The 62,453-nt window shown below is 46.5% G+C and overlaps 2 protein-coding genes across 2 annotated transcripts; both read right to left on the minus strand.

Annotated features, from left to right (window-relative positions):
• Positions 1-33,478: 33,478 nt before the first annotated feature.
• Positions 33,479-52,905, minus strand: ZKSCAN5 (zinc finger with KRAB and SCAN domains 5). The gene is made up of 7 exons (XM_049788579.1): positions 52,566-52,905; positions 50,888-51,393; positions 46,782-46,920; positions 42,627-42,709; positions 42,326-42,461; positions 36,512-37,111; positions 33,479-35,041 (listed from the first exon to the last, which is right to left on the minus strand). Exons 2-7 carry the CDS (start codon positions 51,299-51,301, stop codon positions 33,963-33,965), a joined length of 2,451 nt encoding a protein of 816 aa, XP_049644536.1. The 5' UTR covers positions 51,302-51,393; positions 52,566-52,905; the 3' UTR covers positions 33,479-33,962.
• Positions 52,906-58,908: 6,003 nt separating this feature from the next.
• On the minus strand, positions 58,909-59,850 carry LOC126029967 (zinc finger protein 135-like; the record flags this gene model as incomplete). Its single annotated transcript, XM_049788188.1, has 1 exon — positions 58,909-59,850. A coding segment is annotated over one exon (933 nt), but the record flags the coding sequence as incomplete, so codon positions are not given.
• Between the last annotated feature and the right edge of the window lie 2,603 nt (positions 59,851-62,453).

A 62,453-nucleotide genomic window follows, 5' to 3' on the forward strand; every position in this document is an offset into this window, starting at 1 on the left:
GAAAATTTCATGACTTCATCTCTCCTGATGGCTGCATAGTATTCCATTGTGTAGATGGACCACAGTTTCTTTAGCCATTCATCTGTTGTTGGGCATCTGGGTTGTTTCCAGAGTCTGGCTATGTGATTAGCACTACAGTGAATATAGGTGCACAGAAGACATTTTGTTTTTGTTTTTTGGGGGGTCACACCCGGCAGCGCTCAGGGGTTATTCCTGGCTCTATGCTCAGAAATCGCTCCTGGCAGACTCAGGGGACCATATGGAATTCCGGGATTCGAACCACCAAACTTCTGCATAAAAAGCAAACGCTCTACCTCCATGCTATCTCTCCGGCCCCGAGAAGGCATTTTCGTATTGAAGCACCCCCTTCTAGGTCCTATGGGGGAATTCTCTCTGTTAATAGAAAATGCCACCAGCCTTGAGTGCTTGGTACTGGTTGGCTCAGTGTACTCACACAAGTGCAAGCACTGGTCAAACCCCAGGAAACAGTGACTGTATCCTTCCATCTACTTGGCTTCTGGATGGTGCAAGCCACACTCTGGATCTCCACCATTAGGGGTGTTCCAAGACCACTAGCCCCCCAAAAAGAAGTGAGTTTTTCCTAATAGGTCTCCTAAGCAAAGCCGCAGTGGCACCACTTTCCCAGCAGGGGGCGCTCCCGCCCGCCGAACTTCCCAATGCAAAGGCAGCAAAGTTCTGGGGCAAAGCTAATCTGCCGGCACAGGGGGCGCCATAGAGCTAGGGGAAACAGGATGGAAAGTGAAGAATGTCTGTTAACTCCCAGGGAGGCGGCCTTTGGGATTTACTCATTGTGACAGGTAAATAGTATCCTCAGAGGGGAAACTGGTGTGCGTTCATAGGAAGGCTCTGCACTATTTTCAGCAGATCTAAAGCTTTCCTGAAAATTCAGGTCTGTTGAAAACTCTTGGCTGTGGACCTTTGGGGATAGCTCAGTGGTAGAGTGGTAGAGCATCTTATCTGGCAGGCATGAGGCCACAGGTCTGGGCGGGTGAACTCTTAAAGTCCAGTGCTCGTACCCCTGCCAGGGACCACAATTACAAAGAGAAGAGGGGAAGCCACTTGTTCCAAAAGGAAATTGCTCATCTGTTAAGAACTCTGTTAGCTTTTTAGCTTTTTTTGTTTTTGTTTTTGTTTGTTTGTTTTGGAGGTAAAACAGTCCTGGTAGGTTTGAGGGACCATATGGGATGCCAGGGATTGAACCCAGGAATTGAACCCATGTCAGCCACATGCAAGGCAAACATCCTACCTGCCATGTTATTATTGTTCTGGCCCCACTATTAGCTTTTTAAGAAATTTTTTATTTTAGGCACCATGATTCACAAATTTGATAATGACCTGTTTTGGTGCAGAAAACTAACCAGCACCAAATCCTCCACCAGCATGTCACCTTCCCTCTATCATGTTCCAATGCCTCCCCATCAAATCATCTACTTTAAAGATCAGTTCTCAGTTTGTGTTGCACTTGGCTATTAGCTGTTTCCTTAGTATGAGAGAGAGAGAGAGAGATCATCCCTCTCCTGACTAACTTCACCCAGCAAGATACTCTTCAAATTCAGCCATGTAGCAACAAATTGCATGATTTCATCTTTTCTTATAGTTAAGTAATATTTCATTGTGTAGCTGTACCATAGTCTCTTGATTCACACATCTCATCTTGGGTACTTGGTTTGTTTCCAGATTCTGGCTATTATGAATAGTGCTGTGATGAACATAAGAGTGAAGAACGAGGAGCCAGAGCAGTGGCGCAAGCGGTAGGGCATTTGCCTTGCACATGCTAACCTAGGACAGACCGCAGTTCGATCCCCCAGCATCCCAGGTTCCCCAAGCCAGGAGCAATTGCTGAGTGCATAGCCAGGAGTTACCGCTGAGAATGCCCAGAAAAAGCAAAAAAAGAAAAAATAATAATAATAATAATTTTTTTAAAAAAGAGGGACTGGAGAGATAGCATGAAGGTGAGGTGTTTGCCTTGCATGCAGAAGGACCGTAGTTCAAATGCCGGCATCCCATATGGTCCCCTGAGACTGCCAGGGGCAATTTCTAAGCATAGACCTAGGAGTAACCCCTGAGCAATGCTGGATGTGACCCAAAACAAACAGACAAACCAAAGAGTGAAGAAGGCTTTTCTGAATTAAGTTTTGGTGCCCCTGAGGTTGATGCTCAGATATGGAATTGCTGGATCACATGGAAGCTCAAAGTTCTGGAGGAACGACCATATTGTTATCCAAGAAATTAGAACAGTCGACTCTTCCACCACTAGTGGATGAGGATCCCTTTCCTTTCCCCACCAACATCCCTGCCAACATTGGTTGCTACTGTGCAGCTACTGGGGGCTGGGGGATGCTGAGAGGTCTGGAGCATATGTATAGTGTGGACCATTCTGATTCTAATGTGATCGTGTGTCTAAGGGGCTCACCTCAGCTGGATTTAAGGGAACCTCAGACCAGCAAGACACAGTACTAAGATCAAGCCAAAGGGGAGTCCTGGTGCAGTGAGTGACACTCCCCTCTGCTTAAGTGTGTCCTGTAAACACCACCAGCAGAGGCCTCGACTCCCAGAGAGTCAGGATATGGATTTGCTTGGCTAAAACCGTGTCTTTCATCTTACAGCGAGATTGCGATGTTCTGCTCCTTCGTTTCTTATCAATGCTTTAGGAACCCGTTGTCTCTTCCCTGTCCTGGCACAGGAGATTGTTTCCAAAATGATCTGGTTCTTTTTCAAGTGGCTGAGGGTGGAGGGAGCGGGGACCCTCACCTTGGCAGGTTTTTGGGGGGGTGTCTCTTGTATCCCTCCAACATTGCTGTTCAGCCTGGGGGAGAGGGCAGTACACCTAGTTCAGTTTGAAGGGGCAGTTGCAGCCTCAGCTTGGGGTCCCCAGGCTGCCCCCCTCCCAATCCGAGCTCTCCAGGTGCTGATGCTCCAGTACTCCCGAGTCAGCTGCAGGTGGGCTGGTCCTTGTCCAGTTAGGCCCTCAACCTCGCCCTGCCAGCCTGGCGAGGCTGCAAAGTGCCAACATCTCCTCCCCATTCTAAAATGAATGGGAGCCCTGGGGGACCCCCTGAGTTGCAATGTCACTGTTCCCATTGCTTCTGAACTGACTTCCTTTTCCTTCCGGACTGACTACCCTGCACTTATGCCCCTCCAAGTTTGGAAAAGACCAGACCAGAGCAGCCCAGAAAGGACTTCAAAGTGGTGGAAATTTGTTTGTGGTGGGTTATTTTGGAGGTTGTTTTGTTTATTTTGGGGGTGTTTTTTTGTTTTTGTTTTTGGTAAGAGGATACAGCTCCAGGGGCCGGAGAGATAGCATGGAGGTAAGGCGTTTGCCTTTCATGCAGAAGGTCATCGGTTCGAATCCTGGCGTCCCATATGGTCCCCTGTGCCTGCCAGGAGCAATTTCTGAGCACGGAGCCAGGAAAAACCCCTGAGCACTGCCGGGTGTGACCCAAAAAACCACAAAAAAAAAAAAAAAAAGAGGATACAGCTCCTTCTGTGCCAGGTCGATTTCCTCTCCCATCTGTGTGGTCAGCAAAGGGAGGGAGCCCTTGGGCCTCAACAGCCCCAAGAGTGTCAACTCTGGCCTGTCACCTCCTTTTCAGAAAGGTGACCAGGTCATTAGTTAGCCAGGTTGTTAGCCCAGAAGCACCCTGGCTTGGCCCTGAGGCAGCTGCATTTTTACAAAACTTACAGCTGCTAGTCACCACCTTTCCCACCACGGTCCAAGAGAAGCTCATCTTGCCTTAGGCTTTCTTTTATTAGGGAGGGAGTGGGGGTCACATCTAGCAGTGCTCAGAGGTTACTCCTAACTCTGCTCAGGGCTCATTCCTAGCCAGCGCCACATAAGTTAAGCGCCTCACCCATTCATTCTTCTGTCTCTGCCTAAATGATATGTTTTACTTATTTTTTATTTGTTGGGGGATGCTGTTGGGCCACACCCAGCCATGCTCAGGACTTACTCCTGGCTTGTGCTCAGGAATCACTACTGGCGGTGCTCAGGGGACTATATGGGATGCCGGGTATTGAACCCCAGTCAGCTGCATGCTGGACAAGTGCTCTCCCTACTGTCCTGTTGCTCTGGCCCCTAAATTATATATATTTGAAAAGTTTATGAACAGTGTCGCACCCAGCTAAGTTTAAGCAAGCCAAGAACAGAACAGAAATGAGTCTTACAGGCCAGCCAGAGCCCGGAACACTCTGTCTGATTCAAGGTTTCGTTTTTTTAATATCATAAGCCATATCTAAAGACATATGATACAGTCATACCTTCACAATATGTGCAGAGTTTGCAGGTAAATTGTGAATTTTTGTTGTTTTTGTGGGTTTTCTTTTTAGTTTTTCTGTGGTGTTCAGGGCTTACTGAACAAAGGCATCACTCCTGGTGGGCTTGGGCAGGGACCCTGTGGGATGCCAGAGATCCAACCAGAGTTAGGTGCATATACAAGCCTTACCCACTGTACTATCTCTCAGGCCCTGCAATTTCTTTTTTTTTGGTTTCTGGTTTTTGGTTTTTGAGTCACACCCGGCAGCGCTCAGGGGTCACTCCTGGATCGATGCTCAGTAATCGCTCCTGGCAGGCTCGGGGGACCATATGGGACATCGGGATTCGAACCAACCACCTTTGGTCCTGGATTGGCTGCTTGCAAGGCAAACGCCACTGTGCTATATCTCCGGGCCCCCATTTCAGCTTTTTTAAGGATGTTGTTAGGTTGGATGATTTTCCTCCAGCCTTTGATTTTGAGTCTATGTTTGTTCTGACTATTCAGGTGTGTTTCTTTTTTCCCCCAGGCTCTCCCTCTGCCTCTCACTCCCCCAATCATTCAAGTGCAGAGAGGGGGGAAAGAGGGAAGAGATGGGAGAGGAAAGAGGGGAGAGAGGAGAGACAGGGGAAGAGAGGGGGGAAGAGAAGGAGAAAGAAAGGAGAGAGGGAGAGGGAAGAAGAGGGGGAAGGGAATATAGGGAGGAGAGAAACACACACCTTCGAGAGAAGGAGAGGGAAAGGGAGATGGAGAGGGAGGAGAGAAGAGAGCTCAGGTGTGTTTCTTGTAGACAGCAGAAGGTTGGGTTCAGTTTTTTGATCCATTTCACCATTCTGTGTCTCTTAACAGGTGCATTTATTCCATTGACATTGAGAGAGATATTTGTTATGAGATTTAGTGCCATTTCTGTGTAGGAGTTTGGTGTGTTTGTTGGTCTATCGTGTCTTAAATTAGACCTTTCAGTTTTTCTTTTAAGGTTGGTTTTGAGTCTGTAAAGTTTCTGAGCTGTTGTTTATCTGTGAAGCTATATATTCTTCCTTCAAACCTGAAAGTGAGTTTTGCTGGGTGCAATATTCTAGGCGAAGCATTTATTTCATTGAGTTCACTAGGTCCCACCACTGCTGTAAATTTCAAGGATGCTCCCTTAAATGCAATTTCACTTTTTGATCTTGCTCCTTTCAGTATTCTGTTTCTATCTGTAGGATTCATCATTGTGACTAGGATGTGTCTTGGGGTGTTTTTCCTGGAGTCTCTTTTAGCTGGTACTCTTCGGGCATGCAGGATTTGGTCACATGTATTCTTTAGCTCTGGTAGTTTCTCTGAGATGATGTTCTTGACTGTTGATGCTTCCTGGAGATTTTCTTCCTGGGTCTCTGGGACTCCAATGATTCTTAAGTTGTTTCTGTTGAGCTTATCAAAGACTTCTATTTTCATCTGTTCACATTCTTTGAGTAATTTTTCCATTGTCTGATCATTTGCTTTAAGGCTTTTTTCCAATCTCTTCTGCTATGTGGAGTTGTTATGCATCTCATCTTCCAACTCACTAATTCTATCCTCAGCTGCTGTTACCCTGTTGGAGAGGTTTTCCATTGAATTTTTTAATTCATCTACTGAGTTTTTCAGACCTGTTATTTGACCTGATATTTCAGTTTGGAGTTTTCTGATTTCTATCTTCATATTCTCTTGATACTGATTAGTGTTCTGTTCTATGTTTTCTTTGAGTTCTGTGAACATCCTCCATATTTCTTCTCTAAACTCCATGTCTGAATGATTAACTAGGTGGTTGGCTGTTGTCAGGTCATCAGAGTTGTCATCTTCATTCTCTATGCCTGATGTTGGTCTGTGTAGTTTCCCCATTGTCACGCTTGTATTGTGGGTTTTTCTACGTGTTGCAATGATTTGCATTGGTTAGGTAGAGTGTGCAGCCACGAAGCAAAGAAGAAATCTGCTCTGCTTAAGAGGCCCAGCACAGTCAGCTGTATCCACAGTCTCCAGGCAGGGAAGACTCACCTCAGGAGAAGTGAGCCTTCAGGGAATAGATGCCAGAGAGGATCAAAATTCCCAGGCTGTAGCAAGCAGAGGGAAGCCTCAAGATGTCTGCTGTGCTTAAGAGGCCCAGTAGAGTCAGCTGTATCCACAGTCTCCGGGCAGGGAAGACTCACATCCAATGTGTTTGGGTTTTTTTGGTTTTTTTTTGTTGTTGTTGTTCTTGTTTTTGGTTTTTGGGCCACACCCGGTGGTGCTCAGGGGTTACTCCTGGCTGTCTGCTCAGAAATAGCTCCTAGAAGGCACGGGGGACCATATGGGACACTGGGATTCGAACCAACCACCTTTGGTCCTGGATCGGCTGCTTGCAAGGCAAACGTCGCTGTGCTATCTCTCCTGGCCCATGGGATTGTTTTTTGATTGTCCATTTCTTTTCTATCTTTATTGGTGTATAAGAAGGCCATGATTTTTGTGTGTTAATTTTGTAGCCTGCTACTTTGGTATATGTATCTATTGTTTCTAGAAGCTTTTTGGTCGAGTCTTTACGGTTATCTAAATATAGTGTCATGTCATCTGCAAAGAGTGAGATCTTCTTCCTTTTCTATCTGGATAACTTCATATATTCTCTTGCCTAATTTCTATCTTCCAGCACTATGTTGAATAGGAGTGCTCACAGGAAGGAGCCTTGCCTTTCATTTTTAAAATTTTACTCTTTGATTTCATGAAATATTATTTTATTTTATTGATGTGTAGGCCATACCAGCAGACCCAGGTCATACTCCTGATTTTACACTCAGGAATCACCTCTGGTTGGGTTCAGGGTCATGGGTATTGAAGCCCAATTGATGAGGTGCAAGGCTAGTGTCTTACGTCTGTACTTATGATATGATTGGGCTCTGATATTATTTTGGGCATTACAATCTTTTTATTTGTTTTTATTTTTGTTTTGGAGTCACACTGGCAATACTCAGCGGTTAATCCTGGGTCTGTGCTCAGAAATTGCTCAGGCAGACACATGAGATGCTTGGATTTGAACTACTATCCCTCATAGATCTGCTGCATGCAAGGCAAATGCCCTACCGATGTGCTGTCTCTCTGGCCCTAGTCAATACAATTCTAACCCTTTTAGACTTGTTTTTCTCTTTAGAGATGTTTTCCTCAAGTCATGATCATTCTTTCAATATTTTATCAACATTTTTGAATGGTCTTATTAAATTATACTACAACTACTGGTGATGATGATGATGATGGTGATAGCTCTTACATAGCTTAAGGTGACCTTTATGACATAGGAAAAGTTCTTGTGCCCTCTTCATGAGCAATTTTCTTATGAGTCATAGAAGCTTTCAGGGGAGTCTACATGCTGTTTCAGGGCATAGCCTACTGGACTTAGCCAAGGTGGGTGGTGAGTAGCGGGGTAGACCTTGAGGCATTGGTGAAGGGACTCTGACACTGTTGTGTGTGGATCAGGAAATTTGAGTCTGAGAAGCTGTTGTTCACTGTTGCCAACAGTATTGGAGATCCTGGAACCTAAAGAAAAATGAGAAGAGGGGCAAGCGTTAAGGAAAGCACTAAATTTTCTGGGGGGGGGTGTTTGTAATCTCCCCACTAAATGAAAGATTGTTGTTTTTGTTTTTCAGGGTATTTTGCTACTTTGGGAGCAGTTCGAAGTAGCTGCGCTCACAGTTACCATTCCTGCCACCTCGCCAGGATCCTTCTCACCATTTTAGTAGTTAGCTTTGCCTTCTCCTTTTGCTGTGTCCTGTACCAGATCGTCTCAGTGAATAGAACTACCCTGAAAAAGAAATTTTACATCACCTTTGCCAAAGTATGAGTTTGGGGAGAAAATACTTTGGTTGGTTTGTTGGTTGGTCAGTTTATTTGTTGGTTGGTTTTGGGGTCATATCCAGCATGCTCATTGTCATAGTGTTTTTTTCTACAGAGAATTTTATACAGATATTTCTGTATGGTCTTTTTACTGTATTTTTATACAAATATTAGCATTCAGAATACAGGTATTTTTTAAACATCTTAAGCTGGGGCCAGAGAGATAACATGGAGATAAGGCATTTGCCTTGCATACAGAAGTATGATGGTTCGAATCCCGCCATTCCATATGAACCCCCGAGCCTGGCAGTAGCGATTTCTGAGCATAGAGCTAGGAGTAGCCCCTGAGTGCTGCTGGGTGTGACCCAAAAACAAAAAATAAAAAGATAAAAATAAAACAAAATGCCACCACAATAACAGCAGATGTATTTTCTCATGTTAGAAAAAATTAATCACCAAAGAACACGTGCTCTTTCGAGACTTCCCCCCTCTGAAAGAACAGTTTTATGTCTGCTACTCTTAGAGAATAAATATGCATCACAACTTACCTGACTCCTTTTGCATTTGTTTCAGGTGTGTGCTATCCGGGTCTTGCTTGCATATCTGTTACTTTCAGTGACTACCAAAGGGAAAAGGTAAATACTGTAATAGACACAGTCCAAAGAGTTTTCTAGAGGTTGGGGAAGATAGTCCAAGAATGAACCCTGTACCATCTGATCGCCCACCACTGAAGAGGCTCTGCTTTTAAAAGAATGTCTTCTTGTGTTCTTCGTTCCGGAGTTCTAGTTTGGGAACCACATCCCTTATTGTTGAGGGACCATTCCCAGGCTCACTGGTGTCTGGGATGGAACAGCAGAAGGTGCACTGCAGCCCAGAGAGCTGTCTCCTGGCCCTATTGGGAAATGAAGAGAATGTCTCAAAGTTGAATTCCCGTAAAAATATTGAAGAAGAACATGGATTTAGAAGGAAGTTTTTAATTTAGGCTCTTGACACTTTTTGTTTTTCATTGTTACTCTTTGATTGAATGCTACAATATTTTATTTTATTGGTTTTTAGGCTATGCTCAGCAGACCCAGGTCATATTCTTGTTTTTACCCTCAGGAATCACCCATGTTGGGGTCCAGGGTCCTAGAGATCAAAACCCGGTTGACCAGGTGCATGGTTAGTGTCTTACCCTCTATACTTTTTCTTTGGCCTTTGATATAGCATTTGGATAATAGTTTTTTTTGTTTGTTTGTTTGTTTGTTTTTTGGTTTTGGGCCACACCCGGCAGTGCTCAGGGGTTATTCCTGGCTCTATGCTCAGAAATTGCTCCTGGCAGGCTCAGGGGACCATATGGGACACCGGGATTCGAACTATTGACTTTCCGCGTGGAAGGCAAATACCTTACCTCCATACTATCTCTCCGACTCTGGATAATACAGTCTTAACACTTTATGACTTGTTTTTGTCCTTAGAAATGTTTCCTCGGGCCCAGAGAGATAGCACACCGGTGTTTGCCTTGCAAGCAGCCGATCCAGGACCAAAGGTGGTTGGTTCGAATCCCAGTGTCCCATATGGTCCCCTGTGCCTGCCAGGAGCTATTTCTGAGCAGACAGCCAGGAGTCACCCCTGAGCATCGCCGGGTGTGGCCCAAAAACCAAACAAACAAAAAAAAAGAAATGTTTCCTCAAGTCATGCTCATTCTTTCGATATTTTACTAACATTTTTGTTGTATGGTCATGTTTAATTAATTAACTAATTAACTGTTAATACTGATGATGATGATGATGATGTTGATAAGCTCTTACATAGTTTAAGGTGACCTTTATGACATAGAATAAGTTCTTGTGCCCTCTTCATGAGCAATTTTTTTATGAGTCATAGGTGATGAGTCCTGGAACCTTTCAGGGGAGTCTACATGCTGTTTCAGGGCATAGCCTACTGGACTTAGCCAAGGTGGGTGATGGGGGCTGGAGTGGATTGTGAGGCATTGGTGCAGGGACTCTGACAATGCAGTTTCATATGGAGCAGGAAATTTGGGTCTGAAAAGATGTTGTTCACTGTTTCCTACAGTATTCGATACCCTGAAATCTAAGGAAAATTGAGAAGAGGAGCAAGAGTTAAGGAAAGTACTGGATTTCCTGGGGGGGGGGGGGTGTTTGTAATATCCCCACTAAATGAAATATTGTTGTTTTTGTTTTTCAGGGTATTTTGCTACTTTGGGAGCAGTTCGAAGTAGCTGCGCTCACAGTTACCATTCCTGCCACTTCGCCAGAATCCTTCTCACCATTTTACTAGTTTGCTTCGCCTTCTCCTTTGGCTGTGGCCTGTACCAGATCATCTCAGTGAATAGAATTACCCTGAAAAGGAAATTTTACATCACCTTTGCCAAAGTATGAGTTTGGGGAGAAAATACTTTGGTTGGTTGGTTGGTTGGTCAGTTTAATTGTTGGTTGGTATTGGGGTCTTATCCAGCATGCTCGTTGTCATAGTGTTTTTTTCTACAGAGAATTTTATACAGATATTTCTGTATGGTCTTTTTACTGTATTTTCATACAAATATTAGCATTCAGAATACAGGTATTTTTTAAACATCTTAAGCTGGGGCCAGAGAGATAGCATAGAGATAAGGCATTTGCTTTGCATACAAAAGTATGGTGGTTCGAATCCTGCCATTCCATATGGTCCCCCGAGCCTGGCAAGAGTGATTTCTGAACATAGAGCCAGGAGTAGCCCCTGAGTGCTGCTGGGTGTGACCCAAAAACCCAAAAATAAAAAGATAAAAAATAAAACAAAATGCCACCACAATAATAGCAGATGTATTTTCGCATGTTAGAAAAAATTAATCCCCAAAGAACATGTGCTCTTTCGAGACTTCTCCCCTCTGAAAGAACAGTTTCATGTCTGCTACTCTTGGAGAATAAATATGCATCACAACTTACCTGATTCCTTTTGCATTTGTTTCAGGGGTGTGTCTTGTAGTTTTTGTGCCACTCGGATCTTGCTTGCATATCTGTTACTTTCAGTGACTACCAAAGGGAAAAGGTAAATACTGTAATAGATATGGTCCAAAGAGTTTTCTAGGGCTTGGGGAGATAGTCCAAGAATGAACCCTGTACCATCTGATCGCCCACCACTGGAGAGGCTCTGCTTTTAAAAGAATGTCTTCTTGTGGTCTTTGTTAGGGAGTTCTAGTTTGGGAACCACATCCCTTTTTATTGAGGGACCATTCCCAGGCTCATTGGTGTCTGGGATGGAACCAGCAGAAGGTGCACTGCAGCCCAGAGAGCTGTCTCCTGGCCCTATTGGGAAATGAAGAGAATGTCTCAAAGTTGAATTCCCGTAAAAATATTGAAGAAGAACATGGATTTAGAAGGAAGTTTTTAATTTAGGCTCTTGACACTTTTTATTTTTCATTGTTACTCTTTGATTGAATGCTACAATATTTTATTTTATTGGTGTTTAGGCCATGCTCAGCAGACCCAGGTCATATTCCTGTTTTTGCCCTCAGAAATCACCCATGTTGGGGTCCAGGGTCCTGGAGATCAAAACCTGGTTCACCAGGTGCATGGTTAGTGTCTTACTCTCTCTACTTTTTCTTTGGCCTTTGATATAGCATTTGGATAATACAGTCTTTTTTTTTTTTTTTTTTTTTTTGGTTTTGGGTCACACCCAGCAGTGCTCGGGGGTTACTCCTGGCTCTATGCTCAGAAATTGCTCCTGGCAGGCTCAGGGGACCATGTGCGACACTGGTATTCGAACTATTGACCTTCTGCGTGGAAGGCAAATGCCTTTTCTCCATGCTATCTCTCCGGCCCTGGATAGTACAGTCTTAACCCTTTATGACTTGTTTTTGTCCTTAGAAATGTTTCCTCAAGTCATGCTCATTCTTTCAATATTTTACTAACATTTTTGTTGTACGGTCATATTTAATTAATTAACTGTTTAATTAATTAAATAATTAACTGTTAATACTGATGATGATGATGTTGATAAGCTCTTTCATAGTTTAAGGTGACTTTTATGACGTAGAATAAATTCTTGTGCCCTCTTCATGAGCAAATTTTTTTTTTTTTTTTTGGTTTTTGGGCCACACCCGGCGATGCTCAGGGGTGACTCCTGGCTGTCTGCTCAGAAATAGCTCCTGGCAGGCACGGGGGACCTTATGGGACACCGGGATTCGAACCAACCACCTTTGGTCCTGGATCAGCTGCTTGCAAGGCAAACCCCGCTGTGCTATCTCTCCGGGCCCCATAGCAATTTTTTTATGAGTCATAGGTGATGAGTCATAGAACCTTTCAGGGGAGTCTACATGCTGTTTCAGGGCATAGCCTACTGGACTTAGCCAAGGTGGGTGATGGGGGCTGGAGGGGATTGTGAGGCATAAGTGCAGGGACTCTGACAATGCAGTTTTGTGTGGAGCAGGAAATTTGGGTCTGAAAAGATGTTGTTCACTGTTGCCTACAGTATTGGATACCCTGAAATCTAAGGAAAAATGAGAAGAGGAGCAAGAGTTAAGGAAAGTACTGGATTTCCTGGGGGGGGGGGTGTTTGTAATCTCCCCACTAAATGAAATATTGTTGTTTTAGTTTTTCAGGGTATTTTGCTACTTTGGGAGCAGTTCGAAGTAGCCACCCACATAGTTACCATTCCTGCCACCTCGCCAGGATCCTTCTCACCATTTTACTAGTTAGCTTCGCCTTCTCCTTTGGCTGTGGCCTGTACCAGATCGTCTCAGTGAATAGTACTACCCTGAAATGGAAATTTTACATCACCTTTGCCAAAGTATGAGTTTGGGGAGAAAATACTTTGGTTGGTTGGTTGGTTGGTTGGTTGGTTGGTTGGTTGGTTGGTTGGTTGGTTTTGGGGTCACATCCAGCATGCTCATTGTCATAATGGTCTCTTCTATAGAGAATTTTACACAGATATTTTTTGTGTTTTTTTGGGTCACACCCAGCAGTGCTCAAGGGAAACTTCTGGCTCCATGCTCAGAAATTGCTCTTGGCAGGCACAGGGGACCATATAGGAAGCCAGATACAAACTGATGACCTTCTGCATGAAAGGCAAACGCCTTACCTCCATGCTATCTCTCTGGCCCCTATACAGATATTTTTATATGTTTTTTTTCTATTTTCATTCAAATATTAGCATGAAGAATATAGGTATTTCTGGGGCCGGATAGATAGCATGGAGGTAAGGCGTTTGCCTTTCATGCAGGAGGTCATCGGTTCGAGTCCCGGCGTCCCATATGGTCCCCCGTGCCTGCCAGGAGCAATATCTGAGCCTGGAGCCAGGAATAACCCCTGAGCACTGCCGGGTGTGACCCAAAAAGCCCAAAAAAAAAAAAAAAAAAAGGAATATAGGTATTTCTTTTTTTTTTTTTTTTTTTTTTTTTTTGGTTTTTGGGCCACACCCGGCGATGCTCAGGGGTGACTCCTGGCTGTCTGCTCAGGAATAGCTCCTGGCAGGCACGGGGGACCATATGGGACACCGGGATTCGAACCAACCACCTTTGGTCCTGAATCGGCTGCTTGCAAGGCAAACCCCGCTGTGCTATCTCTCCGGGCCCAGAATATAGGTATTTCTTAAACATCTTAAGTTTTTACCTTTACTCCCTAACTTCTCATTTCAATGGTAAAATGTTTTCTTTCAATTTAATCTCGGAAAAGAGACTATATTTTCATGGTTCTCAGGAGAATAGAGGGAATTCCAAATGTTCCTTGAGTATAATGTTAAGAATTTTCTCACTCTGGCTTGAGAAACAGTTCATCGCGTATGTGTCTGACACAATCCTCAATCCTGCACGCTTCTTTAGGCACCCAGGGCATGGCTCTGGCCTCGTAATGCATGGCCCCGTAACTTCTGGAACGGGCTCAAGAAGCAAATAAACCAAATATCCTCAAATTTCCTCAATTTTCTCAAGAAGCAAATAAACCAATTTCCTCATTCTTTCCTCATTACTTGGTGATGATGATGATGATGATGATGATGATGATGATGATAATGATCAAACCCCAATCCAACCTGCTTCTTCAGGCACCCAGTAGGCATGGCTCTGGTGAGCCCCATAACTTCTGGGACTGGCTCAAGAAGCAAATAAAGCAAATGTCCTCATTCTTTGTACTCAGTTCTATTCTCCAGTGAACCAACCTTGAAATAGGTAACCTCCATTTCACTAGTAATCAAAATATTTGTGTATTCTCTCAATTTTTGAAAAAAGTTTTTGGAGTCACTCTGCTGCTGAGAATTACACCCAGGCTGCCTCCATGCAATGTTGGCTCCTTGGCCCTTCTAGATGTTTCCTGAGACGCAGACTTAGTGATTTCAGCAGTCACTTTGTGGGGTGTTTTTTTTTGTTGTTGTTGTTGTTTTTAATAATATTTTTTATTTAAACACCTTGGTTACAAACATGATTGTGGTTGGGTTTCAGTCATATCAGATGACACCCCCCAGACTCACTTCGTATTTTTATTACTTTTCTTCATCTTATTTTCCAGTCTTATTACATTCAGTACATTACCTTTTAAACATCATAGATTGATGCTTATTTTGCCTTTGTCACTTATTAAATGTAAGTGATTGAATTCTCTGAAGATTTTAAGCACTCAGAATAGATGCATTCATTTTATTAAAATGATTAAAAACAAAATTAAAAACAAAATGCCCCCGGAGAGATAGTACAGTGTTGTTTGCCTTGCAAGCAGCCGATCCAGGACCTAAGGTGGTTGGTTCGAATCCCGGTGTCCCATCTGATCCCCCGTGCCTGCCATGAGTTATTTCTGAGCAGACAGCCAGGAGTATCCCCTGAGCACCGCCGGGTGTGTCCCAAAAACCAAAAAGAAAAAAAGAAAAAAATTAATCGCCAAAGCACACGTGCTCTTGCAAGACTTCCTCCCTCCGCAAGAACAATTTCATGTCTGCTACTCTTGGAGAATAAATATGCATCACAACTACCTGCCTCCTTTTACATTTGTTTCAGGGGTGTATCTTGTGGATTTTGTGCCACCCGGGTATTGCTTGCATACCTGTGGTTGTCAGTGACTACCAAAGGGAAAAGGTAAATAATGACACGGTCCAAAGAGTTTTCTAGGGACTGGGGAGATAGTCAAAGGATGAACCCTGTACCATCTGAACCCCCTATCACTGGACAAGCTCTGCTTTTAAAATAATTTCTTCTTGTGCTCTTTGCTGGGGAGTTCTAGTTTGGGAGCCACACCTTGTATTGCTGAGGGACCATTCTCAGTCTCATTGGTGTATGGGATGGAACCGCAGAAGGTGCACTGCAGCTCAGAGAGCTGTCTCCTGGCTCTATTGGGAAATGAAGTGAACGTCTCAATGTTGAATTTCTGTAAAATAATATTGAAGAACAACATGGATTTAGAAGGAAGCTTTTAATTAGGCTCTTGACACTTTTTATTTTTCATTGTTACTCTTTGATTGAATGCTACCATATTTTATTTTATTGGTGTTTAGGCCATGCTCAGCAGACCCAGGTCATATTCCTGTTTTTACCCTCAGGAATCACCCATGTTGGGGTCCAGGGTCCTGGAGATCAAAACCCGAATGACCACGTGCAAGGTTAGTGTCTTCCCTTTTGTACTTTCTTTTTGGCCTTTGATATAGATCGTTTTGGAGACTACAGTCTTAACACTTTATGACTTGTTTTTGTCCTTAGAGATGTTTTCCTCGTGTCATGCTCATTCTTTCGATATTTTACCAACATTTTTGTTATATGCCTTATTTAATTATAGTATTACTACTGATGATGAAGAAGAAGAAGAAGAAGAAGAAGAAGGAAGAAGAAGAAGAAGAAGAAGAAGAAGAAGAAGAAGAAGAAGAAGGAAGAAGAAGAAGAAGAAGAAGGAAGAAGAAGAAGAAGAAGAAGAAGAAGAAGAAGAAGAAGAAGAAGAAGAAGAAGGAGGAGGAGGAGGAGGAGGAGGAGGAGGAGGAGGAGGAGGAAGAAGAAGAAGAAGAAGAAGAAGAAGAAGAAGATGATGATGATCCCGTTCTCTAGCTTAAGGTGAGTATAATTTTGCAAAAGTCCTATTCAGGAACAATTTTCTAGGAATCATAGATGGTGAATCAACAGAACTTTTAAGGGAGTCTACATACTGTTTCAGGGCATGACCTACTGTATTTTGCCAAGGTGGGTTGTGGGGGCTGGAGGGGACCATGAGGCATTGGTGAAGGGACTCTGACAGTGTTGTTGTGTGTGGAGCAGGAAATTTTCATCTGAGAAGATGTTTTTCACTGTTCCTACAGTATTGGAGATCCTGGAGCCTAAGGAAAAATGAGAAGAGGGGCAAGAGTTAAGGAAAGTACTGGATTTCCTGGTGGGGTGTTTGTAATCTCCCCACTAAATGAAATATTGTTGTTTTTGTTTTTCAGGGTATTTTGCTACTTTGGGAGCAGTTTGAAGATGCCAGCCCTCACAGTTAGCATTCCCACCACCTTGCCAGCATCATCCTCATCATTTTGCAAGTTAGCTTCGCCTTCCCTTTCGGCTGTGGCCTGTACTAGATCATCTCGGGAGAGAAGGACCCTGAAATGGGAATTTTACATTACCATTGCCAAAGTATGGGTTTGGAGAGAAAATAACTGGTTGGTTGGTTGGTTGTTTGGTTGGTTGGTTGGTTGGTTGGTTGGTTGGTTGGTTGGTTGGTTGGTTGGTTTGGGATCATATCCAGTATGCTCATTTTCACAGTGGTTTCTTCTCCAGATAATTTCTAACAGATATTTTAGTTAGGTGTTTTTCCTTTTTTTCTCTATTTCAGAGAATGAGTGCATGCATGATACAGGGTTTTTTTTTATTATTTTTTAAATATCTTGAGCTTTACCTTTATTTTCAATATATCATGTCAATGATGTCATATCTTATTTTCTTTCACATTTAATCTTGAAAAAGAGACTATATTTATATGTCTCTATGGAAAAATAAAGGGAAATGAAGATGTTCCTTGAGTATAATGCTGAGAGTTTATCACACTAGGCTTGAAATACTGCTCTGGGTGCTGTAGTAGGCATCTGACACAAAGGAGTGTCAATCCCCAATCTTGATGCTTCCTCAGACACCCACCTGGCATAGCTGTGGGTGAACCCCAGGACCTCTGGAACTGGCTCAAGAGGCAAAGAAATCATAATTTCTCATTCTTCATGTTCAATTCTAGTCTCCAGTTGACCAATTATATGAGTCAACCCCTTTCACTAGTAATCTGAATATTTGTGTATTCTCTCAGTTAAAACAATTGGGTGATTAATTTTTTGTGCTAAACTAGAAATTACTTCTGGCTCTGCACTTAAGAATTAATTGCTCTTAGGACTGGGAGTGGTGGCGCAGCAGTAGTGCATTTGCCTTGCAAGTAGCTGACCCAGGACAAACTGCGGTTCGATCTCCCAGTGTCTCATATGGCCCCACAACCCTGGAGCGATTTCTGAGTGCATGGCCAAGGGTAACCCCTGAGCATCACAGGGTGTGGCCCAAAAACCAAAGGACTTAATTACTCTTGACTAGAACATGTGTGATACCAAGGATTAAATCTGGGTCAACTTCATGTAAAGCAAATGCCCTAGCTGCTATGCTATCACTCCAACTCCTTTAATGGAATCTTAAAATCTTTGAACAGTTACAGGTCTCTATATTATTAGTGTACACATAACATACATGTACATTATGTGTATAGCAATTTAAATAGATTCTTGATAGATGGGATGGTTTCTCCCACCTCTCCCTGCAGTAAACCCCTTTCCTTTGTTCTCTTGGCAGGTTATTAAAACGGGTGTCATCCTCTGCCAGTCTGTCTCCATGATCATTCTCCATAAACTCTGCCTGTCTCACAGTCTGTACTAGGAAGTTTCCATGCTCTCCTCTATCATAATGCCCCTGACCAATTTGTCTGGACACAAAAGTCATTCTCACTTCTAAGGCTTGAATGTCATGAAAAGGCAAGGCCAGCTGATCACACAGTGCAAGAAGCATTCAAATCCATTGACTATTTTTTTTTTCATATTTTTGCTACGATAAACTGAACCAAGAATGGAGAGTGTGTTATTTATATGACTGCATTTAAGCAGTGCCAAAAACTGTTTGGGGTTGGGAAAGGATAATAAAAGAAATGTTTTGAAATCTACTTAATAAACTGTTGCAAAAGAGTGTTGTTAAAAGTTAGTTTATGTATTGCTATATGGAAATAAATATGATGGAGATATATTCTAGTAAGAGGTCACCACTCTTTTATTTATTTATTTATTTATATATTTATTTATTTATTTTGGTTTTTGGGCCACACCCGGCGGTGCTCAGGGGTTACTCCTGGCTGTCTGCTCACAAATAGCTCCTCTCAGGCATGGGGGACCATATGGGACACCAGGATTCGAACCAACCACCTTTGGTCCTGGATCGGCTGCTTGCAAGGCAAACGCCACTGTGCTATCTCTCCCGGCCCACACCACTCTTTTTTGTAATGCTTCTTCTATCTGTACGGCACTTGGGTTGGACTGTCTTATAAAAAGTAATCAAGGTGCAAGAGTGATAGCATAGCTTGAGAGCTTTTGCCTTGCAGGTGGCTGACTTGGGACCCTCCCAAATTTGTTTCCCGGCATCCCATATAGTCCCCAGAGCTTGCCAGAAGTAATTTCTGAGTACAGAGCCAGAAGTGCTAAGCTCCATTGGGTTTGGTCCACAAAACAAAGAAAAATAAAAGAAAAAAAACTACAAAAAAATTGCACATTCTATTTTTATTTATTTATTTTTTGGTTTTTGGGTCACACCCGGCAGTGCTCAGGGGTTACTCCTGGCTATCTGCTCAGAAATAGCTCCTGACAGGCACGGGGGACCATATGGGACACCGGGATTCGAACCAACCACCTTTGGTCCTGGATCGGCAGCTTGTAAGGCAAACGCCACTGTGCTATCTCTCCGGGCCCTATTTTTTTATTTTTTAAAAATCCCTGTAACTTTATTTAATGTCAATAGACCAGTTACATGTACGCCCCCAAGAGGCAAATAATTTCATTCTTCCTATCATGTTAGCAGAACCCAGATGATTTGGCAATCTGTCAATGCCAATCCCAGCCATAAAAGTAATATCAGCAGTGCCATGTTTTCCCTATTTCCACAGTTCCCTCAGGGCAGGTTGGAACAAGATATTAATGAAAGACTAAGGTAGCTTAGCAGGGTTTATTCTGGGGTGGGAGACCACACTTCGTTGTTTACTTACCAACTCTGAAGAAAAAATGAAGGTAGTGTAGTCCTTATTTGGGAAGGAGAAACACCCTTGCTAAGGGCATATTTCTTGGTCTGTACTAAGGGATCACTTCTGGCAGTGATATGGCGGGAACCATATGAGGTGCCATGGATTGATAATGCAATGGTTGCCTACAAGGCAAGTGCCCTACCTCTAGTCCTATCTCTGGCAGTGTGTAGCAGATTTTGAACCCAGGGAACTGATGTTCTGGTTCAGCTACAGAAAAGGAAGCGGCCAAGAGCAGGGGAAAGAGTTGGGGTCCAGGTGTCAAAGTTTCCAGTAGTGTATAAACTTTCAGTCAGGTCATTGTTACAGCTCAGATTAGCAGGAGAGAGCAAAGGCTCCTACAGATCTCGGGTGTGTGGGTTCCTGGATAGAAAGGCATGACAACTGGATCTTTGGATATACATGAGTGTGGAAGGGGAGCTCTCCACACTGGCATCGCTGTAGCCAAGGATGTTCAAGGAATGACCTTGGAGGGTTTTCAAAGAATAAATATAGGAAGGCAAAGGACAGAAATGCTGGTACAAAGTGTCCAGAACAGGAACAGGATCAAGGGCTCATTAATGTTCAGTGAGGACTCCAATTGGGCTCCAAACACGTAAATTGCAAGGCCACCTTTCTTTCCTGGTTCTTGAACCAACTCTAGGAGAGAGGTCCACTCACTAGGACACAGCCCTAGTGCTTCTGCCACTTGATTCTTAAAGGTCACTGCAGCTTCAGCGGTCCCATCCTCTACTAGGAACCTGATACTAGACTGGCTTACAGATGTCTGAGTAGGGCAAGTAGAGTCCTAAGGAAAACTCATGAAGACAGTGGCTGGTACAAGAAGCACACACCCACAGGAGCTGAAGGCTAAAGACAAACAATATGGCAGGAGGCAGTGGCCTGAAATGGGATCTGGTCACCCCAAAAAGTTCAGCCAGATAGACATAAAGCAGGGAAACCCTCTACAAGGGCAAGATCACAAATGAGTCTGAGACCCCAAGCTCTGGCTGGCATATATATTAGTGGACCTTAGAAACTGTTACCCGGGGATGCTCAGGCATTACTCCTGGCTATGCTATGAGCTTAGAAATCACTCCTGACTTGGGGGACCATATGGAATGCCAGGGATCGAACCCAGGTCTGTTCTGGGTCAGCCGTGTGCAAGGCAAAAGCTCTACCACTGTGCTATCGCTTAGGTCCCTCATTAACATTGTCATGATAATTTTTAGTGAAGTTATTTGTCTAACTGCACTCACCACCCTTTGTAGTAAGCTTCACATCATGAACTGGTCCTGTCAGCATTCATTCTATTGTCTCTGGATATTACCTCAATAATGTCTTTTATTTTTCTTAAAACCCATACATAAGTGAGACTATTTTGTATTTATCTCACTCCCTCTGGTTTTTTTCACTCAGCATACTAGTTTCCATGTTCATCCACGTATAGGAAAATTTCATGCCTTCATCTCTCCTGATGGCTGCATAGTATTCCATTGTGTAGATGGACCACAGTTTCCTTAGCCATTCATCTGTTGTTGGGCATCTGGGTTGTTTCCAGAGTCTGGCTATGTGATTAGCACTACAATGAATATAGGTGCACAGAAGGCATTTTGGTTTTTGTTTCTTGGGGGGATCACACCCCGGCAGCGCTCAGGGGTTATTCCTGGCTCTATGCTCAGAAATCGCTCCTGGCAGGCTCAGGGGACCATATGGAATTCCGGGATTCGAACCACCGACTTTCTGTATAAAAGGCAAACGCTCTACCTCCATGCTATCTCTCCGGCCCCCAGAAGGCATTTTCGTATTGAAGCACCCCCTTCTAGGTCCTATGGGGGAATTCTCTGTGTTAATAGAAAATGCCACCAGCCTTGAGTGCTTGGTACTGGTTGGCTCAGTGTACTCCACACAAGTGCAAGCCACTGGTCAAACCCCAGGAAACAGTGACTGTATCCTTCCATCTACTTGGCTTCTGGATGGTGCAAGCCACACTCTGGATCTCCACCATTAGGGGGTGTTCCAAGACCACTAGCCCCCCAAAAAGAAGTGAGTTTTTGCTAATAGGTCTCCTAAGCAAAGCCGCAGTGGCACCACTTTCCCAGCAGGGGGGCGCCCCCGCCCGCCGAACTTCCCAATGCAAAGGCAGCAGAGTTCTGGGGCAAAGCTAATCTGCCGGCACCAGGGGGCGCCATAGAGCTAGGGGAAACAGGATGGAAAGTGAAGAATGGCTGTTAACTCCCAGGGAGGCGGCCTTTGGGATTTACTCGTTGTGACAGGTAAATAGTATCCTCAGAGGGGAAACTGGTGTGCGTTCATAGGAAGGCTCTGCACTATTTTCAGCAGATCTAAAGCTTTCCTGAAAATTCAGGTCTGTTGAAAACTCTTGGCTGTGGACCTTTGGGGATAGCTCAGTGGTAGAGCATCTTATCTGGCAGGCATGAGGCCACAGGCCTGGGCGGGTGAACTCTTAAAGTCCAGTGCTCGTACCCCTGCCAGGGACCACAATTACAAAGAGAAGAGGGGAAACCACTTGTTCCAAAAGGAAATTGCTCATCTGTTAAGAACTCTGTTAGCTTTTTAGCTTTTTTTGTTTTTGTTTTTGTTTGTTTGTTTGTTTTGGAGGGAACACACTCCTGGTAGGCTTGAGGGACCATATGGGATGCCAGGGATTGAACCCAGGAATTGAACCCATGTCAGCCACATGCAAGGCAAACATCCTACCTGCCATGTTATTATTGTTCTGGCCCCACTATTAGCTTTTTAAGAAATTTTTTATTTTAGGCACCATGATTCACAAATTTGATAATGACCTGTTTTGGTGCAGAAAACTAACCAGCACCAAATCCTCCACCAGCATGTCACCTTCCCTCTATCATGTTCCAATGCCTCCCCATCAAATCATCTACTTTAAAGATCAGTTCTCAGTTTCTGTTGCATTTGGCTATTAGCTGTTTCCTTAGTATGAGAGAGAGAGATCATCCCTCTCCTGACTAACTTCACACAGCAAGATACTCTTCAAATGCAGCCATGTAGCAACAAATTGCATGATTTCATCTTTTCTTATAGTTAAGTAATATTTCATTGTGTAGCTATACCATAGTCTCTTGATTCACACATCTGATCTTGGGTACTTGGTTTGTTTCCAGATTCTGGCTATTATGAATAGTGCTGTGATGAACAGAAGAGTGAAGTAGGCGGAGCCAGAGTAGTGGTGCAAGCGGTAGGACGTTTGCCTTGCACATGCTAACCTAGGACAGACCGCAGTTTGATCCCCCAGCATCCCATATGGTTCCCCAAGCCAGGAGCAATTGCTGAGCGCATAGCCAGGAGTTACCCCTGAGCATGCCCAGAAAAAGCAAATAATAATAATAATAATAATTTTTAGAAAAGAGGGACTGGAGAGATAGCATGGAAGTGAGGTGTTTGCCTTGCATGCAGAAGAACTGTAGTTTGAATCCCGGCATCCCATATGGTACCCGAGCCTGCCAGGGGAGATTTCTAAGCATAGAGCTAGGAGTAACCCCTGAGCAATGCTGGGTGTGACCCAAAAACAAACAATCAAAAAAAAAGAGGCTGCAAAGTGCCAACATCTCCTCCCCATTCTAAAATGAATGGGAGCCCTGGGGGTCCCCCTGAGTTGCAATGCCACAGTTCCCATTGCTTCTGAACTGACTTCCTTCCCTTTCTGGACTGACTACCCTGCACCTCTGCCCCTCCAAGTTTGGAATAGACCAGACCAGAGCAGCCAGAAAGTACTTCAAAGTGGTGGAAAGTTGTTTGTGGTGGGTTTTTTTTGGAGGTTGTTTTGTTTATTTTGGGGGTGTTTTTTTATTTTTTTTTTTTTTGGCAAGAGGATACAGATCCTTCTGTGCCAGGTCAATTTCCTCTCTCATCTGTGTGGTCAGCAAAGGGAGGGAGCCCTTGGGCCTCAACAGCCCCAAGAGTGTCAACTCTGGCCTGTCACCTCCCTTTCAGAAAGGTGACCAGGTCATTAGTTAGCCAGGTTGTTAGCCCAGAAGCACCCTGGCTTGGGCCTGAGGCAGCTGCATTTTTACAAAACTTATAGCTGCTGAGCCCGAAGAGATAGCACAGTGGCGTTTGCCTTGCAAGCAGCCGATCCAGGACCAAAGGTGGTTGGTTCGAATCCTGGTGTCCCATATGGTCTCCTGTGCCTGCCAGGAGCTATTTTGAGCAGACAGCCAGGAGTAACCCCTGAGCACTGCCGGTTGTGACCCAAAAACAAAACAAAACAAAAAAACAAACAAAAAAAAACACCGTACAGCTGCTAGTCATCACCTTCCCCACCACTGTCTAAGAGAAGCTCATCTTGACTTAGGCTTTCTTTTATTAGGGAGGGAGTGGGGGCCACAATCTAGCAGAGCTCAGAGGTTACTCCTAACTCTGCTCAGGGCTCATTCCTGGCCAGCGCCACATAAGTTAAGTGCTTCACCCCATTCATTCATCTTGTCTCTGCCTAAATGATATGTTTTATTTATTTTTTATTTGTTGGGGGATGCTGTTGGGCCACACCCAGCCATGCTCAGGACTTACTTCTGGCTCATGCTCAGGAATCTCTACTGGCGGTGCTCAGGGGACTATATGGGATGCTGGGTATTGAACCCCGGTCCGCTGCATGCTGGACAAGTGCTCTCCCTACTGTCCTGTTGCTCTGGCCCCTAAATTATATATATTTTAAAAGTTTATGAACAGTGTCGCACCCAGCTAAGTTTAAGCGATCCAAGAACAGAACAGAAGTGAGTCTTACAGGCCAGCCAGAGCCCAGAACACTCTGTCTGATTCAGAGTTTTGTTTTTTTAATATCATAAGCCATATCTAAAGACATATGATACAGTCATACCTTCACAATATGTGCAGTTTGCAGGTAAATTGTAATTTTTTGTTGTTGTTGTGAGTTTTGTTTTTGTTTTTGTTTTTTTTTGAGGGGCACTTTTTGTGGTGTTCAGGGCTTACTTCGGGCTCTGCACTCAGGCATCACTCCTGGTGGGCTTGGGCAGGGACCCTGTGGGATGCCAGAGATTGAACCAGAGTTAGGTGCATATACAAGCCTTACCCACTGTACTATCTCTCAGGCCCTGCAATTTCTTTTTTTTTTTTTTTTTTGGTTTTTGTTTTTTGGGTCACACCCGGCAGCGTTCAGGGGTCACTCCTGGATCGATGCTCAGTAATCGCTCCTGGAAGGCTCGGGGAACCATATGGGGTGCCCGGATTCTGCTTGCAAGGCAAACGCCTTACCTCCAGGCTATCTCTCCGGCCCCAGCTGCAATTTCATTTTAAGGGATAATTCCCCATACTTTCTGCTGAAGGATAGTCTGTGGGACTGTGACCTGCTCTCTGTCCATTGCCCCTTGTTTCTTCCATCCGTATTTTCTGAGTCGAAGGAGGTTCCGTTGACTTGGGTGGACAGACTGATTGAGGGTCCTGTTTGATGGGCTGGCAGGCCAGGTCAGGACCCTGACATCCTTCCTGGGAAGGAGACATTGGAGGCAGAGCCTGGGACTGTGAGGAGGGGTTGGCACTCCCTGGGCTCACTGATGGAGTATCTGGGAACCCCCACAATGACAGACTCCACCATATAATTGCAGGTCCGAAGTAGCAAGTGTCACGCCTACCACTATCAGGTGAGGGAGAAAGAAGCAGGTGCCTGGGTGGGGGGACACAGTTGCCAAAGGTGCTCCATGGCAGGTGGGCATGTCATCCTGCATATCATGGGGTGAAGGCCAGAGGCTGGGCAGGGCGCCTTGGGGAGGCAGCTGCAGGGAGTGTGCCCCAGCTTTGTGGCCACCTGCTGGGCAAGCATGGTCACTTCCTACATGTGTGGGAGCACCGGGAACCCCACAGAGGGAGCCAGAGATAGCCAGGGCTCAGCCTGCACCTCTTCTGCACTGAAAAGGAGCCCCCAAAGCAGGAGTTCAGGAGCTGTGAGTCAGATGTGGAGGTAAGACCTGGCTGCCGACCTTGGGGCTCTGTGACCATCCAGAAAGCCGGCTCCTGGGTCTCGCCTGAGCTGTTTCCTATTTAGGGTGTCAGACTGAGCTGGGGTTCCATCCCTTCTCTGCTGTGGATGTTTGTGTATTTTTACCCTGAGCTCCACTCACTGCTGTTCTCAGCCTCTGGGGCCTCCCTGTGTACAGCGGAGAAGGGTCTGCGCTGAGAGAAAAGTTGCCTTTTCTCACGGCTTCCCTTTTGATCGCAGTTCTGGCTCTTTCTGCATCACCACTTCCTCGCTGCTGTCACTGAAGCCAGAGGCACCCTGCTTTCTGCAGGTAAAGGGCTCAGTGAAATCTCCGACTGAATTAGCAGCCGGTTTGTCAAGAACAACTGCTGATTCTTATTGCGGGGCGAGGAGGGGTTCTATTGGACTTGCCTATGCTCAGAAGTTGCTCCTGGCTGTGCACTCAGGAATTACTCTTTGACTTGCTGAGGAGACCATAAAGGATGCTGGGGATTGAAGTTAGGTCAGATGCGTGCAAAGCCAGTGTCTTTCCCACTGAACTATGCTACTAATTCTATTTTGTTAGTTTGTTTTGTTTTTCCTTTTGCTTTTGGGCCCCTCCAGGTGGCGTTCAAGGTTATTCCTGGCTCTGCATTCAGAAATGACTCCTGGTAGGCTTGGAGGACCATATGGGATGCCAGTGATCAAACTGGGGTTGACCTCATGCAAAGCAAACACCCTACCCACCACTGTGCTATCACTCTTGCCCTTGATTCTTAAAATAGGTTTTTAAGAGTTTCCCTTGATTAGATCTTTCAAAAAGTGATAGATGCTTTAAAAATAATCCATGTAGGGACCAGAGCAAAAGTGCAGCAGAGTGCTTTTGCCTTCCATGTGGCTGACCCAGGAGTCCCATATAATCCCCCAAGCCAGGAGTGATTTCTGAGTGCATAGCCAGGAGTAACCCCCTGAGCATCACAAGGTGTGGCCCAAAATAAAAAAATAAAAATACCCATGCACTTAATGTACTTCTCTTACAACAGAATACACACACACACACACACACACACACACACACACATATAATTTTTTTTTGTTTGTTTTGGGGTCATACCCAGTGGTGCTCAGGTTTTACTCCTGGCTCTGCGATAAGGAATCATTCTTAGCATGGCTCAGAGGGCCATGTATGATGCCAGGAATTGACCCCAGGTTGGCCACATGCAAGGCAACTGCCCTCTTCACTGTAATTTTGCTCCAGCCCCAAAACATTTTACTTGATTTTGTCACTGGGGGACCCTGAAAAGCAACCACTTCACTTTTGGAAAACCTCCCATCCACAAATCTCCACCCACTCCGGTTCCACTGCCCTGGAACGCAGTCACTGAATAGGAAGTCTTGTTTGATAACTAAAATATGTAAGATTACTTAAAATCATTAAGAAAAGTGGGAGGGGGCGAGAGAGGGGGCTAGAGCAATAGCACAGCGGTAGGACGTTTGCCTTGCACACGGTCAACCCTGGACAGACCCCGGTTCGACAGACAGACAGACAGACAGACAGACACACACACACACACACACACACACACACACACACACACACACACGAAAAAGAAATAAAAGAAGGAAAGTCAAAGTATCTAAGCAGCACGGTAGCAAAGAAAATATAACCCCGCTTTTCTCCCCTGACCCTTAGAGCAGAGTGAAAGGGAGTCCCCAACCCAGTCCAGAGATTGGGGGACCAGGGATGCGAAGTCCTCCATTGCGCCTAGAGAGGTCCGGGGGTGGGTGGGACGCAGGGGCCCTGGAAGTTGGTCATTGTCGCACTTCCGGCTTTGGTGGTCCTGAGTTCCAGGGTGCAAGAAGTGCCCAGTCGGCCCCCTCCCTTTCCCTCTTGTTCTTAGGTCCTAGGGGGCCCCTGAGGTCATCGGGTCTCCAGGGGTACTGCTGGCATTTGTTTGGGGTACTTTGGGCTCAAGGGTAAAGTCCTGCAGCCACCTCGATGAGTGGAAGCCTCTGCACAAGGTGGTATGACTGCCCGAGTCAAAGACAACATTGCACGCGTTTTGCCCCTTTATTTTTCGAAAGGCTTTTCTAAGGAGTTATTTCAGATCCGAGGTGAATTCCCATGGTGGGAAGGTAGCCTGGCATATCTTGGAGGGATGAGAAGCTGCAGAAAGTGCGTTGGATTGTGAGACCAGGCACCAGAACCTCTGGTTAGCAGAGAACTTGGACTCAAAACAAAACAAAACAAAAAATAACCATGTCTCAATGAGCCCAATTCAAATGCCATTTCATTCATTGAGTGAAATAAGCCAAAAAAAAGCCTGCAAGGTCAAAGTTGATGCCCTGTTTCTTTTTCCTGCTGTGCCACCAGTAAGCAAATACCTCATTACTGAGACAGGCTGTTACATGACAGACCCAAGAACACACTGGAACCGGTGCTACCAAACAGCAGGGGCAATCTGTTCTGTGGAGAAGCACCGGAAACTACAATTGGCTGGGCAATAGATGTCTTACAGTGTAATTGGAACATTTAACATCCTTGGATACATTTTATCGCTGTATTTTAAACCTTTTTGGGGTCTACCCTCCTGTTCTTATTCAGAAAATTCATAAATTACCTGACAGTTGCAATATTATGAAATATACTCATTTCTTTTCTTTTTTTTTTCTTTTTTTTCTTTTTTTTTTTTTTTTTTTTTTGGTTTTTGGGCCACACCTGGCGGTGCTCAGGGGTTACTCCTGGCTGTCTGCTCAGAAATAGCTCCTGGCAGCACGGGGGACCATATGGGACACCGGGATTCAAACCAACCACCTTTGGTCCTGGATCGGCTGCTTGCAAGGCAAATGCCGCTGTGCTATCTCTCCGGGCTCAGAAATATACTCATTTCTAATTGCATGTCCAGGTGAATAAACCCGCCCAGAAACACCAGGACTGTATAGAATGGGAAGCTTTTGGGCTACTGCTCAGGGAACTACAAGCAGTGACAGGAATGGATGGGGGTCAGTGGTAAGCAAGGAATTGGCTTACCCCCACCCCTTCATTATCTCTCCAGCTCTGAAACATACTTTATTTTATTGGGGATGGGTTTGAGGGCCACATTCTGGGGGTGTTCAAGGGATGTTTTCTGGCTCTCTGCTCAGGGATGAGCCTTGGTGGTGCTCAAAGGACACTGGTGTCTCAAATTTGGCTGGAATTGGCTGGAAGTAAGGCAAATAAAGGTTATCCCTGTACTAGTTGATCTCTGCCCCCTATCAAACACGTTTTCCCTGCTGGGGGGAAGAGAAGTTGTTTGGCCCTTACCAAGCTGTGCTCAATGTTTACTCCTTACTTTGCTCAGGAGACCCTATGGGGTGGTGGAGTAAGCACTGAGGTCAGCCACATGTAAGACCCTACTGCTGTCTCTCTAGCCCCAAACACTTTTTTGTTGGCCTGGATTACTAGCAATTAATGTAAGGGCAGTATAAAAATAAAACTTTTCTTGGAGTAGCATTGTAGATATGATAGGAGAATATTAAAAGTGTTCAGGGTGGGCCTGGAGAGATAGCACAGCGGCGTTTGCCTTGCAAGCAGCCGATCCAGGACCAAAGGTGGTTGGTTCGAATCTCGGCGTCCCATATGGTCCCCTGTGCCTGCCAGGAGCTATTTCTGAGCAGACAGCCAGGAGTAACCCCTGAGCAATGCCGGGTGTGCCCCCCCCCCAAAAAAAAAGTGTTCAGGGTAACCAAGTGATCAAATACTGCATGCCAAGCTAGTAAGGGAGACCTTAAATTAATCCAAATTACTGGGTAAAGATCATTCAAGAAAGCGAAAAGAAAACCTAGTCTTTGTACTGCCATTGCCCAGCATCTGAGCCTCTAACTATCAGTGAGATCAGAAACTACTTCACCTCCATTCTGTAACCTGTCTTGACTCTTTTCATTCTGGACCACATCAGGCTGTACTTAGGGCTTACTCTTGGCTTTCGTCAGGAGTGATTCAGGGGTCACTCCTGGCTGGGCTCAATGGACCATATGGGATGACAGGGATTGAACTCAGGTTGTCTGCCTCAAGATAAACACCTTACTTGCTCTTCAATCTCTTTGCCTCCTCTCTAAATCAAAGTTTATTGCTACTTCTTGGGTTTATAATACTCTTCCTTTTGACTCAGACTGCCTTGAAAGGCACAACTGTGGGAATATTTAATGGCTCCTCCATCACCTTCAGAACTTTGATTCGGGACTGGGGAGACAATTTACACACTGTAGGCTTTGCATACTGGAAATCTAGTTAAGGTCACCAGCACCTCATGGTCCCTGTAACAACAAAGTAGGAGTAGCTACCAGCATCACTGGAAAAGGCCAATAAAACTTAGACCCAGGAGCCAGAGCAATAACACAGCAATAGGGTGTTTGCCTTGCATGCAGATGACCTGGGACAGACCCAGGCATCCCATATGGCCCTCCGAGCCTGCCAGGAGTGATTTCTGAGCTAAGAGCCAGGACCCAGATGTAAAAATTTTTTTTTCCTTTTTTCTATCTACTTCAAATATGTGAGGATGGGATTTTAAGGAAATGTCACAAGAATAAGAGAATATAGCTAGATGCTGAAGGAAAGAAAAGCTTCACAAATTACAATATAAATCCCTAAGCTAGGAATTCCTGGCCAGCTGAGCTTCTCCAAGTGTGGCCCTGACGGTTCTGGTAGGACCCTTATACTGAACCACTGGTCTGATTGGCTGAATACCAGGAATGGTCCCCAGAAACTGAGTACCATTTCAGAGGCATAAACAAAGGAACTAAGAGGGGTAAAATATTGAGAAAAATTATTGACGTGACCAGGTCATGTGACAAGATGGCCCAGCAGTTAGTACTATGAGCTTCAAGCTTGGGTTTGAGTACAGTTCTTCTACCCTCTGTTGCAAGGCACATTCATCTGTAAAACAAGGGTGACATTGTGTACCCCATTAGGTTTCAGTGGTACAAAACAAAATGGAGCCTCACATACCAGATTTGGGTGACACAGAACTAAGATGAATGGTAGCCTGTTGGCACATGCCATGTCATACTACATGTAGAGTCAGTGAATTTGTGAATATTTGTATATGGTGTTAGCACATTAACACAGCTATGAAATTTCCCTGTAGGAGAGTGAAGGTTGGTTTCATGAGCTACCTCCTAAAATAGAGAGGCCAGTATAAGTGATCCCTTTTTTTTTTTTTTTTTTGAACCATTTCTTGAACCCGAATAAGGACCACTGAATCTAGGGATCCACCAGGTCTCTCTCCTCAGGCTACCCAGGAGATGGAAGGGCTTGAGATTGAGATAGTAAAAGTGGAAGAGGAAGATGAAGAAGACCATTTCCAAAGGAAAGGTAGTAACACCAAGTTCCTGCCACAGCCTTTCAGCCGTTCCACCACTATGAATGAGAGAGCCTTACTGTCCTCCTATGTAGTGGCACAATACATGGCAAAAGAGAAAATGGCTCACACAGCAGCAGAATAGATCATCCTTCTGGCATGAATGAACAAGATGTGTACAGTTTTGGATGATAAATCAGCTGACAGGTTAAGAACAATTCCTCAGGGCTGGGAAGGTAGCCCTAGAGGTAAAGTGTTTGCCTTGCAAGCGCTAGCGTAGGACCAAATGCGGTTCGATCCCCCAGCATCCCATATGGTCCCCCCAAGCCAGGGGCAATTTCTGAGCGCAGAGCCAGGAGTAACCCCTGAGCATCAAACAGGTGTGGCCCAAAACCCAAAAAAAAAGAACAATCCCTCTTAGTGACAATACAATATCACATCATATTGGTATACAATAGCAAAATACTTAAGAGTTGATGCTTATCACCCGGCTGCACTCTGGGATCGATTTTGCAATCCAGCTGGATGAAAACACCAACATCGCCAGTTATCCAGTATTCTTGGTGTATGTTAGATATGTGTGGCAAGATGATTTCATAGAGGACCTGTTGTGTTGCCTGAATTTAAATGCCCATCAAAGTGGACATGATTTACTTGCAGAATTAGACAAGTGCATCATTGATCAATATAAACTCAAATGGAAAAACTGTAAAGCAGGGGTCTCAAACTCACGGCCCAACAGCGGTCCTCCGTACAACATTTTGTGGCCCTGCCCTAGAGGAATCTTTTTTTGTTTTGTTTTGTTTTAGTTGCTTGGGTCACACCCCACAATGTTCAAGGCTTACTACTGACTTTGCACTCAAGGATCACCCCGACTTTGCCTCCTGCGGCCCCCAAGTAAATTGAGTTTGAGACCCCTGCTGTAAAGGAATCAAAAGTGATGGAGCAGCAAGTATGACTGGAAAACATAGCCAAGTTATCACAAAGCTGCTGGAAGCCACCCATAACACCACTCTATGGAATCACTGTTTTACTCATCAAGAAGCAGTGGTGTCCAAAGACATTCCAACCAGTCTGATGGAGGTTCTAAGAAATGCCTTAAAAATTGTTAATTTTATTAAAGGAAGCTTCTATCCCCAGCACCACAGGGCCCAGGCATCATTGCATTGCCAGCTGATTGAAGCACTGAACTGGCTGGCCCATTGTCCCCAGAACACTGATTTGGTACATCCTCCACCCCCAAAATGACATCTTTACTAAACTGGTTTTGTACTTGTCTTTTTTTGGTAACATCTTAATTTATTTACCTTAATAAAGTTGATTTCTTTAATTTTCTTTTCTATTTCTTTCCTTTTTTTTTTTTTTTTTTTTTTTGGTTTTTAGTTTTTGGGTCACACCCAGTGTGCTTGGGGGTTACTCCTGGCTCTGTGCTCACAAATTGCTTCAGCAGGCATGGGAGATTATATGGGATGAACCACCATTCATTCTGGATTGGCTGCATGCAAGGCAAATGCCTTACCAATGTGCTATCTCTCTGGCCTCCAAGAATTCCTTTAATTTTCTACATACTATTATTCCATGATACCTGTTGGAATTTCATTAATATGTATACAGGATAGTGATGCAAAGTCTCCTCCTGTTGGGAAAAAGAACGTTCTTTTTTTTTTTTTGGTCACACCCAGCGGTGCTCAGAAGTTGCTCTTGGCAGGCTCAGGGGACCATATGGGATATGGCATGCTGGGATTCGAACTGGTATCCATCCTGTGTTGGCCACGTGCAAGGCAAATGCCTTACTGCTGTGCTATCACTCTAGTCCCGGGAAAAGAACTTTCTTACCAGTTTTTCACTCCCATCTATACCTTGGCTGCCCAACTACCTTTCAGGTTCAGTCACACACCATCCAGGGATCTATGTGTTCTTCCACTGACTAGCTTTAGATGTAAACCATTGCTTGACCCCATATGCCTTTGAAATGGGTTTATTTTGGCTCAGATGCATGCCATAATTCATAGGAAGTGTAGAACAGTCCCAATACTAAGGCTTCCCTGACTCCAAAAAAGGTTTCCCTACTCTCTGGCAGATATGGGGCCAGAGCTATAAGCAGCTAAGGTGCTTGCCTTCATATCTCATATAAATCCCTGAGTACCACCAGGACTAATTCCTGAGTGCAGAGCCAGGAGTAAACCTGAGCATCAATGAGTGTTACCCAAAAACCAACTAAAAAAAAAGATACAAACAAACAAAACAAAGTTAACTCCGGAGGAAGGTAGCTTCATTATCTGGGGGTGAAACTCCAACTGGAAATGGTAATGCAGTGGGCATGGAGCAGCAAGAAGAGCAGGAGTCCAACATGGCACATACACGTGACTATGGTGCCTTCACTATAAACCAGGTGGTCAGCAGAACCAGGCCCCATTCCCCAGGGACTCTTCCTCATAAAGGCTCATCTGAACCCTAATTAATCTTCTCCTAGCTCTTTCCCACAAGGCAAGTTTCACTGGAGGTGTCTCCCTGCCATTGCTTCCAACCCTCATGGCAATGCAAAGGAAAACTCATTCCTCGTCCCCTTGTCCTATAAGGCCAGTTCTGAGCACTGTGGCTTGTCCTGCTCCTAATTCAACTTGGCCTGATCCCTTTTACAGATGTAGGTGACCAGCCTCTCATTTGGTTCATCTACCGTTTCCATGTGACTCCTCTCTCCATTTCTCAAGATGTGAGTTTCTCTGATTTACTCACTTCATGTTCTGCTCACTGATGGTGCTGCCAGTAGAGTCTAACCCAAAGCAAGGTCAGACTTCTCCAGGAGAAGCTAGACTGAATAAGGCAGCAAGAACAGACACTTGACCCATTTCTCAACCCCAGCTCCCCCAAATACAAGGACTTTAAGAGAGCTTCTTTTCAAAGGATTTAATACTCAAGATGGGCACCAAGACCAGAGCATTCTAGAGGCTGGGACAGTTGATTCTAGAAAGTGCTTGTTACTCAGGTACCAAACAGCTCTCAGACTGAAGAGCTCGTTCTCCTCCGATGCTCCTCCCTGAACACATGAGCCATCCACCTCACAAGGCAGAAACTACAAAACAAGCTGATTCCTACTGTGTTTGTAAGTCCTGCCCCACATCAACGTTCTGAGGTGCCCACCAGCCACAAACCCTCCAATTCTCCCCACCACATCCTACATCCACAGCCACATCTTCACATCCACTGCTCTCAGTATACTAAGCGCAGAGAGACTGGCAACGTGCTTCTTAACAGGACAGTGGCTAGATGACAGCAGTGTTGTTCCTAAAGGCTGAACCCAACAAAAGGATTTTCATGTCACCATGGGCCAGCACCCAGCCAGGCCAGAGCAGGGGTACCTGTGGGAAGACTGCTCTCAGGGATTGAAGGGCTCTGTCCGCTCATGGCTGCGCAGGTGTCTGAAGAGGCTACAGCTCCAACTGAAGCTCAGGCCGCACTCCTTGCATTGAAACGGCTTCTCCCCAGTGTGGACTTGCTGGTGTTGATGAAGGTGTGACTTCAAGGCGAAGTCCCGGCTACATTCATTACAGTTGTGGGATTTGTCACTGGAATAGGTTTTGGGGGATAGTTTCATGTGGGCACACTCGCCCACGCCCTCAGCACAGAGATCACCAGAAGAGGCTGTCTTGGGGCTGTGAGGCTGGTAGTGCGGGAGGAGTTTGGGATCGTCAGCCGTGGATGGCTGCAGCGGAAGCTCCACCTTCTTGTCCTCCACTACTGTAAGGTTCCAGCCATAGGCTCTGTCCCCCAGGCTGTGCCGCTCTGGGCCCGTGTGCAGCACCTGGTGCTCCAGCAGGCTGACATACTGGAAGAAGATCTCGCCACACTGGGGGCACTGGTGGGCCTTCTCCCTCGAGTGCAGCCGGAGATGCCCAGCCAGGTGCGAGCGTCGCCCGAAGCCCTTGCCACACTCGCTGCACTTGAAGGGCCGATCGCCGCTGTGCACACTCTGGTGCTGCACCAGGTGCGACCTCACCCTGAAGGCCTTCCCGCATACGGGGCACGAGTAGGGCTTCTCGCCCGTGTGCACGCGCTGGTGCTGGGTAAGGTGCACCCGCTGGTTGTAGCTCTTGCCGCACTGCTCACACCGGAAAGGCTTCTCACCTGTGTGGATGCGCTGGTGCTGCACCAGATGTGCGCTCTGGATAAAGCTCTTCCCGCACTCACTACACTTGTGCGGTCTCTCGCCTGCTGAGGACTTTTTGTGGGCATAGGCGACCTCTCGGAAGCTGACCCTCTTGGAAGGGGGCTGTGCCAAACTCTCCTCCGTGGGCGTCCCCTGCTTGCAGTCCAGCTTACCTTGGTGGTTAGGACCTTCTCCAAGCTCCTGGCCTGGAGAAACATTTCTCTGGATTCTTTCTGACAGTTCAGTGTCTGCTTCGGGAAGTTTCTTCTTCATAGTCAACTTTGGGTTCTTACTTCTTTGGTCATTGCCTGAAAGAGTGAAAGGAAACACAAATGTCATCAGTTCTTACAGGAGAAAAATTTGAGTGGTGGATGGGGGGCATGATGACATGCTGGAACTGGGTCACAGGGAGCAGGGAGAGGTCCCCAGGAGCAAAAGGACTCCATGAGAGCAGCTTCTGGGAGATCCCAGGATTCCATACTCAGGGGTAAAAGATGAACACGTGTTTGCATAACAGTCGGAAACACAACAGGCTGGAGGCCTATGGAAACGTAGGAGGCTTAGATTTGATTCCCATTACCACATAGCATCTTCCAGCACTTCTGGGAGTGAATCCTGAGCACTGCCAGGTATTGAAAACCACTTTCATTATAGGGGCCAGAGAGATAATACAATGGGAAAGGCACTTTCCTTGCACTCAGCTGACCTTGGTTTCAAGCACCAGCATCACATGTGACTGAGCACCACCAGTGTGACCCAAAAACACAAACAAAAAACTACACAAACAAAAGCCACTTTCATGATAAAGGAAAGAAAAGGAATATCAAATAAGATGAGGAAAACTTGGGCCCGGAGAGATAGCACAGCAGTGTTTGCCTTGCAAGCAGCCGATCCAGGACCTAAGGTGATTGGTTCGAATCCCGGTGTCCCATATGATCCCCCATGCCTGCCAGGAGCTATTTCTGACAATGCCGGGTGTGGCCCAAAAAAAAAAAAAAAAAAAAAAAAAAAGATGAGGAAAACTTAACATGAGTTAAGCAGACAGGATATAGGGGCAGAATGCAATACAATGTCCAGCCCTGAGTACGGACAGGAGTGAGTTCTGAGCACAGAGCCAGAAGTAACCCCTAAGCACCTCTAGGTGTGGCCCAAAAAACAAACAGGGAGACCTTCTACCCCCTTACCTCCCACTCACCCCTTTTCCTACTGACAAACACTAGTTTTCGCCCAGTCTAGGCGTTACATTTACTGGATTTTGCCAGTTTGTTTGATTTTTTCATATTTAATCTGTTCATTTCACTGAAAATAACAACCCCAAATCATGAGTAGGTTTATAATCTACCAACATCTCCTAAACCTCTGCTCTGTATCCCTTCAAATAAGAGAAATAGAGCCAGATAGTAAGTAGGGAACTTTCTTGGCATGCGGCTGACCTGGGTTGGATCCCCAGGATCCCATAGGAATGCCCTAAGTGCAGAGCCAGAAGTCAGTCCTAAGCACCACTGGGTGTGTTCCTCTTTCTCCCATAAGTAAAATACCTAGATTGGGAGAAAAGGGAGGAGGGAAAAAAGCCACATCCTCTTTAAAAATGGGCCAATGCCTGCCATTCAGGGAGCCAGAGCAGTACCATTGGGAAATGTGGGGTGACATGTGAGGGAGCTGCTGGAAGATAGGGAAGTGGGGGACTGGGGAGAGCAGAGATGCCACCCAGGCACTGCCCAGCCCAGTGAGGTGGGAGGACACGGCTGGACTCCTCGCCCGGCCCCCGGCCCACGTACACTTCTGGGACTTCTCTCGGAAGTGGCGCTTGAGATGCTCGATGAGGTGTGAGTGGCGGCCGAAGCGCTTCCCGCACTGGCTGCAGCCGTGGGGCCGCTCGCCGCTGTGCACGCTGTGGTGCTGCACCAGGTGGGAGCTGACGCGGAAGGCCTTCCCGCACACCTGGCACGCGTAGGGCTTCTCGCCCGTGTGCACGCGCTGGTGCTGCGTCAGGTGCACGCGCTGGTTGTAGCTCTTGCCACACTCGGTGCACTGGAAGGGCTTCTCGCCCGTGTGGATCCTCCGGTGCTGGATGAAGTTGGAGGCTTGCAGGAAGAACTTGCCACAGTCACTGCACCTGTGGCCTCGCTCACCATTTGGGGGGTGCTTTCGGGTCACATCCTGGGCGGCCCCAAGGTCTCTCTTCTGGGGTGAGTCCTGCCTCAACTTCCCTACAGGCGAGTGGCCCTGCCACGCATCTACCAGACCATGCAGGCCAATAACTTCTCCCAGCTCCTGGCTCTGGGGCCCATTTCGTTCCGGGCTTCTGGAGGTCAGCCAAGAGGAGTCCGAGTGCTCCAAAACCGGCTTCCCAGGGTCATCGCTGGTGGACCGACAGTCTGGAAGAGAAGAAGAACAAGAAAGCACTAGTACTGGGTTCCAGAGAAGAGAGCGAGGGAGGGCCACATGCTAACCCAGTGAGATGGACATACACTGGGAAAGCATGACGGGGTGGGACAGATTGTTGTGGCAGTAAGACATGTAGGGAAGGCCCAGACACCAAGATACTGTCTGAAAATCCCTGTGCTGTATTCATGTTCCCTAATAAGTTATGATACTGGATTGTACAACTCATTCAGTCTTGTCTGAAGAAGAAAGAATACTTTTTTGGTTTTTCCAATTCCTCAAACAATCTGAGTTTAGCACCAACTAAGGGAAAACAGACTAAAGATATTCTTTGTAATCAGGGGCTAGTCCTGAAGGAAATTACTAGTTTCAGAAACTGTAAACTATTTGCACTTTAAACCACACAAAGCCTAATATGGCTTATAGAGACACATCTTCAGAGTTAGCAGGAAATAGGGACTATTCTTTTTTTTTTTTTTTTTTTTTTTTTGCTTTTCAGGCCACACCCTGTGATGCTCAGGGGTTACTCCTGGCTATGTGCTCAGAAATCGCTCCTGGCTCGGGGGACCATATGGGACACCGGGGTCCATCCTGGATCAGCCACATGAAAGGCAAATGCCCGTGCTATCTCTCCGACCCAACTGTTCTTTGTTAAGAATAGTTTAAAGCTAGAGAAACACCAAGGCCTTTGCAAACTTCCTACATAATAAAGAAATGCAATTCATCTCTTTCAAATGAACTGCCAGAGGCAGAGAGAACTCCAAAAGCTGACTCGCATGTCTGCCATGTAAGTACCCCCAAGCTCAATTACTACACTGATGGCACCCCAAACATGGCTGGGTGTGGCCCTGGTGAAACCTGTTAAGCATCAACGGCTGACCTATCTGGTTGGTACAGCTGGGCTGAATACAGCTAGAATGGCCCTGGAGCCCCCTAAGCATTGCCTGGCAGCTCCCCGGCCCCTGCAAAAAAAGACATGAAATGATGTTATTTGCAACAGTCTGGAGGCAACTGCAGAGCACAATGCTTAGTGAATAAGGCACACAGCGAAAGAGCATCGTATGATTTCACTCATAATGTAGTAGACATAAGCCAAATGAATGATGATGAGTAAAACATTTAGACTGTGAAGACTGGAGACAGTATAAGGGGTGAGGTGATTGCCGTGCAAGCAACTAAACCTAGTCCCTGGCACCCCAGAAGGACTCCCAGCACCCTCATTGAGTGACTTTTCAGCACAGACCCAGGAATAGCCCTTGAGCATCACTAACTCCTCTGGCCCCAAAAGTATTTAGACTGTCAGAGCAATTAGTGGTCACTAAAAAAGAAATAGAAGGATCGAGGAGTTATCAGTAAAAGGTTCTGTGAAATGACATAAAGAACTGACTTGGAGTGAACTTTACTTTGTACATACATATGTTGATTTGGGGGAAGTTAGGGGTTGGGCCACACCAGGCAGAGACTACTTCTGGGTCTGTGCTCAGAGGTTGTACCTGGCAGTGCTCAGTGGACTGGGAGTCCCAGAGAACAAATTTGGATCAGCTTCATACCAGACAAGCACCTTAACCCCTATAACTAGGGATCACTCCTGGTAGTGCTTAGGGTAACACAGGTAATACCAGGAATCCAAACTTGGGGTAGCTGCATGCAAGGTAAGCACCTTCCCTCGTGAACCATCTCTCCAAACTCCACATATATGTTAATGGTAGAAACAAATACAAAACAAAAAAAATGTACTGATTCAAAAAAAATAAATAAACTGATTTTTTGCTTTTGGATCTGACCCAGCAGGGCTTGACTTGGCACTCAGGAATCACTCCTGGCATGCTTTGGGACCATATGAAATGCTGGGAATCAAAACCAGATTAGCTAGTGTCCTCCCCATGGCTCCAGCCTTTTGACCTGTTTCCCTCATTCCTCTGACTTGGGAAGAAATCCTAGTAATCACCATATTTCCCTTTCTTATTCACATCAAATTAGATTCATATTTATTCATATTAGAATTCTCTCCCATTCAAAAAGTAAAATAATAAGCTCATAATTTTTTTTCTTTTGGTTTTTGGGCCACACCCAGTGATGCTCAGGGGTTACTCCTGCCTATGCACTCAGAAATCGCTCTTGGCTTGAAGAACCATATGGAACACCGGGATCGAACCCAGGTCCATCCTGGGTCAGCCGCATGCAAGACAAGTGCCCTGCCACAGTGCTATTGCTCTGGCCCCAGCTCATGAGTGTTTTAAGTGGAGGTGACTCTGAGACAAGTCAGACTCCAGTGCCAACAATGGAGGCAGCTGTTCGGGGTCTCAGACCTGACAGACCACAGCGGGCCCTCATCCCTTCCTGAATGGAGGTATGAACACTACTCTGACTGAAATCTGTGAACCTTGCCATCCCTGGCTGTCTAGTCAGGTGCCAGCAAGGGACATAACACCCCACTGCTGCAAACCAGGCTCTTCAGTCTCACTCATGCCTGTCTGGGACTGTTTCCACCTGAGCTGGCTTCCCCATTCCTTTACTCAGAAGCCACATTTGAGGTCCACCACAGTTTCTAAACCCCATCAGTGAATTTGAAAACAGCAGCATGTGAGTCACTGCTGGGTGTAGCCAAAATATTCCTAACTCCACCCACCTCTATCCTTCCCCAAAATAATTCCAAGAGCTGAAAAAAACCACCACTAAGATCCTGATACATACGAAGCAGAGAACAGGCATGGATCAACAAACTATAGGAGGAGCCAGGGGGATAGGAGAGTGGGGAGTCATTTGCCTTATCACAGCCGACTCAGATTCGATCAACACCAAACATGGTTCCCTAAGCATTGCCAGGAATGATCCTGGAGCATAAAGCAAGGAGTAAGCCCTGATCATACTCCAGTGTAGCCTAGCACTCTTTCCCCCCAAATTCCAAACACAAAATAAACCATAGGAAAATAAATTCTATACAAACATAACAGAAAAAAATAATAAAAGGAAACTTTGAAAAACAAAAGTCAGTCTTACACTTTTGGGGGACTGAGTGTGAGGTCTGGACCACTCCCAGAGGTAATGAGGATTTATTCCTGACTCTGTGCTCAGGGACCTCTCAGGAGACCATGTTCCCATATGTAGTGCTGAGGATGGAACCAGGGTCCAGGGCACACAAGGCAAGCACTTAGCCCTATACTAGCTCTCAGTCCCCCAGCTATTTTGTTGTTGCTGCTGCTGCTGTTGTTTTGCCAGTGCCAGAAATTGAACCCAGGTCCTCCTCCACACCACTGAGCCACATCTCTAGCTTTAAGACTTTCTTTTTTTTTTTTTTTTTTTTTTTTTTTGGTTTTTGGGCCACACCCGCTAACGCTCAGGGGTTACTCCTGGCTATGCGCTCAGAAGTTGCTCCTGGCTTGGGGGACCATATGGGACACCGGGGGATCGAACCGCGGTCCGTCCAAGGCTAGCGCAGGCTAGGCAGGCACCTTACCTTTAGCGCCACCGCCCGGCCCCAACTTTAAGACTTTCTAATTAGTAGTCTGTAAGTAAAAAAAAAAAGCCTTCGGATAATGCTGAAAGATATTTGGAATCCTCAGTGTATTTCATCAAGAGCCCACCAGTGAAAGTGGCAAGAAATGGCTTACAGAGCCACACATGTACAAAGGCAGAGTACATATGTGCAGAGATCTGCACATATATGTGTGGGTTCCAGTTGTGTGCCTGATACACAGTGACCCTTCTAAAGGGGCACCCTCAAGGGCTGGTAGTACAGCAATAGTACAGGAGAGAGGGCGCTTGCTCTGCACGTGGCCAGACGAAGTTCAGTCCCTTGCATCCCAGACAGTCCCCTGCCAGGAGTGATTCCAGAGCACAGAGCCAGAGTAAGCCCTGAGCACTGTCACATATGGCCCCAAAACCAAACACACAAATAAATAAATAAATAAATAAATAAATAAATAAATAAATAAATAAATAAATAAATAGACACATTCAAAAGGCATGAAAGGTCCCAAAGCTCCAAAAGGCTTGCCCAAAACTGAGACTTGTACTTGCTCTGACAGCACAATCCAGTGTCAGTTCCCAGATCATAAATTGGAAATAGGGCCAAAACCTCATTTGGGGACACAGAAGTCCAAAAGTGATAGGACAGGTCAGAGTATAGCACAGTGAATAGGGCATTTGTTTTGCACATGACTGACCTGTGTTCAATCCCTGGTATTCCATATAGTCCCCCAAGCCAGGAGCCAGGAGTAACCCCTAAGCGCCTCTGGGCATGGCCCCAAAATAAGAAGTGATAGGACAAGTAAAATACAAATGTTACCAGAACAAAGAAAAGACACAGACTCTTTAATATGGAGGTGATGACAGAGGCCAGCCAGTCACCCGTGCACTAGGAAAGGAAAAGGACCACGAGCCAGGCATGGCCACCACCACTTCTGAGATGATAGCTGGCAGCAAAGTGAGACACTGTCACAACAGAAAACGGTCAGCTGGAGTTATTCAGTATGTCAAGGGGACAGAGGAGACTGAGAACTACCACAGACCTGATAAAAGAAAATCAGGTCAGTTCTAAGTACTTCTATTTTAAAGCAGTGAAGACAGCACTTGCTGGACTGCAAATACCCATCACAGATCATCAGACTTAATCAAGGTCTTTTTTGTTTGTTTGTTTGTTTGTTTTTTGGGTCACACCTGGCGGTGCTCAGGGTTTACTCCTGGCTGTCTGCTCAGAAATAGCTCCTGGTAGGACACCGGGATTCCAACCAACCACCTTTGGTCCTGGATCGGCTGCTTGCAAGGCAAACGCCGCTGTGCTATCTCTCTGGGCCCAATCAAGGTCTTTTCAAGGTGAAATTCAAGAAAGCTGAGGAGGTCTCCTCAACAGAGACCTTTAGGACCAAGGAGGTAATGCTGAAAGGGCTGGGCACATGCTTTTCACATGGGGCTTCGGGTTTGAGCCCCAGCCCCACAGAGTTCCCCCTGCTAAACTTCACAATGCCATGAACAACCCCCAAGAATCACCAGGAGTGATTGACCCCCAACACTGCTGGTTGTGACCACCCCAAACCAAATCAAAATGCAAAAAAGGGAAAGAAAGTTGATTTACTCTTTTATAGAAAGAAAATAGCAAAGTCATAGCAATTAAAATATACATACATGATTTATAGGATATGCTAAAGATTCTTAAGGTGATAAGAAAATGAAGATGCCCTGACCCATGCAGACAAAATCATTCTTACCCAGGGGAGTCACACCCCCATAATTCTCCTTCCTGTCACCCTTAGGGAGGGCCTTCTGGGACTGGTCCAAATGGCCCCACTCCTCCAGGATGAAGGACACAGCTACATCAGCCACATCTTCGATCTTCACCAACTTCTGTAACATGAGATTTCTGCTCAATGCCTGCTCCTGCCACTGCCCTCCCGGGAGGAGCAAGGAAAGAACTGGGAGCCCCAAGGGAAGAAACAGGGGCAGGAAAGGCACTCAGGGTATGGCTCGTCCAAGAGCAGATGGGGTCCTAAGGCCCAGACAGCGCCTCACCTGTGGCCCCATGGAGAGGAGAGAGGCTGTCAGCTCAGGGTGGTCCGTTGGGGGGACAGGTGGGCTGCGAAGAGCAGGAAGGGCTGAGGGAGGAGGAAAAGGGGTATCAGTGATGTTGCCTGGGCCACCTCTGCTTCCGCTCCTGCCTGCACAATGGTGCCCAACTCTGCTGCTTAGCTCTAGGGGTCCCCCTCTATCCTGGGCCCTCTAAAACCCTGACTCACTTTCCCTTCCCAAGCTCAACCGTGCGCAATGAGGGGGTGGCTTCCCTCTGTCAGGACCATTCTGGTCACCCAGAAGAATAACCAAAGCTCCATGCACCCCAGAAAGCTGCCTCCCCACCCCCAAGAGTCCCGGCCATCTCCAGCTCACTTATGCTGGTTGAAGGGAAAGGAGGAGATTCCAGGTCAGGATGTCTGGGGTCCCCCAATCACGCTTCCAACATGCCGCCACTGTTCCCTCTTATTCTCCTTCAAGGAACCACTTCAGGGAGTTCCTGTCTGTCAATGAAGATGTTGTCACAGCTACTCTGGGTCATAGAGCAAAGTAGGGGAACATCTCTGACCAGTCCAGTGGGGAATGCAGATAAGAGCACCTTCCTTTGGGCACAGCATGGAGAGAATCCCTACGTTCAGGACAGGAAAGGGCAAGCCTTTCATTAGAACTCACTCATGGAAGTAGGGGCGGAGGTAGCAATTGTAGGGCTTTCTGGTGAGACCAAAGCCCAAATGGCTGTGACATTTGACCCTAAGCTGTCACTTCCTTCTCCATCCATGAGTCACTGTGCATCAGGAATGTGTCTATGAGCCTGGCAGTCTAGACCTTGTGAGTAAAGGGGTGTGTGCATTTGTCTTCCCAAAGACTAGGAGTGACAGAGCTGGAACATACAAGAGGAGGAAAAATAGGGCCAGAAAGCACAATGGGCAGAGAGAGCAGGCCTGGCATGCAGGATGTCAGCAACAGACAATCTCGAGCACTACTAAAAATGACCACCAAGAACCCAGTCAGAAGTAGCCCCAGGTTTACTTCTGGGGCTAGGTTACAGACCTAGCTCTGCTCAGGAATCACTCACGGTGGGCATGAGGACTATGTGCAGCACAGGAAAGTGAACTAATTTGGCTATTATAAGGAAAGCATCCTATTCGAGGTACAGTCTCTCTCTCTCTCTCTCTCTCTCTCTCTCTCTCTCTCTCTCTCTCTCTCTCTCTCTCTCTCTCTCTCTCTCTCTCTCTCTCTCTCTTTTTGTTTTGTTTTTGTTTTTGGATCACACTTGGTGATGCTCAGGAGTTATTCCTGGCTCTGTGTTCAGAAGTTGCTCCTGGCAGTCTCAGGGGACCATATGGGTACAATCCCTTAAGCCCAATGCCAAACATATTTGGGGGGATGGGAGTGGGCCACACCCAGCTGTACAATCACTCCTGGCAGGCTGGAGACCCTGTGGGATTCCAAGAATTGAATCCAGCCAGCTGTGTGCAAGGCAAGAGCCCCCCACACTGAACTATTGTTCTGGCCCTGCCTTAACTTTTTTTTTTAATATTCTATCTATTTGTTTATTTGTTTCTGGGCCATACCTGGCAGTGCTAAAGAGTTACTCCTGGCTCTGTGACTCAGAAATCATTCCTGCTAGGCTCTGGGGACCATATAGGGTGCTGGGGATTGAACCCAGGTCGGCATAATGAAAGAACTTACCAGCTATGCCATCACTCTAGCCCCTGCCTTAACTATTTTTAAGGGCTGGAATTGTATATTCTTTTAAGGTCTTTTTAAGAATAAAAAGGGGTCCGAGGGGCCGGAGAGATAGCATGGAGGTAAGGCGTTTGCCTCTCATGCAGGAGGTCATCGGTTCGAATCCCGGCGTCCCATATATGGTCCTCCCGTGCCTGCCAGGAGCAATTTCTGAGCCTGGAGCCAGGAATAACCCCTGAGCACTGCCGGGTGTGACCCAAAAACCACAAAAAAAAAAAAAAAAAAGGGGTCCGAAGAGATAGCAGGGAAGTAAGGCGTTTGCCTTGCATGCAGAATGTCAGTGGTTCAAATCCCGGCATCCCACATCCCATATGGTCCTCTGAGCCTGCCAGAAGTGATTTCTGAGCATAGAGCCAGGAGTAACCCCTGAGCGCTGCTGGATGTGACCCAAAAACCAAAAAAAAGAATAAAAAGAGGGGGCCGAAGCAGTGGCGCAGAGATAGGATGTTTGCTTGCATGTGGCTGACCCAGGACGGACCACGGTTAGATCTTCTGGCGTCCCATATGGTCCCCAAAGCCAGGAGCGATTTCTGAGTGCATAGCCAGGAGTAACCCCTGAGCATCACCAGGTGTGGCCCAACCCCCTCACAAAAAAAAAAAGAATAAAAAGAGTACTTCAGTATAATTTAAATATGTATAGGGCAGTCTATACATGTGCAAGAGGACTGGGACATGGCTCAAAAGGCTAGAAAACATGCTTTGCATGTGAACCCTGGCTTTGATTCCAGAAGCACATGGTCCTTCAAACACCTCTGAGAGGGATCCCCAAGTTTCTAGCTAGAAGCAGCCTCAGAGCACTACTAGATGTGGCCCCAATCCAAACACACACAAAAAAGAACAGCAAAGACTAGAATAAAATTCATTCTATCTTGTAACTTCTCTATGGTTCCATTAAACCCTTCTACAAATCTAGCAGATGGTTTGTGATCTGAATGAACTTATTTTTCCTTTATGTTGAGGTATTTCTATTTACCATCCTAGGATAATTTCACTCTTATTCAATATTATTTACTAATTAATTACCATACAAACACAAAACCCAACAGTAATAAAATGGACAAAGTACTCAGGATCATTACTGCAGCCAGGGAGATAGTCCAGCAGACAGGCTGCTTGCCTTGCATGTGGCTGACTTGGATTCAATCCTTGGCACCATGCATGGTCCCAGAGTCCACCAGGACTGATCCCTGAGCACAGGGCCAGGAGCACAGTCCGGTGTGGTCCCCAACACAAACAACAAGAAAGAGTGAAATCACTGCCATGTTGTGGATTTGAACAGGACTCAGTACACTGCTCAGAGGCCTGCACCAGCTTCAAGGAGGCACAACTGTCACAGCTGCCAGAGAACCACTAGCAGAGCAAAGAGAAGAATGTGCATGAGAAGCCCCTATACCATCATTGAAGAAGAGAGGTGGCCAGAGCAACATCACAGTGGGCAGAGAACATTTGCCTTGCACGTAGCCAACCTGGGTTTTACCCCTAGCACACTATATAGTCCCACACTATATAGATCACACCGCCAGGAGTGATCTCTAAGTGCAAAGCCAGGAGTAAGCCCTAAGCACTGCTGGTTATACACCCCCCCCAATAAAACATACACAAAACAGAAAATAAAAAAATTAAGTTTCTGCAAAGAGGGAGGCCGGAGAGATAGCACAGCGGTAGGTATTTGCCTTGCATGTGGCTGACCAGGACAGACCTGTGTTCGATCCCAGGCATCCCATAAGGTCCCCCAAGCCAGGAGTGATTTCTGAGCACATAGCCAGGAGCAACCCCTGAGCGCCACCAGTTGTGGCCCAAAAACAAAACAAAACAAAAGCAAAAAAAAAAAAAAAGTTTCTGCAAAGAGGAAGGTTTCCCTTGGGTTCCATCCCCAGTATACACACATGTACACCCCAAAATGACTTCTGGGGCTAGAAAGGCAATGCAGGGATAAGACCCTTGCCTTATAATATGCCAAGCCCATTTAGTCTCTGGTACCACTTAAGGACCCCAAACCCGTCCAGGAGTAATCCTTGAGCACAAAGCTAGGAGTAAGCCTAAGCACTGCTGGGTGTGGCCACAAAACAAAAAGACTTCTGTGGGCTGGAGAGCTCAAGAGCTGTAATACAGCCAACCTAGGTCTAATCCCCAGCTATGCATGATCCCCAAACACTGCAATCCCTGAGCATGAAGACATGAGTCCCTCCCAACATGGCTCAGCACAGTCCCCAAGCCGCAGTGACAGAATCTCAGCACAGACACTACAGTCCCTTCTGGCCCTTGGCAAAACCCTTGGCCTTTGCCTCACTCTTGGCACCCAGCATTCATGTCATATCTGGCCCAGCCCAGTCCCACAGGCTGCAGCGACAGACCTGCAGGCCCCTCACCGTGCAGCTCACCATGGGGTCCCCTGACTCAGATCCTCACCATTTTCCTCCAGAAGATGAGGCTTCTGTGACTCAGGTTCAGGCTGGGGGTCCCCGGGCAGGAGCCGGTGACCAAAGGGCTCCTGCCCAGCTCCAGTGGGCACCAGGCTCTCGGGAAGAGCTTCAGGACACGCCACGACCTACCAACCACAAGCACAGCAGTGAGCAGACGGCAGACAGGCCGCAACACTCTCCGCTCCTCACGCATCTCCTAGCCACTGGCGGCAGAAGCCCAAGAGCCTAGATGCTTCTCCCACCGCATGTCAAACTGTACTATGCATCAGAAAAAATCGAGGACCAAGGAGATGCTCCTAGGGCTAAATGCCTGCATCTTCCAGCAGCCCCTCCCCAAATACTGCCAGGTGAGGTCCTGCAGCCCCCTACTAAGCCCTTAAGTCCAAATGGTAGGTCAATTATCCTCTGGAAGTAGCTCCAGGGCTCCCTGGGCCACCCCCAAACAATACAAGGAAAAGACTAAAGAAGACAGGGCACAGCGAGTGAGACCTCATTAGATCAGGTGCAGCTTAGGCCACACACAGCCAGAGAAGGAGTTTGGGAAAGTCACAGAGGCCACAGGAAGTCCTGCTCAGTTCCCCAGGTGACCAGGGCAAGGCAGGATACACTCAACCTCACACCCACAAAAGCCAGAATGTCTTCCAGCCAGGACACCCCAAATCTCGGGACACAATTGTTCTGCATCTGCCTGTTCTGGGTTGTGCAAGCTAAGCAGGTCCTTGCTCTGAGCATGGCAAGTGTGATAGTGACCATGTGCAATTGAGGGAAGTAGAGGTATACTGGCATCTGCTCAGAACAGAGTGATGATGATGCAAATTAGGTCCAGAGGGCATGCCTATAACCCCCCCCCCCCCAACAGGACTATGCCAGAGGACCAGGGAGCAGAAGAAATCCCGAGAAGGCTCAAAGGCACAACTACTAGGAAATGAGGGCAGTAAGGGAGGACAGCTGGGAGACAGAAGGCCCCCAAGGAAGCACAGAGCACTGAGCATCCTATAAAAGCTCCTTTTTGGGCTGCCCAGCCCCGCCCAGCCCAAAAAACAGCATTCTGTCTCCCTCACCTACAGGAAGCTTCAGGGCCAAAGAGATAGTTCAGTGGGGAGGATGCTTGCCTTGCTCATGGCTGACGTGGGTCATCTCCAGCACCTTATATGATCCCCTGAATTCTACCATCAGCGATCCCTGAGTGCAGAGAAAGGAGATAAACCTGACCACTGCCAGGTATGGCCCAAAATCCAAAAACAAAAATCATAAAGCTGGGCCCAGAGAGATAGCACAGCGGCGTTTGCCTTGCAAGCACCCGATCCAGGACCAAAGGTGGTTGGTTCGAATCCCGGTGTCCCATATGGTCCCCCGTGCCTGCCAGGAACTATTTCTGAGCAGACAGCCAGGAGTAACCCCTGAGCACCGCCAGGTGTGGCCCAAAAACCAAAAATAATAATAATAATAATAATAATAATAATAATAATAATATCATCTTGGACTGGAGAGATAGCAGGAAGGTAAGGTATTTGCCTTGCATGCAGAAGGATGGTGGTTCAAATCCCAGCATCCCATATGGTCCCCCGAGCCTGCCAGGAGCTATTTCTGAGCAGACAGCCAGGAGTAACCCCTGAGCACCGCCGGGTGTGGCCCAAAAACAAAAACAAAAATCATAAAGCTAATAAACATAAACATAAAACATCTTCACTCTGTTCAAAGACAAGCAAAGAAATGGAAAAATATTTGCAACTCAGTATGACAAAGACAGTGTCTATTTTTCCCAGAAGAAAAATGTAAGTGCATAAAAATGAGAGAGAAAAAAAAACAGTGAGCTTCTAAGTTGAGTGATATTTTGAAGGGCAAGAAGATAAAAAAATGAGAGAGAGGAGGGCCTGAGTGGTGGCACAGAGGGTAAGGTGTCTGTCTGCCTTGTATGTGCTAGCCTAGGACAGACCACAATTCAATCCCCCAGTGTCCCATATGGTCCCCCAAGCCAGGAGCAATTTCTGAGCATAGCCAGGAGTAACCCTTGAGCGTCACTAGGTGTGGCTGAAATACAAAAAAAGAAAAAGAAAAAAATGAGAGAGGGGAGCTGGAGTGATAGTACAGTAAGTAGGGTGCTTTCCTTTAACAGAGCTGACTCCAACTCGATCCCCAGTATCCCATGATCCCCTGAACCTGCTAGAAGTAATTTCTGAGTGCAGAGCCAGGAGTAACTAGTGAGCACTACCAGATGTTGCCAAAAATAAACAAAAAAAGGAGGGTATGCACAGCTCCTTGCAATAAATAATGGCCAACCCAATCAGAAAAACGTATATAAGAATAGTCAGGTGCAGGAACTAGTGTAAGGTGAACAAGGCATTTGCCTTGTACACAGCTAATCTGGGATCCCCTGACCACTGGCAGGACTGATCCCTGAGCATCACCAGGTATGGCCTACCCCCCAAAATAGAACAGAAATGAAATATTGTATCTTTCATGCTAGCAATAATCAGGAAGTTTCATAGCCTCGTGTCAAAATTTTCTTATCAATATTGCTACAGAACAGAAACTGGTTCGATATCATCAGAAGAGCTCAGATACCCCCAGCCTGAGCCAACAGCAGGCCTTCTCAGATTTGTGCCACATGAATAATATCTAAGGCAGCCAAGTGCACTGAAGTAAAAATTTAGAATAATCTAATGAACAAGATGGGCTACAAACCAACAATGGAACTGAAAGCAGTTTCAGAGAGCAAAATAGTTCCATTTACACTGTCCTGAACAAACCAAAATAGAAGCAAAAAGCAAGCAAGAGGTGGAAATGCTCGCTGATTTTAAACCATTTCTTTTTCCTCATGTCTGCCCCCATCACAGAGGCTGGTAGGTACAGAAGATGAACATGAATAATTCCTCCACGAATACAGAAGTAGCAGTCCACAGTGGTTAGCTATGGAGAGGAAGACTAGAAGGCTGGGGAGCCAAAGGAGGGAATCTTTCAATTATAACCTTGGATATCTTTTTTGTTTTGTTTTGTTTTTTGGTCTTTTTTTTTTTTTGCTTTGCTAGGATTTGAAGATTCAAACGTCCTGGTTTAGATGCATGCAAGGCAAAAACAAAAAAAAACAAAAAAAAAAAAAACACTGTGACATTCCGGCCCTTTCTTAGGTATCTTTGAAACTGCCATATAGTCAGAAAAACAAGTAGCATCCTTATTTATATCAGAGCCTTTTTCTTATGGGGAAGAGGAGTTAGGCCATACCCAGCAGTGCTCAGGGGTTACTCCTGGCTCTATGCTCAGGAATCACTCCTGGGGACCTGAGCAATATCACAGCCTTGAATACAGCCAATCCTGGAGGGACCCAGATTCTATTACCAGCATCACATATAGTCCCCCGAGCCTGCCAGGAGTGATTTCTGAGCGTAGAGCCAGAAATAACCTCTGAGTGCTGCTGGGTGTGACCCAAAAATAAATAAATTTACATTTTAGGAAAAATATCACTCCTGGCAGGCTTAGGGGACCATATGGGGTGCCAGGGATCAAACCAAGTTGGCCACATGCAAGGCAAATACCCTACCCACTGTGCTATCATTCTGGCCCCTATTTATCAGCTTTTTAAGAACTTTTGGATCACAATGGTGGTGCTCAGATGACTCTGCATTCAGGGATCACTCCTCGTAATGCTTGGAGGGCCATACAAGGTCCCAGGGATGAAACCTAAGTCAGCTGTATGCAAGGCAAGCACCTTCTTCACTCTGCTATCACTCTATCACACTTCGCCGCCAGCAGAGACAGTCATTTTAAAACTAAGTAAAATCATACTGGAGAGATAATACAGCAGGGAGGCCTCTTGTCTGGCATGTACCTGGCCCCTTTCTGATCCTCAGTACTGGAGAGATTCCTCCAAGTACCACCAGGAATGATCCCTGAATACCATAAGGTATGACCCCCAAATACAAACAAGAGCACAAAGTAAATCACACATTGCCTAACCCAAGTTAACAAGCTAATTCATTCTTTCTGCTGGAGGGGCAGGTGATGGCCAGAGTGGAGCAAATTCCATCAGGAAAGAAGCAGAAGGGCACACTCCCTGCTCCTCCCAATGCTCCCTGCTCCTTCTCTCCCACTCACCTGCGGCCCGCGATTTTCCATTTCTCTCTGGAGACTTTCCATCACGGCCACAGCCTCTTCCCCACTTTCTGGGTGATGGTCTCTTACCCAGGCCTGAAACTCTCTAGGCAGAATGCTCAGGAACTGCTCAAGTACCAGCAGCTCCAGGATCTGCTCCTTGGTGTGGATCTCAGGCCGCAGCCATTCACAGCAGAGCACACGCAGCTGGCTCAGTGCCTCACGGGGCCCTGGCGCCTCATGGTACTGGAAGTCCTTGAAGCGCTGGTAAAACATCTCAAGGGCTGGCGGGGGGTACTCCTGCATCCACGTGCAGTCCTCCTCCTCCACCTTCACGATGAGAAGGTCCTCCTGCTCGGAGGAAATCTTGGCCGCAGGGCTCAGGTCTGCTTCTGCCCCAGATTCAGTCATTATCATTCCAGTACAGAGCAGATGGGTCCAAGAGCAAAATCCAATTGGCTTTCAGTTCTGAAGATTCTCAGGATGGGCCCCTTTCATGAGCCCAGGACCTACAGACACAGGGGCATCATGATCAGCAAAGAGATGACAAAGAGTTCATTGAAAATAAAGACAGGCCTGGAGAGATAGCACAGCGGCGTTTGCCTTGCAAGCAGCCGATCCAGGACCAAAGGTGATTGGTTCGAATCCCAGTGTCCCACATGGTCCCCCGTGCCTGCCAGGAGCTATTTCTAAGCAGACAGCCAGGAGTAACCCCTGAGCACTGCCGGGTGTGACCCAAAAACCAAAAAAAGAAAAGAAAAGAAAAGAAAAGACGACCCAAAGCGGTATTTTTCTTGAAAATATGGACCTCAAGGTGGGAGAAATAGAACAGAGAGCCAAGTGCATGCGTTACATGCAGCGATACCCGGCACCATACATACATACATAGTCCTCCTCAGTCCCACCAAGAGTAATTTACCTGAACACAGAGCCAGAAGTAACCTCTGAGCACCACCACCACCCAAAAAAAAAAAGATGTGGACCAAGCAATCATGACTCTACTAATGATTACTGAAGCGATGCTTCCAACATCTGTATCAAAAGGCACGAAGAACCTAAAAGTTAAGACAGCAGGCCTGGGGGACGGAGAGATAGCATGGAGGTAAGGCGTTTGTCTGGCATGCAGAAGGTCGGTGTTTCAAATCCCGGCATCCCATATGGTCCCCGGAGCCTGCCAGGAGCGATTTTTGGGCATAGAGTCAGAAGTCACTCCTGGGAGCTGCCGGGTGTGACCCAAAAACCAAGACAGCAGGCCTAGCTTAACACCGGTGTAAATAACAAGATATTCACATGATCAGTCAATAATAAGGAGACTTGGGCTGGAGAGACAGCACAGCGGTAGGGCGTTTGCCTTGCAAACAGCGGACCCAGGATGGACAGTGGTTCGAATCCCGGCATCCCATATGGTCCCCCGAGCCTGCCAGGAGCGATCTCTGAGCGCAGAGCCAGGAGTAAATCCTGGCAACTGCCGGGTGTGGCCCAAAAACAAAAAATAAATAAATAAATAAATAAGTAAATAAATAAATAAGGGGCCGGAGAAATAGCATGGAGGTAAGGCGTTTATGCATGCAGAAGGTCGGTGGTTCGAATCCCGGCATCCCATATGGTCCCCGAGCCTGCCGGGAGCGATTCACCCTGAGCGTTTCTGGGTGCGACCTAAAAACCAAATAAATAGACTTACTAAAGACTCCAGACGCAGCCGCTCCCTCTCTCGACTGTCAGCCACATTCAAGATACAACGGGGGTCAGCAAAATGGTCGCGGTCCGTCCTGTCATTCGAGCCTGTCATTCGTGGCGAGTCAGCGGGTGGCTTCATCGGTCCGGGACACAGACACAGGGCGACAAGGGCAAACCGGGCCCCTGACGCCGACTCCTTAGGAGACCTGCCCGCTCAAGGTGAAGGGGCTGGGACGAGTCCGCAGGCGGACCACGCGGGGTTCCCCTCTTTTCCAGAACCCAGAGTCCCGGCGGGGGGCGCCTTCCAACCTGCAGTCAGCTCGAGGAAGGTGAATTTCCTCTTAAAAAATAGGGAAAACACTAAGCCGACACTGGGCTGCACTTCGCCGCCGGAAGTAAGCAAAGGCGAGATCTCCCAGTCCAGCCTCCGAGAGCTCTTCCGAGTTCTCTCTAGGAATCCCGGAGGTCCTCGCCTCGCCGCGGGCAGGAAAGACCAGCCTAAGCCCCGCCCCCAGATACTGAGAAGCCAATCGACAGGAAGATGGAGAGCCAAGCAGCCAATAGGAGGGGAGATATACAAGATGGTTCCACCTCCCGTGATCCCACCCCCCCCCCATGAGGCTAGGAGCCAATCAGCAGTGAGCTAGCGCGCCGGGCCCATGCTGGGATCCAATAGGCGGGGATATGAAGTGCCGGGCCTTGACAGTCCCACTTTCCGTCTGATGGAAGCCGCAGCAGCCTTGTCACCAGAACAAATTAAAATGCAGAACTGCCAAAAATAAATAAATAAATAAATAAATAAATAAATAAATAAATAAATAAATAAATAAATAAATAAATAAATAAATAAAAATCCACTGGAGCCGGAGAGATAGCACAGCGGTATTTGCCTTGCAAGCAGCCGATCCAGGACCTAAGGTGGTTGGTTCGAATCCCGGCGTCCCATATGGTTCCCCGTGCCTGCCAGGAGCTATTTTGAGCAGACAGCCAGGAGTAACCCCTGAGCGCCGCCGGGTGTGGCCCCAAAAACAGAAAAAAAGAAATGCAGAAAACTGCTCTTAATCCTGTACCACCCCACCCCACCTCTGATCTCTCTGACTATTCCAAACTACTTCCTTTTCCTAGAATAAAGCAGGAAAAGCCATTGGAGTTGAGCAATTGCTAAGGCAACAAACAGTAGCTCACGTCTGATTGGTCGATCAAGTCGGGCTCCCACCACCCCAGGTTGAAGTAGGTTTGTATCGGTTTGCGTGCCCGGTGATTTTGGACTTTTGGGAGGCTTCACCTGAATTTTAGTTCCTCGCCTAATTCTGTTGCCAAACACATCTTACCAACGCCGTGTGCCCAAAGGCGGGCCCAGAAACTACAACTCCCAGAAAGCATCGCGCGGGTCCCAAGAGTTCTGGCCAATAGGCCCGCGTCTTTCTTAGCCTCGATCCCATAAGCCTATCAGAATGCAGAAGGGCAAGAGGCGTTCCCAGCATCTGCCGCTTCGGGAACTGGTGGTGCAGCTGAGTTGGTCTTACTGGTCTCCAGGAGGCTTCGCTAGCCACTGAAGGTCCCACACTAAATAATCTCGCCAGCGATTATTAATATCATTAATGACTATATTTAATTTCATTAATAACTATATTATATCATATTATAAAATAATTACATTGTAATCAATTATGTTGTGTCTGATAATTACTTTGTAATTAATTGTATTGCATTAATAACTATATTATATTTTACATAATATATTATGTCATATTGTATGTAATAATTATGTTGTGGTTATATTAGTAGTATTTTTATAATTAACATTATTAATGTTAATAACCAGTCGTGTTGTTATTAATAACCTCCTCTTGGAGGGCAGAGGGGCAAGCCTTTCACCTGCCAGGAGTATAGCAAGGGCTTTCGGCAGCACACGGACCTCGCCCAGCACCAGCAGGTGCTGCACACCTGGGAGAAGCCGTTTACCTGCCCGACATGCGGGAAGCACTTCAGCCAGTGGAGCCCTGGTCAAGCACGGGTCCGTGTACACCGCGAGAAGCCCTACCCATGCGCCCAGTGCAGGGCTTGCTTCTGTCAGACCGCACCTACCAACACTTTTTCTTTCTTTTCCTTCCTTCCTTCCTTCCTTCCTTCCTTCCTTCCTTCCTTCCTTCCTTCCTTCCTTCCTTCCTTCCTTCCTTCCTTCCTTCCTTCCTTCCTTCTTTCCCTTCCTTTTTGGTGGGGGGTTGCTCAAGGGTTACTGCTGGCTCTGCGCTCAGAAGTCACTCCTAGCAGGCTTGGGGGACCAGGGACCATATGGGATGCCGGGTTTCGGGTTTCTTTTCTTTTTTTTTTTTTTTTTTTTGGTTTTTGGGCCACACCCTGTGCCGCTCAGGGGTTACTCCTGGCTATGCGCTCAGAAGTTGCTCCTAGCTTCTTGGGGGACCATATGGGACGCCGGGGGATCGAACCGCGGTCCGTCCTAGGCTAGCGCAGGCAAGGCAGGCACCTTACCTCCAGTGCCACCGCCCGGGTTTCGGGTTTCAAACCGGATCCATCTTGTGTTGGCTGTGTGCAAGGCAAACACCCTACCATTGTGCTATCACTCCAGCCCCACCTAAGCCCTTTTCTTTTAGGTTTTGATTTGGGGCCACATCTGATGGTGCTCAGAGATTCTGGCTCTACACTCAGCAGTCACTCTGGGTGGGCTCGGGAAACTATCTGGTATGCCCACATTGAACCCGGGTCAGCTGCATGCAAGGAAAACGCCCTCCCCACTGTACCATCTCAGGGTCCTCTAAGATGTTTGCTTCTCATGTTCTCACTCCCCATTCTTTTTTTGGGGGGTGGGACACAGTTTAGTCATCCTCCTTGGGCATCACCCACAACACCCAGGGATTCTGTGTGAGTAGAGACTCCACACACTTCAATTGTTGGTGCAAGACAGGGAAAGCAGTGCAGTGAGCCCCTCCAGAAAGTGGGATCACAGCCAGTGCCACCCCACAGACTTCTAAAACCTATCTTGTCTACTTGCCACTGCCCCCAAGAAAGGCGGTCTTTGCTTTGACCAACTTTCTACTCAGAGAGGTAAGAGGATTTCAGACATTCTCTGAGTAGAAAGTTGATCTAAGCAGTAATCCCTGAGTGCAGAGACAGAAACAACCCTTGAACACTGCTGGTAGTGGCCACTCTCTTTCTCTTCTCTTCTTTTCTCATCTCATCTCTTCTCTTCTCTTCTTCTCTCTCTGTCTCTCTGTTTCTCTCTGTCTCTCTCTCTTTCTCTCTCTCTCCCCCCGCAAAAGTTTACAAATATGCTATGTTAAAATGATTACTGGTGGGGCCAGGAAGGTGGCACTAGAGGTAAGGTGTCTGCCTTGCAAGCGCTAGCCAAGGAAGGACCGAGGTTCGATCCCCCGGCGTCCCATATGGTCCCCCCAAGCCAGGGGCAATTTCTGAGCGCTTAGCCAGGAGTAACCCCTGAGCATCAAACGGATGTGGCCTCAAAAACAGAAACAAAACAAAAAAAAAATGATTACTGGTTAGTATATGGGTGTGAACTTGTTTTTTTCTTTTGGTTTTTGGACCACACCTGGTGGTGCTCAGGGGTTACATCTGACTCTGTGCTCAGAAATCACACGTGACAGGCTCAGGGAACATAAGGGATGCTGGGAGTAGAACTTAGGATGGCCATGTACAAGACAAACGCCCTACCCGCTTTGCTATGGCTCCGGCCCCTAGTGTGAATTTGTTCTAAACATGTGTAAAACACAGATAACACAAATATGCATAATTGTGTTAAAGGTTCACGATCACCCAGCAGTCTAACGCTTGAGAAATGAAAACTGGTGTTTATACAAAACTTGTCTACTGCTTTCTTTTCATAGCAGCTTTGCTAGCAACCATTTCAAACTACAACATTGAAAATTTTTTTGGTGGGGTGGAGAGTAGGGGTTGTTGGGTCACACCCAACTGTGCTCAGAACTATTCCTGGGCTGAGGGCTCACTCCTGGTGGTGCTCAGGGGACCAAATGTGGTGCCAGGAATGGAACCTAGGTTGGCTGTGTGCAATCCAAGTATGTAACCCCTGTATCATCACCCTGGCCCCTGAAATATACTTTTAACCAACAACCAATAAGGTATAAAGTCTCACACATTTATCAACTTAAAAACAACACTTTTATTATCTCTCAGCTCTGTAGGCTAGTGCCAGGTTGACCTAGCCATTATGGGGTTCAGGCATCCTGGATCTCAACTCAGAGCAGAAAGTGCAGGGGGAGGGGCTGTAGCTCCCTGGATGCCTGCAAGGGCCAGTCAATAGGGATACTCCAAATCCTGTTAGTGCTCCGAATTTCTCTTTCAGTTCATTCCTCAGGTCTGTCTCCAGACAGATTCTCTGTTTTTAAAGGTCCATGCCATAGGACTTGGTCCTCCTGATAATCCCAGGTCAAGGCTTAACCTAACTTGCATATACAATGTTCCTCCAGTCAGTGCATGTAACATATTTGCAGGTTCTGGGGATCTAACGGCATCTGGACATCTTACAGGGAGGGGGCATACTGCCTACCGCAGTTTGTTTTATATCCCCAAGAACTTCGTGTGAATACATCATCTACTGTACATCTGGGAACCTGCCCAGTGTTTAAATCATTACAAAACCTTAGCTCCAGCCTTCACCGTGTGGCTTCAGCGTCCACATGTTGGTCTGCATGTGCTTATACAGCCACTGAATGTCTATTTTCTTATGTTTCAGAATGTTCAGCCCATTTGATTTGAGTGCTAGAGTTTCAGTTGCTTAATTGTAGAAGATCTTTTTCAAGTCTGGACATAACTGTTGAATAGATGAGATGTAAATATTTTCTCAAGGGTTGAGGGGTGCCTATTTGTTTTCTTCAAAGTTTATCAAAGCTTTAAATTTTCATTAGGTCTACTCATTTTTTCCCTTTTTATGTTACTGGTTTTTGGAGGGAGGGGACACACCCAGCAGTATTCAGGGCTTACTTCTGGCTCTACACTCGGATCACTCCTGGCAGGCTCAGGGGGACTTTAAAGTATCAGAGATCAAACTCGAGTCAGCTGTGTGCAAGGTCAGTGTCCTCCCTGCTGTGCTGTCACTCTGGGTCCTTGCAGCCCCTCATTTTATTGTATACACCCAGGGATACAAATGCTGGTTTTCATTAGACACCGGCAGCATTCCGGGGTTACTTCTGACTCTGCGCTCAGAAGTCACTCCAGGGCTGGAGCAATAGTGCAGTGGTAGGGCATTTGCCTTGCACGTGACTGACCCAGGACGGACCTCAGTTTGATCCCGGGTATCCCATATGGTCCCCCCAGCCAAGAACAATTTCTGAGTGCATAGCCAGGAGTAACCCGAGCATCACTGGGTGTGGCCAAAAAAACAAAAACAAAAACAAAAAAAGTCACTCCAGGCAGGCTCAGGGGACTGGGGACCATATAGGATGCCTGGGTCCGCTCCAGATCTGCTGCATGCAAGGCAAACACCTTACTGCTGTGCTATCATTTCAGCCCCCCAACTGCTTATTTAAACACCTACAAATGTGTAAGTGGATAGGTATAGGTCAGGGACATAGAAAAAGAGAATTTTATGGCCTAAGATATTTCTCCTACTTTACATTGCCCTAGAAAATTTCCTGGTGAGGAGGCTGGTATGATAGCACAGTGGGTAGGGCATTTGTCTTGCACACTGCCAACTCCGTTTCAAATCCCGGCAACCTATATAGTCCCTGAGCCTGCCAGGAGCAATTTCTGAGTGCACAGCCAGAAGTAACTCCTGATCACCACCAAGTGTGGCCCAAAAATGACAATTTCCTGGTGATTTCCGTCTAGGATTCTAATTTCACTTTAGGATGCTCAGGGCTTAGTCTGGGCTCTGCACTTAGGACTTATTCTCGGTGGTGCTCAGGGGACCATATAGGATGCCAAGGATAGAAGTGGGATTGGCTGCATGCAAGGCAAGTATCTTGCCTGCTGTACTATCTCTCTGCCCCCCCCCTCACTTTAGCTTGAGTTTAAAATTATTATTTAGAATGGATGGGGGGATAATACCCTTAAGTGCTTAAGTAATTACTTCAAGTAATGTTCATTCTGCTCTGATTAGTTTTCCTACTATCTGACATTCGGGTCTTTACTATTTCAAATTTCTCTGTGCTGCTTTAGAAGCTCTTCACCATCCCTTCAACTATTCTGAGTTTGTAACTCCACATTTACCTCGTGTCCTTTCCCATAGTATGTCCAGAAGGAGGGTCATTAGTGTGGGACCACACAGACACAGTCTCAGCATTTTTGCAATCTGCCATGCACTCCATAGAGTGAGTGCACACCACTTGGATGTAAGAATCACTGTACCAACCAACTTCACTTTAGCCACTGAGGACTTCTTTGTGTGAATAAACAGCTGAACGCATCCCTCGACCTCTCTTCCGCTTCTCACACTTGCAGGATTTTCCTTCAGTGTGGGTTTTCTGGTGCTGAATGAGAGATGAACTCTGGCTAAAGGCTTTGCTGCAGACACAGCACTGGTACGGCTTCTCCCCGGTGTGAGTTCGCAGATGCTTGGTGAGAGACGAGCTCTGGCTGAAGGCTTTCTCACATTCTCTGCACTGGTACGGCTTCTCCCCAGTATGGATCCTCTGGTGTCTCACGAGGGCTGAGCGGTCACCAAAGGCCTTCCCACAGTCACTGCATTTGTAGGGTTTCTCTCCGGTGTGGGTTCCTTGATGCTGAATCAGAGCAGAGAAGTAGGTGAATGCTCTCCCACACTCTCTGCACTCATAGGGTTTCTCACCTGTATGAGTCCTCTGATGCTGGGTAAGGCCTGGCCGGTTGCTAAAGGCCTTTCCGCATTCCCTGCAACCATAGGGTTTCTGCCGGGTGTGAACCCTCTGGTGTCTGAGAAGAGAGGCCATACCACGGAACGGTTTTCCGCATTCCTTGCATTCATAAGGTTTCTCTCTGCTGTGCGTTCGGTAGTGCTGCCGGAGGCACGTGCTTTGGTGGAAGGCTTTGCCGCATTCCAGACACTCATAGGGCTTCTCGCCAGAATGGAGGAGCTGGTGCTGGCCCAGAGCCGACCGGTGGCTGAAGGCTTTCCCACACTCAGTACACTTATAGGGCTTCTCGCCGGTGTGAATCCTCTGATGCTGCAGAAGTGAGGAGCTGCGGCTGAAAGCCTTCCCACAGGCTGGACATGCATAGGGCTTCTCGCCAGTGTGAATCCGCCGATGCAGGATGAAGGCTGAATAGTAACTGAAGGCTTTCCCACACTCATGGCACTGCCAAGGCTTTTTCCCGGAGTAAGTTTTCCGACGCTTCCGTGGACTTGAGCTTTCTCCAATTTCTTCATTATGGTTTTCCATGGGGTTTCTCGTGTATTTGTTGATGACATGCCTGAAATCTTTGCCTGGATTTATTTGCTGCCTTTCTAAAGTGCCTTCACATGCCCAGGTTTCTATCAGCCTGGAGTCCCAGGAATCATCCTTTCTCAGTCTTTCTAAGAGTAGATCCCTCTCAGATGAGACTTCGTACACCTCCTGATTTGAAAGGGATTCGTTAGCTTCGGCTATAGGTTCTGAATCTGAAATATATTAAAACACAGATGTTTTTGTCTCTGTGTGGAAAAGGAAGGCAACTGCCAATATCTGAGATAACTTTTTTTTTTTTGGGGGGGGGGTTTGGGCCACACTTGGCAACGCTCAGAAACTTCTCCTGGCAGGCTCAGGGGATCATATGGGGATCCATTCCAGGTAGTTACTGTGTGCTACTACTGTGCTATCGCTTTGGCCCCAGGTCTTACTCTTGGATACAGAACCAGGAAAAACCCCTGCGTTGGGGCCCAAACGTTGTAAAAAGTTTACAAGAGGGGCTGAAGAAATGGCTCAGTGGGGGTAATGGGAAGATAACACAGTTTTAGGGTGTTTGTCTTGCACTCAGCCAACCCAGGATAAATGGTAGTTCAAATTACGGCACCCATATGGTCCCCCAAGCCAGCCAGGAGTGATTTCTCAGTGCAGATGCAGGAGTAACCCCTGAGCACTGCTGAGTGTGATCCAAAAACAAACAAACAAACAACAACAACAACAAAAAGAAAAGAAATGGCTCAGTAGGAGGATGGGTACATATGCTATGCAAGCAAGAATCTCAACTTTGATTTCCACCACAGCATGGTCCCCTTAAGCACAGCAAGGAGTAACCCATGTGCACTGAACCAGGAGTAACCCATGTATACCCCCTACATATGGCTCTAACAAAACTATGAAATTTTTTAATGTTTATTTGAAAGGCTTCAGATAGAGCCTGTGGCAGAGACAGATAACAAATATTTAGAGAAATAAATAAAAGGGAGAAGGCTGAAGAGAGAGTATAAAAGGTAGGGCAATTGCCTTACACATGACTGACATGAATTCAATTCCTGGCACCCCAGCACCTGACACAGCCAGGAATAAGCCTTGAGCACCACCAGCCCCAAAACAGACAAAATAAAAATCATAGGGGCCAGAGAGATAGCATGGAGATAGGGCATTTGCCTTGCATGCAGAAGGATGGTGGTTTGAATCCACGCATCCCATATGGTCCCCTGAGCCTGCCAGGAGCGATTTCTGAGCACAGAGCCAGGAGTAACCCCTGAGCACTGCCATGTGTGACCCAAAAACAAACAAAAAAACAAACAAAATCATAGGGAAATTACTAAACGAGGCATGACAAAGGTGAAGTTCGAAAGTTCTTCTTGAAGGGGCCAAAGCAGTAGTGCAGCAGTAGGACATTTGCCTTGCATGCAGCTGACCTAGGACAGACCACGGTTTGATCCACCACATCCTATATGGTCCCCCAAGCCAGGAGCGATTTCTGAGCTCATAGCCAGGAGTAACCCCTGAGCGTCACCAGGTGTGGCCAAAAACACAAAAAGCAAAATTCTAATCTCCTTGAACGCGTATTTCATTTGCTTGTTTCTTTACTTATGTCCAAAATCAGAAGGAAGTAAATATCAGCATAAAGCAATAAAGGAGAGACCAGAGCAATAGTACTTACCTTGCAAGTGGCCAACCAGGGTTCGATCCTTGGCACCCCATTATGGTCTCCTAAGCTCTCTAGGTGTGATTCCTGAGTGCAGAGCCAGGAGTAAACCCTGAGCATAGTCAAGTATGATCCAAAAGCCAAAATAAGTTTTTTAATAATAGCAAATATAGGGGCCAGAGAGATAGTATAGTGGTAAGGCAAACGCCTTGCACACGGCTGACCCAGGATGGACCTGGGTGCGATTCCTGGCATCCCATATGGTCCCCAGAGCCTGCCAGGAGCGATTTCTAAGTGCAGAGCCAGGAGTAACCCCTGAATGCTGCCAGGTGTGGTCCAACCCCCCATAGAAAATAGCAAATACAGGGTTGGATAGGCAGTGCAAGAGTTAAGTTACCTTCTTTGCATCTATCTTACCACCCTGGTTTGAATTGCCAGCACCACAGAAAATCCCCCAGCACCACCAGGGGTCAAACACAGTTGGGTGTGCCCACCCTCTTTAAAAAACAATCATAAAATAAAACAACCTTCAAATAAAACAAGCTTGAGATTCTTTGATGTCATATTTCATAAAGTTTTCCCTTCCAAAATGTCACAAAGACTCAAGTTTCTTCTGAAAATGTTATAGCTTTAGATTCCAACTCCAGGGCCCTTTTACAGCGTGTGAGGCATCTATCTTGCATGTCAGGCCTGACATTCCATATGGACCCCTGAGCACTGCCAGAAGTAATTCCTGAGAGCAGAGGCAGGAATAATCCCTGAGAACTTGCAGGTGTGACCCTAAAACAATGAAAAACCCAAAAAAATAGATTCTTTTTTTTTTGGGGGGGGGCCACACCTGATGACACTCAGGGGTTACTCCTGACTATGTGCTCAGAAATCACTC

Source organism: Suncus etruscus, chromosome 15 (assembly GCF_024139225.1).
Source record: "Suncus etruscus isolate mSunEtr1 chromosome 15, mSunEtr1.pri.cur, whole genome shotgun sequence".
NCBI lineage: Eukaryota > Metazoa > Chordata > Mammalia > Eulipotyphla > Soricidae > Suncus > Suncus etruscus.

Bases quoted from the DNA above. Each gene is read 5' to 3' on its own strand.
- ZKSCAN5 (XM_049788579.1), bottom strand. From the start codon at position 51,301: ATGATAATGACTGAATCTGGGGCAGAAGCAGACCTGAGCCCTGCGGCC. The intron at 42,710-46,781 runs GTGAGGATCTGA...CTCCTCCCTCAG, and splicing joins TCATCTTCTGGAGGAAAATG to CCCTTCCTGCTCTTCGCAGC. The intron at 42,462-42,626 runs GTGAGGCGCTGT...CTCATGTTACAG, and splicing joins TCCTCTCCATGGGGCCACAG to AAGTTGGTGAAGATCGAAGA.